This window comes from Phocoena phocoena, unplaced genomic scaffold (genome assembly GCF_963924675.1).
Source record: "Phocoena phocoena unplaced genomic scaffold, mPhoPho1.1 SCAFFOLD_205, whole genome shotgun sequence".
NCBI lineage: Eukaryota > Metazoa > Chordata > Mammalia > Artiodactyla > Phocoenidae > Phocoena > Phocoena phocoena.
In genome coordinates, this window is record NW_027077486.1 from 71,072 (window position 1) to 143,160 (window position 72,089).

Below are 72,089 nucleotides of genomic sequence, written 5' to 3' on the forward strand. Positions count from 1 at the left end.
GCCAATTTTCCAAGGCTGCATCCCATATGCAGCAGCGAGTTTTGTTTTCAGGTTTTGGGTGAACTTTATATTGGAAACATGAGTATCATTTCACCACCCATGGCCATATAACGCATGACTGAATGAAGCTGATGTCTCATGTATATTTTCCCTAAGTCCACTCACAGCCATTTGTGTGTAGGGACACTAGACTGTTCCTCAGCCCTATGCCTGGGAGTACTTTAAACAATTGCCAAGAATCACAGAAATGTGAAAAGCATGGCACTAATTTGACTCCAGAAAGAGCTCAATTACAGGACGGGAATTGAAACAAGAAAAGAGAGCATCACCTTGACTGACCTCTGCTGGGAAAATGAGTGTATGTGTGTGTGTGTGTGTGTGTGTGCATGTGTGTTTCCTGATTCAAATAACCGGCCACACTCTTAATGTCCGTGAATGACCACAAAATGACAGTATTTATTTTGGGGTGCTTATGAAAGCTAGAAGTAGGTGAATTTGCAGATATGGAATCTGTGAATAACGAGGATAATTGCATGTGCAGTATTGGAGCGCTCTGGCGTTAGAGTCTATAACGCTGCCTGCTGCAGAATTCAGAATGCCTGTACTGGTTGCCTGAAAGCAGGACGGTGTGTCTATTCCTTCCACATCTACAAAAACAAAACAACAATTAATACTGTTTAAAAATCTCATGTGTATTGTCAGGATATTTAAACGTTTCACAAAGTTCGGACTGAAATTGAAAATTATGGTGAGCTGCTGGGTTTTTCTGAGCTCCTTTGAGAAAATGATAAAGAAACGATAAACAACCTTAATTCTTGAGTATTATATGTGTCTGCGCATATGAATATATATATACACAACTATAATAAAAATAAAAAGCAAATATCTATATGCACACAAAAATTTTTAGACACTTTGTAATCCACAGCAATGAAACATTAGGATACAGAACAGGGTCTCTGGTAGAGGTCCTGGGCAGGAAGAGGAAAGCACAGGTTCTAACAAGAATCCCCTCCCAGCCCATATATGCACCTGCCACAGGCCTCAGCCCTGTACTTGGTGGGTCCTGTGCGACCCCTGGTGGCAACGGGCCTCCGTGCAGGGAGGTTTGTGTCTGGGCTCACACTGACTTCCCCTCACTGTGTCTCTCGCACAGTAATACACGGCTGTGTCCTCAGTTGTCAGGCTGCTCAGCGATAAGTAGACTTGGCTCTTGGAGGTGTCCGTGGTGATGCGGAGCCGGGACTTAAGAGTTGGGTTATAATATGCGCTTCCATCACTATCTATCCCCCCAACCCACTCCAGCCCCTTTCCTGGAGGCTGTCGGACCCAGGCTACAGCATAGCTAGTTAATGAGAATCCAGAGACAGTGCAGGTGAGGGAGAGGGTCTGTGAGGGCTTCACCAGGCTGGGTCCCGACTCCTGCAGCTGCACCTGGGACAGGGCACCTGTGGACAGAGAGAACCACGGTGACTCATGGGCTCAGATGCTGCTTCCCCATGTGTTCACATCTGAATCCCTGAGAAACTCACCTCTGGGAGCTGACACCAGGAAGAAGAAGAGCCACAGTGGATTCATCTTCTTGCAGATGAGATTCCTGAAGCCCAGAAATTCTCTTCAAGCATGAGGAGAAACCCAAATTTAAGTGAACAGGTACTTTGTTTTGACCTTGTGGTCTTAGGGGATATTTGCATAAGGGAAGGACCTTTTTATAAAAAGCAGAAAGTAGTGAAGGGAGGTCCCAGTCTCTGGGACTCCACCTGAGGACGCTGCTGACTGTTTCCTCAGAGAACTCAGCCCCCACCTGGGGTTCCCTCCCTATGCCTGGGGGACTCTGTGTCCAGGAATGAAATGATGCTGAAGGGCTAGTCAGGCAATCAGCTGTGCTCAAGGTTTTACGGCAGATTTGGGCAGTAGACTTTAATTCCATGGATGTATATATTTCACATAAATACCCATCACACATTCAGGGTCCTCCAAGATGTCAGACACAGACTCTTGTTTTTTCCTTTCTGCATTACGTCATGTTTATTTCCTGGATGTGCAAGTATTTGAGACAAACCGTACATGTAATAATCACATTGAATTCAGACAGAGTGAGGTAGAATTTAATGTTTATCATAATTCACAACGGACGTCGTGTGTCCCTTAACTTGGGTGAACATTTCTTCACCTGAAACATTTTAAACGTTATCAAGAGTTATTCTGGAGGTGGATTTATTCACAACAACTGAACACACCGCGTATTTTGTGGACAAGGTAGTCATTCTTGCTGAGATGGTTATGGATCCCAGCACTGCTGACGTTGCCTGAAGCCTGACCTGCCTGTTTCCTGTGCACAGCTGAGTGTCTGCAGGAACAGTGCGAGCTTCAGGGCTCCATCCTTGCAGGTGGACGTTGAGGAATCCCCAGGGCTAGCAAGGTCTAAGAACAGACAGCTCCTGGAAGATCCTCAGGACTCCAACATGCTGGGCAGGTGACCTGGTCACAGTGCACAGACTCACTCCTTCTAGAAGTGTTTATTTTTACTCTCCCTGTCACAGCCAGTGACATTGGAGCTCAGGGAACACAGTTCCCACTGCACTGGGTGAGAGAACATGCATGATACTTGGAAGTAAACCTTCAAAGTGAATGGCTTGCAGAGAATGTGGGTGTCATAGTCAGAGGAAAGTCCTCACCTCAGGAAGCAGGTTCTATTGAAAAGTCCACCTGAGAGCAGCTCTCCCGAGTCCCTGGGTCAGTGAGTCCTGGGACTGTGCCTGAGGTCACATCAGTAAGTGGTGCTGGAGGGCAGAGAACAGCTCCATCGCATCTTGCTGTGGGCACTGAGGATGTGGCCTCACCATCTGCATTTCAGTCTGCAAGGGTGTAAACTGGGGATCACGATGGTAATGGTATGTCTGAAATTTATAGTGGGTTTGCCAGAGGTGTTGAATGTTGACACGAGTGTCATCAGTGATGTTACTTCTCCTGGGAACCAGAAAGACCAATGTGAGTCCCCATCTCTGACTGACACCCTGTACAAGTAGTGCTGGCTCCACTCCTGCCCTGAGAGGTCACACCTGTGGGTCTGGGGCAGGTTAGCTCTCCATCAGCCCAGTGATTTCACCTGTACACTGACTGATGTTGAGCCTGCTGTCTATGAGAAGGTATTTACTGCATACTATTTCATGAACATAGTACTATACATCTGTTAGCTTTTGCAATAATATTTGCAGAGTAAATTAAATACTAAAGCATCTGCTTGCTTGAATGTCAATAATAAGAGAGCCAAACAAAGTAATATGGGCAAGAATCACAGGACACATATGGACCCTGTTGTAAGGAACTGAATATCGAGCTCATACGCTGTGCGATAGGGGAATGGAAGGGATGGCATCTAAAACCTAGAACCAGGTGGGCCCATTATTCACCAGGTGGAAGAAGGGCCTGTATTTGTACAGATGCCCCAGCATCTGACCTGCCCTTGAGCTGCGGGATTAGAGGAGATCCATCCAAATTTATGTTAACATAGAAGGGTATATAACAGGTGTCTTTATGCTCCAGTGGTTGGGGATGTGTTTTCAGGGTCCATTTAACCCTAGGAAAAATGTGTAAGGTCACCAGGACTAAAAAAATTTATTTTTCCTTTGTGGAGAAAATTGGAGGGAATTATGTCTGGAGACCAGATCATATGATAATGCTGGAGGGAGTATCCATTAGAGACGCCCAGTGGGTGATGGGAAAAAAAGTGCGGTAATTTCAGTCATCTTGCTTTGCCAGTTACCAGTGATGGTCACAGCAAGAGGGCCTGAGCATCGTGATAGGAGGGAGAAGGGCTGATGGTGGTGGCTTCATGGGGGCGACGTGGACAGGTACTTCTGATGGTCTGTGTTTTCCCTTATGAGAACTTGACAGTATAAGCTCAGAATGAGGTTTGGAGTTCAGGAACATTGAGGACAGATGGTTTAGGTCATTTTGTACCTTTGCTGGAATCATTGAGCAGAGAAGAAGCAGGAACTATACTTGGAAATCAGCAGCGTCCTCATGTCATATTAGATTTGTTGCCTTAGTTGTTACTGAATGCAGAGACATTCGTTGTCCTCACATTTCATTTTCTAGGTCCACTTGGAATCCAGTTTCAAATGTGAGGGATGTAATGAAACATTTATTATGAAACAAAAAGGTATCTAAAATTTAAGAGGTATAAGTCAAAGTAATGGAAATGTGTTACTGAAATTGTAATTGTCAAAGTCTTCTCTGGGGCAACATATATTAAAATTAATAATAATAATACAAGTTATTGATTTTGTTTTCAACCTTTGCGAAATCCATTGAATTACTCAAGTAACAATCATACATAAACTCAGATCCATCATGGGTAAAATTTATTGTTAGCAAACGGTCATTCTAACTGATGAAATCTCACTCTCTCATCAAGGATCTGTGTCTCTGTGGACACGCAGCACAGTTCTCACCAGCAACACAGGAAGGAGGGTACGTTGGTACATTTCTACTTTTCCAGAGGAGCATCTCTGAAGAAGTCCCCCCTCTGTTTTCCCATTCCATCCTTGTAGTATCTGAAAGAGGCCTTTGAGTGTACTGTAGCATGTTCCCACATGAAGTTCTCATGGCTTAGGAAGTGAAAGTTTAACTTCACTTTTCATTGTAATAGAAACACAACAACTAATAACTGAGAAGCAAAAAAAAAAATACATTTAAAATTTACCCAAATGCAAGCTAGAGATTGGAAGAAAACATTTGCAAAAGGCTTATCTAGTATATCTGATTGTTATCTAATATGTCGCAAGAAGCCTTAAACTCAACAATAAGAAAGAAAGAAAAGGATTAAAAAATGGGATAAAATCCTTAACAGACACCTGACCAAAAAGACAAAGAGTTTGCAAATAAGGCTGTGGGAGAACATATGTCACAGGGAAGTGCCATTCCGAACAAGGACATATCCCTGAAAACTTACAAGAGTGGATCAGATCAGGACTCTGAGATCCTCAAACACCTGCAGGTTGTGAAGCAGCAGGGGGTCCATTCACAGCTGGTGGGGATGCAGAACGGGGTGCACCTTGGGAGACATTTTGGGGGCTTCCTGCAAAACTAAACATACTGTTATCTATGTTTCAGCAATAGTGCTCCTTTGTATGTTTGTGAAAGACAGTAAGACTTTAGTCCAGAGAAAACCCTGCCCACGATGCTTAGTTAGCTTTATTGATATCTGCCGAAATTTGGAAAAAGCAACATGTCCTTTCATAGGGAATGACTAATAGACTATGTATATCCAGACAATGGACACTGAAATCTCATACCAATTTGAAGAAATATCGAATGGTGAGATGGAAATGCAAAGTAGAGATTCCAGAAGAACACACCTGGCAAGGTGATGTCAACAGAGTGACAGTAGCCCTGAGGACTGAGGTTCCTAAGAGGTTGTACAGCGTGAGGCTGAAGAGAAGACACCTTGGACATGTCAGGAGGGAAATCTCCTCCTCTAGCCCTCTTGAGTTCCTGAGGCTGGGCTGATAACAGAATTGACAAAGATTAACAGGAGAAAAGAAAAAAAATTTAACCATGTGCATGGATGTGCCATAGAAATGGACCCAGAAGTGACCAAAGCAGGCAGCTTTTATATTTTTAGACAAAATGCAATATTTGTGAGGAATTGGTAGAAGGAGGAAATGTGTGCTTTTGGTTCTCAATTAGTGAAGAACCTAAGCAGGGTGTGGGCTGGCATAGTCATTAAAGAAGGAGCAAGGTTTGTTCATAGAAAATTCCAGGCCTGAATTCCCCATCCCTGGTGATAAGAGTGTCCCTCTGCAAAGGAAAGCAGGGTCTGGCTCCTTGGTGCTGAAAGGCCAATAAAGAGGCAAAGTTGGTGAAAGGAAAGTTTGCTTTATTTTGGCTGCCTGCACCCGGGGTTGGGGACTGACTTCTCTCCAAAGGTCACCCCGCACCGAGCATCTGTGGGAAAGGGATTTTACAGGCGGACGGAGGGGCTACGGGCAGAAACGGCAGAGTCAGCTGTGACAGTCATCTTGCAGTTGGTCATGAGGTGGTCTGATCAGCCTCCTGATTGATTTAAGTAGAGTTAATCTTCAGGTCCAGGTCGGTTTGTTCTCATTTCTTGAAGCCATTTCTTGGAATTGTGGCAACTTATGTCATGGCTACAGTCTGGTCGTCATGGAGTTAACTTCTTCCTCCTGGTGGGAGTTTCAGTATCTACAAGACGGCTCATGGGACATGGACAAGAATATTATCTATAGCCCTTGAGGAGGAACTAAAGGTCCTCGATTTGCTTAATGAATAAACTATTATTATTTGGTTTGGTTGGACACGTCGTTCCTTTCTAGATTTTCTCACTCCTCTGATTAAACTTACTCTTAGGGTTAAGTTTTGGCACAGAAAAAGGCAGGCAGAAGATATGCGGTAAAGGACCATTTCAGTTCCACCTCCAGGTACAGAGAGGGCACCTTTCACATGGGCGGTTTATTTCTTGCTTCAGGGTGACAGGGAGGAAGGTCAGAATGTCCCTCTGCACTGGCTCTGTCTTACGTCACTTGGAGGCATATTTTCGGGTGGCCTATCCTGGACCCCAACACTCAGGGCCTCTTTTATTATTTTGTGTCTACATATGCACAGCAAGCATGTGATGTAGGTAACGGTTTACTTGAATCTTACAGATGTGAAGCTAAACTGCAGCCTGGAATTGGCACGTGATGTGCTGAAGAGCACACATCAGGACACAGTGAGGCCTCCTGTCGAGGCCTGGGCTTCTCCACCATGGATCTGGCAACCCCTGCAAAGGTTCCTGGACAGAGGTCGGCCGGCCTGTAGGTCTGCAGAACTCTTCGTGGAATGAGAAGCTGTGGGACTTTCCTGCATTTTAGTGCTCACGTAAGATGCTGTGTTGAAGAAAGGAGAATAGATTTGTTTTCAGCAGCTTCTGAAAATTCATGTTATTATCCACCTGACTCTAAACTTTCCCTGCCAACTACATATGTGTCTATTGGTAATAGCTGTGACGATGAATATTTGACATAAAATAAATTACACAGTAGAAGAGGTTGCAGGTCTTATATAAGCGTATAGGGATCCTATTGGCCCTGAAGCAAGGAGCAAATGTAGAAACACCCCCACCCACGTCCCCTCTAACTGGCATCTTTCCCAGCGACCCCTGAGGATCCGGGGCTGCTCAGCGTATGTATCCTTCTCATGCCAGAGGTGAGCAGCAAGTCAACAGCCCGCAATCTGGCAGGGACAGCTGGTCTACAGTAGGGCAGGGCTGAGATATCACAATGAGGAAGGAAGAGTATGTTTAACTCTTTATACATCCGCTGGAATAGTATTGAAACGGGTCAATTTAGACAACATTTAGACAAGGGAAAACCTGAACATATAAATTTGAGTCTCTGCCTTTCATATATGACATTTCCCCCCCTATTTCGAAAAGTCCTTCTAATTGAGAGACTGAATGTGTAACTGAAGAACCACGGATGAGTACAGAGAGGTTCCCCAGGGAAAACTGCTATATGGAGAGGAAACCCCAGACCCTTGGAGGAAAGCAGCCCTTAACTACCATCTGCACCTGCTCCTGGGGCTGAAACATACACTTGTATGTCCTGAGTGCCCCCTGCATCCCCCCTCCTGTCTCGCTGCAAGGAGGTTTGTGTCTGGGCTCACACTGACTCCCCCTCACCGTGGATCCTTCGCACAGTAATACACGGCCGTGTCCTCAGATCTCAGGCTGTTCATTTGAAGATACAGCGTGTTCTTGGAGTTGTCTCTGGAGATGGTGAATCGGCCCTTCACAGAGTCTGCATAGTTTGTGCTACCACCACTACTACTAATATCTGAGACCCACTCCAGCCCCTTCCCTGGAGCCTGGCGGACCCAGCTCATGCCATAGCTACTGAAGGTGAATCCAGACGCTGCACAGGAGAGTCGCAGAGACCCCCCAGGCTGCACCAAGCCTCCCCCAGACTCCACCAGCTGCACCTCACACTGGACACCTGCAAACACAGAGACATCCTGGTCAGGAGACTGTCACACATCCACTGATTCCCTCACTCATACCCACTCACATCCTCAGTGTCTCTTGCTCTCCATAAATTACCTTGTAAAATAGACACAAGGACAACCCAGCTCAGCCCAAAGTCCATGGTGAGTGTTCTGTCTGAACCCCGAATGGGAGCACGTGGGAATCCGGGGCTGGAGCTCCTCTCCCAGAGCTGCAGGGTCAGGGCTGGGGCTGCTTTATATCAGCAGAGGAAGGACCCTATTTTCATGACCTTCTAGTATATAAGAGGCTATGTCATTGAAAGTCCTCAGAAAGGGCAGGGTCTCAGAGCAGGTGTGAGTCTTGGATTTTGTGGTGTTGATAGCATTTGGGAAATATAACTTTCATTGTGTGATTGTTCCAGAGTAAACCCTTAGAAACTATATGTCATCTTACATATGCACACACATCTCGTGATGTAGCTGTCATTGTTACCCTCATATTAGAGGTGTAAACTACACCTAGAAGAATGGAGGGTGTGTGTAGTGTCCAAGGAGAAACATGGGGTGACCGTGAGATCCAGCATCTCCACCTGAGCTCTGGGCCAGGCTGCTTTCTGGAAACTACTAGAGGACAGAGTTGGAGTTTCCGGGTGAGGTTAGCAGATCCCCCTCCTGTAATGAGGTCATGATGACTTTGCTCTATTCTAGTGTTTACCTAAAATATATGGACGGGTTCAGGGTTGATGATAAGTATTTTCAAGAGTCTCTTATGTTTCAGTATCTTCCCATCACTCCTTCCATCCCAAGTCATGCATTTCTTCATTTGTAATTATTTTAATGAGGTTCTTGACGTATAATAAAGCGCACACACTCAGAATGAACACTGTGATGAATACTGACGGAGGCACCAGCATTATCAGGAGAGAACAAGTCAATTCCTCTCGTTATTTTCAGTAGTTTCTGGGTTTCCTCCTTCCTGTCCCTTCTTATCTTCCATCCTGTCCCCACATCACCGTTGATCTTCCCTTGTTATCTCAGATTACTTTTCATTTTCTTGAATTTATAAAAGTGGGATGATATTGTATGTATTCTTATTATTATGGCTTATTTTACTCAGCACAAATAGTTGTGAACACTATCATGTTATTGTGTGTGTCAAGAATCCTTGGTTTTAATAACAGGTTGCATTTAATAAATGATCATAGCATGATTGGCTTATTTATTAAGCTGATGTGTGATATTGGAACTGTTTCCAGTTTCTGGGTGTTACAATAAAGCTGATACTCATCTTGGAGACGCAGAGAGATGAGAAGCTGAGAAAACGCTTCTTATTTAATGTTCTTCAAGCAACCTCAAAATGGGGCAGGTTGCACATTATCAAAATCTCACCAATATATCATATAATTAGAGAACGAAGAGAGCAACAAATTTAAGTCTTGGAGAGACAAATGCTCACAGAATAACAAAGAATAAGGTTGTTAACCCTGACATAGGCTGCTGAACGGAACAAAAACTACTACAAGATTAAACTATAAACAGATGTGTTGAGGTCGAGTGTCGTTAGGGTGTAATAGTGCCCCAACGTCTCCTAAGTAACTACCTCGCCAGTGTCAGCGTGGTCCTGCTAAAGTGTGAGTCAGATGGTGTTACCTCTCTATCCACACAGGTGTGTCTTCCTACCTGGGACAGCCCAGGAGTCCTGCCTGAGCTGTTAGGTCCTCCTACATCCTGGGGAGGAGGACATTGGCCGTGGACTTGGATCTGCACTGTTTCATAGCATTTGCGCTCACAGTGTGACCTCTATCCCCTCATCCAGTCCCACTGTGCCATATACTTACCACATATGGAATAGGATCACACGCGGAAATGAATAATAATGATCCAGGTTCTGATTGATGCACAAAACCCTGTCACAACCCTTGACAGTTTCCACTGAGAGCAGCTCTTTATTTTGTTCACCGTCTCTGCTTAGGGAGTGTCTGGAGGAGAAGCCCACCCTGCCCCATGCAGGGTCGCTGTGAGAGGCTCAAGTTCAGCTATAGGACCTGCTCCTGTGAGGAACACTCACGTGTAAGGGAGGCTGACCCTGACTGTAGGCTGGGGGCTCAGCCGGGTCTGAGGGCTGGGATTTGTGTCCACCTCGTGTGGACATTGCTTGGGCTCTGACATCCTTTTAGCACAATGCCTGGGTCAGCTGAGTGTTCTCTGCATCAGAGCCCATTCTCCGTGCAGTCACTTACACACCTAGACAGAGCTTAATGTAAGACCCCAGAAGTCATGCTTGTAATATTTACATAACTGAGTGGAAACTTACAGCTCCATCATTGACTGCCCATGAATTATTGTGGTCTCTTCATTTACAACTGAGAAAAAGTGCAAGCAACAAATATGTTCTTCCACAAATTAGTACATAAACAATGAGTGATGTATCCATGCTGTGGAATTGTATTCAACAGTTTAAATATTAAAGTATTGTACCACGAAAGGACATGAGGGAATCCTAAATGCATATTGCTAATTAAAAAACCGGTCTGAAAACGTTCAATTTCACCTATTTCACATTTGGGAAGACTTCAGTCTATATATAAACCTATCAGATGAGCATTTAGCAGGAATTGGGGAGAAGGTGTTTGATACGTGAAACATGGGCAATATTTAAGGATAGTGAAATTCTTCTCTATGAAATTGCAGTGGTGGAAACATTGCACTATGAACTTGTCAAAATATGTAAAGTAATAGCAGAAAGAGTGAACCTTATTGAATATAAATATAAATGCCACTTATAAGAAGGCGACTCAAGGATGGAAGGATGCACACTGTATAGATGATACCTAATATCATAGTGAATCTATGAATTAGCATGTCAGTAGAAGGTGGGAAAATAGTTTTGACCTAAGTGACTTTGGAAATGAGTGGAGTCTGATGGCTAAGTTCTAAGCCACTGCACGTAAGCACTAGAGCCTGGTGGATAACGGTATTTCCATCAGGAGTCAGGCTAAGCGTTCAGTTCCAACTGTGCATGTGGACTTGAACAATTAGTAGCTGGATGGCATCGGTGGAGCCAGGCTTCTCACTGTCGGATGGAAAGTAACAGAGAAGCAAGGGAAAAGGCTGGATTTCCCCATGTGATGTTGCCCTAGGATCGGAGATGTAAGAATGATCTCACTTTTACCTCCACACAGGTCAGAAGGTGAGATACAGAGCTAGTTGCAGACGTGTGTGTGTATACGTGGGGTAGTGCACACAGATATATTTCCAAGGTCTTTTAGCTGATAAAGTCTAGAGGCAATGCCCCCAGTGGACAGGACACCAACATTAGTGTCCTAATACCAACTCTTCTGGTTATTAATGTTATTCTCCAGAAAAGGATCCACGACTCATGTGAGGCATGGCTAATTCCAGGGCCACAGAATAGAATACACACGCTTATCCTGCAGATTCTTGTGGCACCAGAAATTAAGGAAGTCTTCACACAAATGGATGGGTGCCCGTAAAGAGGATACAGGAGACAATCTGAAAGAGCTCCTCATGGCTGACAAGCTGTAACAATTACAGAAGCAAAGAAAATGCCTTAGTATATAACCTTAATACAAGGTATGAAACAAATGTCTTGACTCATACTTATATAAAGAGATTGAATAAATATATCTAATGGGGAAGGTAGGATAAATCTCCCTTAAGGAATAACTTCAGGTACCTCATCATGGTCATCCTCCCTTCAAGAAGGTGCACTTAACCCTCCATCCCACAATGAGGCCTGGCGTAGAGACGTGATAGAAATGAAAGAGTGTCCTTGAGTTTCATGATGAATTTTTAGGTATAATATCCCAAACATCATTCGTAAAATCAATTTGTAATTTTTCTGTATCCATTAAAATTTCTGTCCTGAAACCAACAACAGCAAGAGTAACAATAACTTCACTGATAAGGGAATTAGGCACAGACTAGGAGAATGTGCTCTCTAATATCATATTTATAAAGGACTTGTATCGTGACTATACAGCAACTTCACAGCTCAACAACAGTAACAAAAAATGAAAATAATGAACACTTTGCCAGTGATCTGAAGATACTTCCACAAAGAAGAGATAAAAGGTTTTCACAAGATTCTTCGTTAAGGAAACATAAAATAAAACAATCATGAGATATTGCTACTCACTTATTACAACAGTTAAAGCACAAAATATTAAGAAATTCAAATATTGGGGATGATGTAGAGCAAAAGGCCCCACATGCGTTTGCTGGAAGGAATGCCAATGGCCGCCAAATGGAATATATTTGTCAATTTCTTAGAGAGAAAACCAGACACTCACCATGGGATTGAGGAGTGTGCTAGAAAAGTATTTACCAAATTTGTTTGAATATTTATGTTTGCTCAAATAACTTCATACGGGTGCTTGTATCATCTTTACACCTTCGAGCCTTTACCACTCCCTAAAATTGGGTTATGTAGCCAGTTTTTATGGTTATTTTCCAGACGATGATCATATACCTGTATCTGTTCCGTTTTATCTCTCTCTCTCTTTTATCTAAATATCCATTATCAATGTCCACACGAGATAACAAGGTGCAGGCAACACAGCCCACATGTTACAGCCCAACCTGTGTCCCGACATTTCAAAATGTTCTCAGAGGAGAGAATGCCTGCAGTACTGTATGGACATCAGTTTCCGAATATCAACATGACTCATACTATTCAAGTGAAAGGCATTGCATCAGACAAGACTGGAGAGATTGTGAGGATGAGAGGAATTGGAAATCCATCTGATGATGGAAAGCAGATTTAAAGTTCAATAGTAAAAATTACTTATGCCATTAAACGATTAAAAACTTGACAACTAATAACAGAAAGTAGTGACCTAACCTTCAAATAAAGTTCTCATGGAGAAATATTTCTGTGAAGCTCTTCCAAAGATAGATGGGGAAAGACAAACAAGCCTGACTCCATGAAAGTCTCATGATTAGAGACAAGAAAGTTCCCTGGAATCATTGTGGATGAGGCTTCCGGGGTGGCAATGATCCAGTGGAGAAACCACAGCTTGTGAGAGAGAATCCCTCCATCCCAACCTCTGCACCTGCCCTGAAATGGGTCCTCTTGTTTCCTGATGACCCTGATCGCTCACTGGTGGTTCGAGCGGACCCTGCAGGGAGGGTCGTGTCTGGACTCACCCTGACTTCTCACTGAACCAACTGGGAGAGTAACTAACACAGGGCTGTGTCCTAGGTATCACGGAGCTGAGCTGCAGGGAAAACTGAATTTGTGAGGTGTCTCTGGAGGTGGAGAGTCATTTCTGGAGAGACATCTTGTATGCTGTGCTATTCCCAGAACCAAAGCACCCCAGTCACCTCAGCCCTTTCCCTGGGGGCTGAGGGATCCAGTCCCAGCAGCCAGCACTGTTTGTGATGGAGAATCCAGAGAATGAGCGGGTAAGGGAGAGGATCTTCAATAGTCCTGGGCCCGATTCCTGCACCAGCACCTGGGACACGACACCTGGTGAAGGAGAAACAAGGAGACACCCAGTTCACATATGTCATCCCATAACTCCACCTTCCTCAGACCCAGGAGATGCTCACAGCTGAGGGATGGCAGCAAGAGGAGGAATGACCAGAAGATTTTCATGTTCATTTTGATCAATGCTTTGACTTTCAGAGAGTTATGTCAGTGAAGATGAGAACCCTGACTCTGAGTAGCACAGATGCTGTGCTTTCCCCTTGAGCCTGGGTGTGATGTGCAGGTGGGAGGGATGCTTCCATATAAAGATGGTCATGGATTGTCCTTCTCTAGGGTTGTGGAGGAGGGTGCTGGCTGAGATCCAGGGTGGACACAGCTTCATGTCACCTCTGAAGAATGGCTGATATTTCTTTACCAATACGTTACTTACATTTCCATATATGTCTATCTGCGTCTATATTATAGGTGTACTCGTTGGCTAGTGTGGCCATTACAGAATAACAGACTGGGTGGATTAAACAAGAGCAATGGATTCCTCTCAGGCCTGGAGGCAAGAAGTCTAAGGTCACGGTGTCAGCAGGTTTGGGTCCTTCTCAGGCCTTTCTCCTTTGCTTGCAGGTGGACCTCTTCTCACTGAGTCCTCAGATGGTCTTTTCTCTGTGTGTCTGTGTGCATCCCTGGTTTACTTGTCTGTTCAGTATTCCTCTTCTTAAGTGTGACAAAGACCCCTGACCACCCCTTAGCCAACCGGATCCTTGTAGTTCTCTTCTGAAGTAGTCTTGACCTGTGGGCTTCTGTGTTTATATGTGCATGGCCAGGTTTTGTCAAGAGCCTTGCTAAGTGAGAATAATGAGAATCCCCTACCCTTGAACTCTGATCACCCTCAGTATTTGATCAAAGCCATCAAACCTCCTATCACCCACATGGTATCTGACCACCCTGGTCTCCCTTTAGCAAGAATCCATTTGAGGCTATGTAACCAGAATCCCCTTAGCTTGTATTTCTTCTGTTAGTAATTTCCAGTCCACTCCACCCCTCCGTCTGCTTGGCCATAAGCCCCCACTTGCCAGGCTGTATTTGGAATCAAGCCAATTTTCCAAGGCTGCATCCCATATGCAGCAGCGAGTTTTGTCTTCAGGTTTTGGGTGAACTTTATATTGGAAACATGAGTATCATTTCACCACCCATGGCCATATAACGCATGACTGAATGAAGCTGATGTCTCATGTATATTTTCCCTAAGTCCACTCACAGCCATTTGTGCGTAGGGACACTAGGCTGTTCCTCAGCCCTATGCCTGGGACTACTTTAAACAATTGCCAAGAATCACAGAAATGTGAAAAGCATGGCACTAATTTGACTCCAGAAAGAATTCAATTACAGGACGGGAATTGAAACAAGAAAAGAGAGCATCACCTTGACTGACTCAGCTGGGAAAATGTGTATGTGTGTGTGTGTGTGTGTGTGTGTGCGCGCATGTGTGTTGCCTGATTCAAACAACCGGCCACATTCTTAATGTCCGTGAATGACCACAAAATGACAGTATTTATTTTGGGGTGCTCATGAAAGCTAGAAGTAGGTGTATTTGCAGATTTGGAATCTGTGAATAACGAGGATAGTTGCATGTGCAGTATTGGCGCGCTCTGGCGTTAGAGTCTATAACACTGTCTGCTGCAGAATTCAGAATGTCAGTACAGGTTGCCTGAAAGCAGGACGGTGTGTCTCTTCCTTCCACATCTACAAAAACAAAACGACAATTAATACTGTTTAAAAATCTCATGTGCATTGTCAGGATATTTACACGTTTCACAAAGTTCAGGCTGAAATTGAAAATTATGGTGAGCTGCAGGGTTTTTTGAGCTCCTTTGAGAAAAAGATAAAGAAATGATAAACAACCTTAATTCTTGAGTATTATATGTGTCTGTGCATATGAATATATATATACACAACTATAATAAAAATAAAAAGCAAATATGTATATGCACACAAAAATTTTTAGACACTTCGTAATCCACAGCAATGAAACATTAGGATACAGAACAGAGTCTCTGGTAGAGGTCCTGGGCAGGAAGAGGAAAGCACAGTTTCTAACAAGAATTCCCTCCCAGCCCATATATGCACCTGCCGCAGGTCTCAGCCCTGTACTTGTTGGGTCCTGTGCGACCCCTGGTGGTAACGGGCCTCCGTGCAGGGAGGTTTGTGTCTGGGCTCACACTGACTTCCCCTCACTGTGTCTCTCGCACAGTAATACACGGCTGTGTCCTCAGTTGTCAGGCTGCTCAGCGATAAGTAGACTTGGCTCTTGGAGGTGTCCCTGGTGAAGCTGAGCCGGGATTTAAGAGTTGGGTTGTAACATGCGCTTCCACCATTATTTATCCCTCCAACCCACTCCAGCCCCTTTCCTGGAGGCTGTCGGACCCAGTCTACAGCATAGCTGGTTAATGAGAATCCAGAGACAGTGCAGGTGAGGGAGAGGGTCTGTGAGGGCTTCACCAGGCTGGGTCCCGACTCCTGCAGCTGCACCTGGGACAGGGCACCTGTGGACAGAGAGAACCACGGTGACTCATGGGCTCAGATGCTGCTTCCCCATGTGTTCACGTCTGAATCCCTGAGACACTCACCTCTGGGAGCTGACACCAGGAAGAGGAAGAGCCACAGTGGATTCATCTTCTTGCAGATGAGATTCCTGAAGCCCAGAAATTCTCTTCAAGCATGAGGAGAAACCCGCATTTAAGTGAACAGGTCCTTTGTTTTTACCTTGTGGTCTAAGGGGATATTTGCATAAGGGAGGGACCTTTTTATAAAAAGCAGAAAGTAGTGAAGGGAGGTCCCAGTCTCTGGGACTCCACCTGAGGACGCTGCTGACTGTTTCCGCAGAGAACTCAGCCCCCACCTGGGGTCCCCTCCCTATGCCTGGGGGACTCTGTGTCCAGGAATGAAATGATGCTGAAGGGCTAGTCAGGAAATCAGCTGTGCTCAAGGATTAACGGCAGATTTGGGAGTAGACTTTAATCCCATGGATGTATATATTTCACATAAATACCCATAAATACCCATAACACATTCAGGGTCCTCCAAAAACTCTTGTTTTTTCCTTTCTGCATTACCTCATGTTTATTTCCTGGATGTGCAAGTATTTGAGACAAACCATACATGTAATAATCACCTTGAATTCAGACAGAGTGAGGTAAAATTTAATGTTTATCATAATTCACAACGGACTTTGTGTGTCCCTTAACTTGGGTGAACATTTCTTTACCTGAAACATTTTAAACGTTATCAAGAGTTACTCTGGAGGTGGATTTATTCATAACAACTAAACACACAGTGTATTTTGTGGACAAGGTAGTCATTCTTGCTGAGATGGTCATGGATCCCAGCACTGCTGACGTGGCCTGAAGCCTGACCTGCCTGTTTCCTGTGCACAAGTGAGTGTCTGCAGGAACAGTGCGAGCTTCAGGGATCCTTTCTTGCAGGTGGACGTTGAGGAATCCCCAGGGCTAGCAAGGTCTAAGAACAGACAGCTCCTGGAAGCTCCTCAGGACTCCAACATGCTGGGCAGGTGACCTGGTCACAGTGCCCAGACTCACTCCTTCTAGAAGTGTTCATTTTTACTCTCCCTGTCACAGCCAATGACATTGGAGCTCAGGGAACACAGTTCCCACTGCACTGGGTGAGAGAACATGCATGATTCTTGGAAGTAAACCTTCACAGTGAATGGCTTGCAGAGTATGTGGGTGTCATGGTCAGAGGAAAGTCCTCACCTCAGGAAGCAGGTTCCCTTGAAAAGTCCACCTGAGAGCTTTCCTGAGTCCGTGGGTCACTGAGTCCTGGGACTCTGCCTGAGGTCATATAAGTAAATGGTGCTGGAGAGCAGAGCACAGCTCCATCCCATCTCACTGTGGGCACTGCGGATGTGGCCTCACCATCTGCATTTCAGTCTGCAAGGATGTAAACTGGGGATCACGATGGTAATGGTATGTCTGAAATTTATAGTGGGTTTGCCAGAGGTGTTGAATGTTGACACGAGTGTCATCAGTGATGTTACTTCTCCTGGGAACCAGAAAGACCAATATGAGTCCCCATCACTGACTGATACCCTGTACATGTAGCGCTGGCTCCACTCCTGCCCTGAGAGGTCACACCTGTGGGGGGTGGGGCCGCTCAGCTCTCCATCAGCCCAGTGATTTCACCTGTACACTGACTGATGTCTAGCCTGCCATCTATGAGAAGGTATTTATTGCATACTATTTCATGAACACAGTACTATACTTCTTCTAGCTTTTGCAATAATATTTGCAGAGTACATTAAATACTAAAGCATCTGCCTACTTGAATGTCGATAATAAGAGAGCCAAACAAAGTAATATGGGCAAGAATCACAGGACACATATGGATCCTGTTGTAAGGAACTGAATATCGAGCTCATACGCTGTGCGATAGGGGAATGGAAGGGATGGCATCTAAAACCTAGAACCAGGTGGGCCCATTATTCACCAGGTGGAAGAAGGGCCTGTATTTGGACAGATGCTGCAGCATCTGACCTGCCCTTCTTGAGCTGGTGGATTAGAGGAGATCCATCCAAATTCATGTTAACATAGAAGGGTGTATAACAGGTGTCTTTATGCTTCAGTGGTTGGGGATGTGTTGTTAGGGTCCATTTAACCCTAGGAAAAATGTGTAAGGTCACCAGGACTAAAAAAATTTATTTTTCCTTTGTGGAGAAAATTGGAGGGGATTATGTCTGGAGACCAGATCATATGATAATGCTGGAGGGAATATCCATTAGAGACGCCCAGTGCGTGATGGAAAATGAAGTGGGGAGATTTCAGTCATCTTGCTTTGCAGGTTGCCAGTGATGGTCACATCAAGAGGCCCTGAACATTGTGATGGGAGGGAGAAGGGCTGATGGTGGTGGCTTCATGGGGACCACGTGGACAGGTCCTTCTGATGGTCTCTGTGTTTTCCCTTATAAAATCTTGAGAGTATAAGCTCAGAATGAGGTGTGGACTTCAGGAACATTGAGACCAGATGGTTTCGGTCATTTAGTATGTTTGTTGGAATCATTGAGAAAAGAAGAAGCAGGAAGTATACTTGGAAATCTGGAATGTCCTCGTGTGATATTAAATTATTTGTCTTAGACGTTATTGGCTGTAGACACATTCGTTATCCTCACATTTCATCTTCTCGGTCCACTTTGAATCCAGTTTCAAATGTGAGGGATGTAATGAAACATTTATTATGAAACAAAAAGGTATAAGTCAAAGTAATGGAAATGTGTTACTGAAATTGTAATTGTCAAACTCTACTCTGGGGCAACATATATTAAAATTAATAATAATAATAGAAGTTATTGATTTTATTTTCAACCATTGCGAAATCCATTGAATCATTCAAGTAACAATCATTCATAAACTCATATCCGTTATGGGTAAAATTTATTGTTAGCAAACGGTCATTCTAACTGATGAAATCTCACTCTCTCATCAAGGATCTGTGTCTCTGTGGACACGCAGCACAGTTCTCACCAGCAACACAGGAAGGATGGCACGTTAGTACATTTCTACTTTTCCAGAAGAGCATCTCTGAAGAAGTCACCCCTCTGTTCACCCATTCCATCCTTGTAGTATCTGAGAGAGGCCTTTGAGTGTACTGTGACATGTTCCCACATGAAGTTCCCATGGCTTAGGAAGTGAAAGTTTAACTTCACTTTTCATTGTAATAGAAACACAACAACTACTAACTGAGAAGCAAAAAAAAAATACATTTAAAATTTACCCAAATGCAAGCTAGAGATTCACAGAAAATATTTCTAAAAGACATATCTAGTATATCTGGTTGTTATCTAATATGTACCAAGAAGCCTTAAACTCAACAATAAGAAAGAAAGAAAAGGATTAAAAAATGGGATAAAATCCTTAACAAACACCTGACCAAAGAGACAAAGAGTTTGCAAATAAGGCTGTGGGAGAACATATGTCACAGGGAAGTGCCATTCTGAACAAGGACATATCCCTGAAAGCTTACAAGAGTGGATCAGATGAGGACTCTGAGAACGTCAAACACCTGCAGGTTGTGAAGAAGCAGGGGGTCCATTCACAGCTGGTGGGGATGCAGAACGGGGTGCACCTTGGGAGACATTTTGGGGGCTTCTTGCAAAACTAAACATACTCTTATCTGTGTTTCAGCAGTAGTGCTCCTTTGTACGTATGTGAAAGACAGTAAGACTTTAGTCCAGAGAAAACCCTGCACACGATGCTCACTTACCATTATTCATATTTGCCACAATTTGGAAAAGACCAAGACGTCCTTTCATAGGGAATGACTAATAAACTGTGTACATGCAGACAATAGACACTGAAATGTCACACCGATTTGGAAGAAATATTGAAGGGTGAGATGGAAATGAAGAACAGAGATGCCAGAAGAATACACCTGGCAAGGTGATGTCAGCAGAGTGACAGTGGCCGTGAGGACTGAGGATCCTAAGAGGTTGTACAGCGTGAGGCTGAAGAGAAGACAACTTGGACATGTCAGGAGGGAAATCTCCTCCTCTGCCCCTCTTGAGTTCCTGAGGCTGGTCTGATAAAATATTGACGAAGACAGATTAACAGGAGAAAAGAAAAAAAATTTAACCATGTGCATGGACATGCCATAGAAATGGACCCAGAAGGGACCAAAGCAGGTAGCTTTTATATTTTAAGACAAGGATGCAATATTTGTGAGGATTTGGTAGAAGGAGGAAATGTGTGCTTTGGGTGCTCAAATAGCGAAGAACCTAAGCAGGGTTTGGGCTGGCGTAGTCATTAAAGAAGGAGCAAGGTTTGTTCATAGAAGATTCCAGGCCTGAATTCCCCATCCCTGGTGATAAGTGTGTCCCTCTGCAAAGGAAAGCAGCGTCCGGCTGCTGGGTCCTGAAAATCCAATAAAGAGGCAAAGTTGGTAGAAAGGAAAATTTGCTTTCTTTTGGCTGCCTGCACCCGGGGGTGGGGACTGACTTCTCTCCAAAGGTCACCCCGCACCGAGCATCTGTGGGAAAGGGATTTTACAGGTGGAAGGAGGGGCTACGGGCAGAAACGGCAGAGTCAGCTGTGACAGTCGTCTTGCAGTTGGTCATGAGGTGGTCTGATCAGCCTCATCTTGATTGATTTAAGTAGAGTTAATCTTCAGGTCCAGGGTCGGTTTGTTCTCATTTCTTGAGCCCAGTTCTTGGAATTGTGGCAGCTTATGTCATGGCTACAGTCTGGTCATCATGGAGTTAACTCCTTCCTCCTGGTGGGAGTTTCAGTATCTACAAGACGGCTCATGGGCCATGGACAAGCATATTATCTGCAGCCCTTGAGGAGGAACCAAAGGTCCTTGATTTGCTTAATGAGCAAACTATTATTATTTAGTCTTGTTGGACAGTTTTCCCTTCTTTCTGCATTTGCTCGCTTCTCTGATTAAACTTATTCTTTGGCTAAATATTTTTCCACAGAAAAATGGCAGGTGGAAAGCATGAGGTGAAGGACGATTTCATTTCAACGCCTAGATGTGGGGAGAGCACCTTTCACATGGGAGGTTTATTTCTTGCTTCAGGGTGACAGGGAGGAAGGTCAGAATGTCCCTCTGCACTGGCTCTGTCTTAAGTCACTTGGAGGCATATTTTCGGGTGGCCTACCCTGGACCCCAACACTCAGGGCTTCTTTTATTATTTTGTTTCTACATATGCACACCAAGCATATGATGTAGGTATCGGTTTACCTGCATCTTACAGATGTGAAGCTAAACTGCAGCCTGGACTTGGCACGTGATGTGCTGGAGAGCACACATCAGGACACAGTGAGGCCTTCCGTCCAGGCCTGGGCGTCTCCACCCTGGTTATGTTCGCTCGTGCAGGGGTTCCTGGACGGAGGTGGGCCTGCATAGTGAGGGTGAAGGACTCTTCCTGGAATGAGAAGCTGTGGGACTTTCCTGCATTTTAGGGCTCACGTAAGATGCTGTGGTGAAGAAAGGAGAATAGATTTGTTTTCAGCAGCTTCTGAAAATTCATGTTATTATCCACCTGACTCTAAACTTTCCCTGCCAACTACATATGTGTCTATTGGTAATAGCTTTGACGATGAATATTTGACATAAAATAAATTACACAGTAGAAGAGGTTGCAGGTCTTATATAAGCATATAGGGATCCTATTGGGCCTAGAAGCAAGGAGCACATGTAGAAACACCCCGACCCACGTCCCCTCTAACTGGCATCTTTCCCAGCGACCCCCTGAGGATCTGGGGCTGCTCAGCGCATTTATGCTTCTCATGCAAGAGGTGAGCAGCAAGTCAACAGCCAGCATCCTGGCAGGGACAGCTGGTCTACAGTAGGGCAAGGCTGAGATATCACAATGAGGTAGGAAGAGTATGTTTAACTCTTTATACATCCGCTGGAATAATATTGAAACGGGTCAATTTAGACAACATTTAGACAAGGGAAAACCTGAACATATAGATTTGAGTCTCTGCCTTTCATATATTACATTTATTCTCCTATTTCAAAAAGTCTTTCTAATTGAGAGACTGAATGTGTAACTGAAGAACCATGGATGAGTACAGAGAGGTTCCCCAGGGAAAACTGCTATATGGAGTAGAAACCCCAGACCCTTGGAGGAAAGCAGCCCTTAACTACCATCTGCACCTGCTCCTGGGGCTGAAACATACACTTGTATGCCCTGAGTGCCCCCTGCATCCCCCCTCCTGTCTCGCTGCAAGGAGGTTTGTGTCTGGGCTCACACTGACTTCCCCTCACTGTGTATCTTTCGCACAGTAATATACGGCCGTGTCCTCAGATCTCAGGCTGTTCATTTGAAGATACAGCGTGTTCTTGGAGTTGTCTCTGGAGATGGTGAATCGGCCCTTCACAGAGTCTGCATAGTTTGTGCTACCACCACTATTACTAATAGCTGAGACCCACTCCAGCCCCTTCCCTGGAGCCTGGCGGACCCAGCTCATGTCATAGCTACTGAAGGTGAATCCAGACGCTGCACAGGAGAGTCGCAGAGACCCCCCAGGCTGCACCAAGCCTCCCCCAGACTCCACCAGCTGCACCTCACACTGGACACCTGCAAACACAGAGACATCCTGGTCAGGAGACTGTCACACATCCACTGATTCCCTCACTCATACCCACTCACATCCTCAGTGTCTCTTGCTCTCCATAAATTACCTTGTAAAATAGCCACAAGGACAACCCAGCTCAGTCCAAAGTCCATGGTGAGTGTTCTGTCTGAACCCCGAATGGGAGCACGTGGGAGTCCGGGGCTGGAGCTCCTCTCCCAGAGCTGCAGGGTCAGGGCTGGGACTGCTTTATATCAGCAGAGGAAAGACCCTATTTGCATGACCTTCTAGTATATAAGAGGCTATGTCGTTGAATGTCCTCAAAAAGGGCAGGGTCTCAGAGCAGGTGTGAGAGTCTTGGATTTTGTGGTGTTGATAGGATTTGGGAAATATGTTTCATTGTGTGATTGTTCCAGAGTAAACCCTTAGAACCTATATGTCATCCTACATATGCACACACATCTCGTGATGTAGCTGTCATTGTTACCCTCATATTAGAGGTGTAAACTACACCCAGAGGAATTGAGCGTGTGTGTACCGTCCAAGGAGAAACATGGGGTGCCCGTTAGATCCAGCATCTCCACCTGAGCTCTGGGCCAGGCTGCTCCCTGGAACCTACTAGTGGACAGAGTTGGAGTTTCTGGGTGAGGTTTGCAGATACCCTCCTGTAATGAGGTCACGATGACTTTGCTGTCTTCTTGTGTTTACCTAAAATGTATGGAGGGGGTCGGGGTGATGAGAAGTATTTTCAAGAGTCTCTTATGTTTCAGTATCTTCCCTTCACTCCTTCCGTCCCAAGTCATGCATTCCTTCATTTGTAATTACTTTAATGAGGTTCTTGACATGTACTAAAGCGCACACACTCAGAATGAACACTGTGATGAATACTGACGGAGGCACCAGCATTATCAGGAGAGAACAAGTCAATTCCTCTCGTTATTTTCAGTAGTTTCTGGGTTTCCTCCTTCCTGTCCCTTCTTATCTTCCATCCTGTCCCCACATCACCGTTGATCTTCCCTTGTTACTTCAGGTTAGTTTTCGTGTTCTACAATTCATAAAAGTGGGATGATATTGTATGTATTCTTATTGTTATGGCTTATTTTACTCAGCACAAATAGTTGTGAACACTATCATGTTATTGTGTGTGTCAGGAATCTTTGGTCTTAGTAACAGGTTGCATTTAAAGAATGATCATAGCATGATTGGCTTATTTATTAAGCTGATGTGTGATATTGGAATTGTTTCCAGTTTCTGGTTGTTACAATAAAGCTGATACTCGTCTTGGAGATGAAGAGAGATGAGAAGCTGAGAAAACGTTTCTTATTTAATGTTCTTAAAACAGCCTCAAGATTTGGGAAGTTGCACATTATCAAAATCTCACCAATATATCATATAATTAGAGAACGAAGAGAGCAACAAGTTTAAGTCTTGGAGAGAGACAAATGCTCACAGAATAACAAAGAATAAGGTTGTTAATCCTGACATAGGCTGCTGAATGCAACAAAAACTACTACAAGATTAAACTATAAACAGATGCGTTGAGGTCGAGCGTGGTTAGGGTGTAATAGTGCCCCAACGTCTCCTAAGTAACTACCTCGCCAGTGTCAGCGTGGTCCTGCTAAAGTGTGAGTCAGATGGTGTTACCTCTCTATCCACACAGGTGTGTCTTCCTACCTGGGACAGCCCAGGATTCCTGCCTGAGCTGTTAGGTCCTCCTACATCCTGGGGAGGAGGACATTGGCCCTGGACTTGGAACTGCACTGTTTCATAGCATTTGCGCTCACAGTGTGACCTTTATTCCCTCATCCAGTCCCACTGTGCCATAGACTTATCACATATGGAATAGGATCACACGCGGAAATGAATAATAATGATCCAGGTTCTGATTGATGCACAAAACCCTGTCACAACCCTTGACAGTTTCCACTGAGAGCAGCTCTTTATTTTGTTCACCGTCTCTGCTTAGGGAGTGTCTGGAGGAGAAGCCCACCCTGCCCCATGCAGGGTCGCTGTGAGAGGCTCAAGTTCACCTGCAGGACCTGCTCCTGTGAGGAACACTCACGTGTAAGGGAGGCTGACCCTGACTATACGCTGGGGGCTCAGCCGGGTCTGAGGGCTGGGATTTGTGTCCACCTCGTGTGGACATTGCTTGGGCTCTGACATCCTTTTAGCACAATGCCTGGGTCAGCTGAGTGTTCTCTGCATCAGAGCCCATTCTCCGTGCAGTCACTTACACACCTAGACAGAGCTTAATGTAAGACCCCAGAAGTCATGCTTGTAATATTTACATAACTGAGTGGAAACTTACAGCTCCATCATTGACTGCCCATGAATTATTGTGGTCTCTTCATTTACAACTGAGAAAAAGTGCAAGCAACAAATATGTTCTTCCACAAATTAGTACATAAACAATGAGTGATGTATCCATGCTGTGGAATTGTATTCAACAGTTTAAATATTAAAGTATTGTACCACGAAAGGACATGAGGGAATCCTAAATGCATATTGCTAATTAAAAAACCGGTCTGAAAACGTTCAATTTCACCTATTTCACATTTGGGAAAACTTCAGTCTATACATAAACCTATCAGATGAGCATTTAGCAGGAATTGGGGAGAAGGTGTTTGATACGTGAAACATGGGCAATATTTAGGATAGTGAAATTCTTCTCTATGAAATTGCAGTGATGGAATCATTGCCCTACGAATATGTCAAAATATGTAAAGTAATAGCAGAAAGAGTGAACCTTATTGAATATAAATATAAATGCCACTTATAAGAAGGCGACTCAAAGATGGAAGGATGCACACTGTAGAGATGATAGCTAATATCATAGTGAATCTATGAATTAGCATGTCAGTAGAAGGTGGGAAAGTAGGTTTTGACCTAAGTGACTTTGGAAATGAGTGGAGCCTGAAGACTAAGTTCTAAGCCACTGCAGGTAAGCAGTAGAGCCTGGTGGATAACGGTATTTCCATCAGGAGTCAGGCTACGCATTCAGTTCCAACTGTGCATGTGGACTTGAACAATTAGTAGCTGGATGGCATCGGTGGAGAGAGGTCTCTTACTGTTGGATGGAAAGTAACAGACAAGCAAGTTGGAAACTCTGGATTTAACCATGTGTTGTTGCACTAGGATTGGAGATGTAAGAATTTTCTCACATTTACCTTAACACAGGTCAGAAGGTGAGATACAGAGCTAGTTGCAGACGTGTGTGTGTATACGTGGGGTAGTGCACACAGATATATTTCCAAGGTCTTTATGCTTATAGGGTCTAGAGCCAATGCTCCCAGTAGACAGGACACCAGCATTAGTATCCTAATATCCAGTCTTCTGATTCCTATTACTATTCTCCAGAAAAGGGTCCGCAACTCAGCTGAGGCATGGCTAATTCTAGGGCCAGAGAAGAGAATACACACGATTATCCTGCAGACTCTTGTAGCACCAGAAAGTGAGGAAGTGTTCACACAAATGGATGGGTGCCCGTAAAGAGGATACAGGAGACAATCTGAAAGAGCTCCCCATGGCTGACAAGTGGTCACAGTTACAGAAGCAAAGAAAATGCCTTAGTATATAACCTTAATACAATGTATGAAACAGATATCTTGATTCATACTTATATAAAGAGATTGAATAAATATATCTAATGGGGAAGGTAGGATAAATCTCCCTTAAGGAATAACGTCAGGTACCTCATCATGGTCATCCTCCCTTCAAGAAGGTGAACTTACCCTCCATCCCTGAAAGTGGCCTGGAGTATGGACATGGCAGAAATTATGGGTGCCCTTGAGTTACATGATGAATTTTTAGATATAATACACCAAACACCATTCATAATATAAATTTGTAATTTTTCTGTATCCATTATAAATTCTGTTCTGAAAACAACAATAGCAATAGTAAAAATAACTTCACTGATAAGGGAATTAGGCACAGACTTGGAGAATGTGCTTTCTAGTATCATATTTATAAGGACTATTATCATGAATATACAGCAAATTAACAGCTCAAAAACAGCAACAAATAATGAAAATAATGTACACTGAGCCAGTGATTTGAAGATACTTACACATAGAAGAGATAAAGGTTTTAAAAGGATTCTTCATTAAGGAAACATAAAATAACATGACGATGAAATACTGCTACTCACTTATTACAACAGTGAAAGCACAAAATAATAAAAAATGTAAATACTGGGGATGATGTAGAGCAAAAGGCCCCTCATCCGCTTCCTGGAAGGAATTCCAGTGGCTGCCAATTGGAGTATATTTGTCTATTTCTTAACTAGACACTCATCAAGTGATTCAGGAGTGTGCTAGAAAAGTATTTACAAAAGTGTTAAAAATATTTATGTTAATAGAAATAACTTCATACGGGTTCTTGTATCATGTTTACACCTTCGAGCCTTTACCACTCCCTAAATATGGGTTATGTAGTCAGTTTTTATGGTTATTTTACATACGATTAGGATATACTTGTTTCTGTTCCCTTTTATCTCTCGCTCTATTTTATCTAATTATCTATTATCAATCTCCACACTAGATGACAAGGTACAGGAAACAAAGCCCACTTGTTACAGCCCAGCCTGTGGCCCAACATTTCCAAAGGTCCCTTGAGCAGAAAATGACTGCAGTGCTGGATGGACATCAATTTCCGAATATCAACATGACTCATACTATTCAAGTGAAAGGCATTGCATCAGACAGGACTGGAGAGGTTGTCAGGATGAGAGGAATTGGAAATCCATCTGATGCTGGAAAGCAGATTTAAAGTTCAACAGTAAAAATTATTTATGTCATTAAACGATTAAAAACTTGACAACTAATAACAGAAAGTAGTAACCTAATCTTTAAATAAAGGTCTCAGGAAGAAATATATCTGTGCGGTCTTCTAAAGATAGATGGGGAAAGACAGACAAGCCTGAATCCATGAAAAAGTCTCAACTTTAGAGACAAGAAAGTTCCCTGGAATCATTGTGGACGAAGTTTCCGGGGTGGCAATGATCCAGTGGAGAAACCACAGCTTCTGAGAGAGAATCCCTCCATTCCAACCTCTGCACCTGCCCTGAAATGGGTCCTCTTGTTTCCTGATGACCCTGAGCGCCCCCTGGTGGTTTGGGCGGCCCCTGCAGGGAGGGTCGTGTCTGGACTCACCCTGACTTCTCACTGAACCAACTGGGACAGTAACACAGGGCTGTGTCCTAGGTCATCATGGAGCTGAGCTACAGTGAAAACTGAATTTGTGAGGTGTCTCTGGAGGTGGAGAGTCATTTCTGGAGAGACATCTTGTATGCTGTGCTATTCCCAGAACCAAAGCACCCCAGTCACCTCAGCCCTTTCCCTGGGGGCTGAGGGATCCAGTCCCAGCAGCCAGCACTGTTTGTGATGGAGAATCCAGAGACAGAGTGGGTAAGGGAGAGGGTCTTCAATAGTCCTGGGCCCGATTCCTTTACCAGCACCTGGGACACGACACCTGGCGAAGGAGAAACAAGGAGACACCCAGTTCACAGATGTCATCCCATAACTCCACCTTCCTCAGACCCAGGAGATGCTCAAAGCTGAGGGATGGTAGCAACAGGAGGAGTGACCAGAAGATTTTCATGTTCATTTTGATCAATGCTTTGACTTTCAGAGAGTTATGTCAGTGAAGATGAGAACCCTGACTCTGAGTAGCACAGATGCTGTGCTTTCCCCTTGAGCCTGGGTGTGATGTGCAGGTGGGAAGCATGTTTCCATATAAAGATGGTCACGGCTGGTCCTTCTCTAGGGCTGTGGAGGAGGGTGCTGGCTGAGATCCAGGGTGGACAGAGCTTCATGTCACCTCTGAAGAATGGCTGATATTTCTTTTCCAATACGATACTTACATTTCCAAATATGTCTATCTGCGTCTATATTATAGGTGTACTCGTTGGCTAGTGTGGCCATTACAGAATAACAGACTGGGTGGATTAAACAACAGCAATGGATTCCTCTCAGGCCTGGAGGCAAGAAGTCTAAGGTCACAGTGTCAGCAGGTTTGGGTCCTTCTCAGGCCTTTCTCCTTTGCTTGCAGGTGGACCTCTTCTCACTGAGTCCTCAGATGGTCTTTTCTCTGTGTGTCTGTGTGCATCCCTGGTTTACTTGTATGTTCATTATTGCTCTTCTTAAGAGTGACAAAGACCCCTGACCACCCCTTAGCTAACAGACTCCTTGCAATTCTCTTCTCAACTAGTCTTGACCTGTGGGCTTCTGTGTTTATATGTGCATGGCCAGGTTTTGTCAAGAGCCCTGCTAAGTGAGAATAATGAGAATCCCCAACCCTTGAACTCTGATCACCCGTAGTATTTGATCAAAGCCATCAAACCTCCTATCACCCACGAGGTATCGGACCACCCTGGTCTCCCTTTAGCAAGAATCCATTTGAGGCTATGTAACCAGAATCCCCTTAGCTTGTATTTCTTCTGTTAGTAATTTCCAGTCAACTCCACCCCACCATCTGCTTGGCGATAAGCCCCCAATTGCCAGGCTGTATTTGGAATTAAGCCAATTTTCCAAGGCTGCATCCCATATGCAGCAGCGAGTTTTGTTTTCAGGTTTTGGGTGAACTTTATATTGGAAACATGAGTATCATTTCATCACCCATGGCCATATAACGCATGACTGAATGAAGCTGATGTCTCGTATATTTTCCCTAAGTCCACTCACAGCCATTTGTGCGTAGGGACACTAGGCTGTTCTTCAGCCCTATGCCTGGGACTACTTTAAACAATTGCCAAGAATCACAGAAATGTGAAAAGCATGGCACTAATTTGACTCCAGAAAGAATTAAATTACAGGACGGGAATTGAAACAAGAAAAGAGAGCATCACCTTGACTGACTCAGCTGGGAAAATGTGTGTGTGTGTGTGTGTGCGCGTGTGTGTGTTGCCTGATTCAAACAACCGGCCACATTCTTAATGTCCGTGAATAACCACAAAATGACAGTATTTATTTTGGGGTGCTCATGAAAGCTAGAAGTAGGTGTATTTGCAGATTTGGAATCTGTGAATAACGAGGATAGTTGCATGTGCAGTATTGGAGCGCTCTGGCGTTAGAGTCTATAACACTGTCTGCTGCAGAATTCAGAATGCCTGTACAGGTTGCCTGAAAGCAGGACGGTGTGTCTCTTCCTTCCACATCTACAAAAACAAAACAACCATTAATACTGTTTAAAAATCTCATGTGCATTGTCAGGATATTTACACGTTTCACAAAGTTCAGGCTGAAATTGAAAATTATGGTGAGCTGCAGGGTTTTTTGGAGCTCCTTTGAGAAAAAGATAAAGAAATGATAAACAACCTTAATTCTTGAGTATTATATGTGTCTGTGCATATGAATATATATACACAACTATAATAAAAATAAAAAGCAAATATGTATATGCACACAAAAATTTTTAGACACTTCGTAATCCACAGCAATGAAACATTAGGATACAGAACAGAGTCTCTGGTAGAGGTCCTGGGCAGGAAGAGGAAAGCACAGGTTCTAACAGGAATCCCCTCCCAGCCCATATATGCACCTGCTGCAGGTCGCAGCCCTGTACTTGTTGGGTCCTGTGCGACCCCTGGTGGTAACGGGCCTCCGTGCAGGGAGGTTTGTGTCTGGGCTCACACTGACTTCCCCTCACTGTGTCTCTCGCACAGTAATACACGGCTGTGTCCTCAGTTGTCAGGCTGCTCAGCGATAAGTAGACTTGGCTCTTGGAGGTGTCCCTGGTGATGCTGAGCCGGGACTTAAGAGTTGGGTTGTAATATGCGCTTCCACCACTATTTATCCCCCCAACCCACTCCAGCCCCTTTCCTGGAGGCTGTCGGACCCAGGCTACATCATTGCTGGTTAATGAGAATCCAGAGACAGCGCAGGTGAGGGAGAGGGTCTGTGAGGGCTTCACCAGGCTGGGTCCCGACTCCTGCAGCTGCACCTGGGACAGGGCACCTGTGGACAGAGAGAACCACGGTGACTCATGGGCTCAGATGCTGCTTCCCCATGTGTTCACGTCTGAATCCCTGAGAAACTCACCTCTGGGAGCTGACACCAGGAAGAGGAAGAGCCACAGTGGATTCATCTTCTTGCAGATGAGATTCCTGAAGCCCAGAAATTCTCTTCAAGCATGAGGAGAAACCCGAATTTAAGTGAACAGGTACTTTGTTTTTACCTTGTGGTCTAAGGGGATATTTGCATAAGGGAGGGACCTTTTTATAAAAAGCAGAAAGTAGTGAAGGGAGGTCCCAGTCTCTGGGACTCCACCTGAGGACGCTGCTGACTGTTTCCTCAGAGAACGCAACCCCCACCTGGGTTCCCCTCCCTATGCCTGGGGGACTCTGTGTCCAGGAATGAAATGATGCTGAAGGGCTAGTCAGGAAATCAGCTGTGCTCAAGGTTTTACGGCAGATTTGGGCAGTAGACTTTAATTCCATGGATGTATATATTTCATATAAATACCCATCACACATTCAGGGTCCTCCAACTCTTGTTTTTTCCTTTCTGCATTACGTCATGTTTATTTCCTGGATGTGCAAGTATTTGAGACAAACCATACATGTAATAATCACCTTGAATTCAGACAGAGTGAGGTAGAATTTAATGTTTATCATAATTCACAACGGACGTCGTGTGTCCCTTAACTTGGGTGAACATTTCTTTACCTGAAACATTTTAAACGTTATCAAGAGTTATTCTGGAGGTGGATTTATTCACAACAACTAAACACACAGCGTATTTTGTGGACAAGGTAGTCATTCTTGCTGAGATGGTCATGGATCCCAGCACTGCTGACATGGCCACTAGCCTGACCTGCCTGTTTCCTGTGCACCACTGAGTGTCTGCAGGAACACCGCGAGCTTCAGGGCTCCATCCTTGCAGGTGGATGTTGGGGAATCCCCAGGGCTAGCAAGGTCTGAGAACAGACACCTCCTGGAAGCCCGTCAGGACTCCAACATGCTGGGCAGGTGACCTGGTCACTGTGCACAGACTCACTCCTTCTAGAAGTGTTCATTTTTACTCTCCCTGTCACAGCCAGTGACATGGGAGCTCAGGGAACACAGTTCCCACTGCACTGGGTGAGAGAACATGCATGATTCTTGGAAGTAAGCCTTCAAAGTGAATGGCTTGCAGAGTATGTGGGTGTCATGGTCAGAGGAAAGTCCTCACCTCAGGAAGCAGGTTCCCTTGAAAAGTCCACCTGAGAGCTTTCCTGGGTCCCTGGGTCATTGAGTCCTGGGACTGTGCCTGAGGTCATATAAGTAAGTGGTGCTGGAGAGCAGAGCACAGCTCCATCCCATCTCACTGTGGGCACTGAGGATGTGGCCTCACCATCTGCATTTCCGTCTGCAAGGATGTAAACTGGGGATCACGATGGTAATGGTATGTCTGAAATTTATAGTGGGTTTGCCAGAGGTGTTGAATGTTGACACGAGTGTCATCAGTGATGCTAACTTCTCCTGGGAACCAGAAAGACCAATGTGAGTCCCCATCTCTGACTGACACCCTGTACATGTAGCGCTGGCTCCACTCCTGCCCTGAGAGGTCCCACCTGTGGGTGTGGGGCAGGTCAGCTCTCCCTCATCCCAGTGATTTCACCTGTACACTGACTGATGTCGAGCCTGCTGTTTATGAGAAGGTATTTACTGCATACTATTTCATGAACACAGTACTATACATCTTTTAGCTTTTGCAATAATACTTGCAGAGTAAATTAAATACTAAAGCATCTGCCTGCTTGAATGTCGATAATAGGAGAGCCGTACAATGTAATATGGGCAAGAATCACAGGACACATATGGACCCTACTGTAAGGAACTGAATATCGAGCTCATACGCTGTGCGATAGGGGCATGGAAGGGATTGCATCTAAAACCTAGAACCAGGTGGGCCCATTATTCACCAGGTGGAAGAAGGGCCTGTATTTGTACAGATGCCCCAGCATCTGACCTGCCCTTGAGCTGCGGGATTAGAGGAGATCCATCCAAATTCATGTTAACATAGAAGGGTATATAACAGGTGTCTTTATGCTCCAGTGGTTGGGGATGTGTTTTCAGGGTCCATTTAACCCTAGGAAAAATGTGTAAGGTCACCAGGACTAAAAAAATTTATTTTTCCTTTGTGGAGAAAATTGGAGGGGATTATGTCTGGAGACCAGATCATATGATAATGCTGGAGGGAGTATCCATTAGAGACGCCCAGTGGGTGATGGGAAATGAAGTGGGGAGATTTCAGTCATCTTGCTTTGCCAGTTACCAGTGATGGTCACAGCAAGAGGGCCTGAGCATCGTGATGGGAGGGAGAAGGGCTGATGGTGGTGGCTTCATGGGGGCGACGTGGACAGGTACTTCTGATGGTCTGTGTTTTCCCTTATGAGAACTTGACAGTATAAGCTCAGAATGAGGTTTGGAGTTCAGGAACATTGAGACCAGATGGTTTAGGTCATTTTGTACCTTTGCTGGAATCATTGAGCAAAGAAGAAGCAGGAACTATACTTGGAAATCAGCAGCGTCCTCGTGTCATATTAGATTTGTTGCCTTAGATGTTACTGAATGCAAAGACATTCGTTGTCCTCACATTTCATTTTCTAGGTCCACTTGGAATCCAGTTTCAAATGTGAGGGATGTAATGAAACATTTATTATGAAACAAAAAGGTATCTAAAATTTAAGAGGTATAAGTAAAAATTATGGAAATATGTTACTGAGATTGTAATTGTCAAGCTCTTCTCTGGGGCAACATAAATTAAAATTAATAATAATAATTCAAGGAATTGATTTTGTTTTCAACCTTTGCTAAATACATTGAATCACTCAAGTTACAGTCATACATAAAGTCATATCTGTTATGGGTAAAATTTATTGTTAGCAAACGGCCATTCTAACTGATGAAATCTCACTCTGTCATCAAGGATCTGTGTCTCTGTGGACACGCAGCACAGTTCTCACCAGCAACACAGGAAGGAGGGTACGTTGGTACATTTCTACTTTTCCAGAAGAGCATCTCTGAAGAAGTCCCCCCTCTGTTTACCCATTCCATCCTTGTAGTATCTGAGAGAGGCCTTTGAGTGTACTGTGACATGTTCCCACATGAAGTTCCCATGGCTTAGGAAGTGAAAGTTTAACTTCACTTTTCATTGTAATAGAAACACAACAAGTAATAATTGAGAAGCAAAAAAATACATTTAAAATTTATCCAGAAGCAAGCTAGAGATTGGCAGAAAATATTTGCAAGAGACATATCTAGTATATCTGGTTGTTATCTAATATGTAGCAAGAAGCGTTAAACTCAACAATAAGAAAGAAAGAAAAGGATTAAAAAATGGGATAAAATCCTTAACAGACACCTGACCAAAAAGACAAAGAGTTTGCAAATAAGGCTGTGGGAGAACATATGTCACAGGGAAATGCCATTCCGAACAAGGACATATCCCTGAAAGCTTACAAGAGTGGATCAGATCAGGACTCTGAGAACCTTAAACACCTGCAGGATGTGAAGCAGCAGGGGGTCCATTCACAGCTGGTGGGGATGCAGAACGGGGTGCACCTTGGGAGACATTTTGGAGGCTTCCTGCAAAACTAAACATACTCTTATCTGTGTTTCAGCAATAGTGCTCCTTTGTACGTATGTGAAAGACAGTAAGACTTTAGTCCAGAGAAAACCCTGCACACGATGCTCACTTACCATTATTCATATTTGCCACAATTTGGAAAAGACCAAGACGTCCTTTCATAGGGAATGACTAATAAACTGTGTACATGCAGACAATAGACACTGAAATGTCACACCGATTTGGAAGTAATATTGAAGGGTGAGACAGAAATGCAGAAAAGAGATGCTAGGAAAACACAACTGGCAAGATGATGTCAGCAGAATGAAAGTGGCCCCTGAGGACAGACGTTCCTAAGAGGTTCTACAGTGTGAGGCTGAAGAGAAGACAACTTGGACATATGAGGAGGGAAATCTCCTCCTCTGCCCCTCTTGAGTTCCTGAGGCTGGGCTGATAAAATATTGACAAAGACAGATTAACAGGAGAAAAGAAAACCATTTAACCATAGGCATGGACGTGCCATAGATATGGACCCAGAAGTGACCAAAGCAGGCAGCTTTTATATTTTAAGACAAAGATGCAATATTTGTGAGGAATTGGTAGAAGGAGGAAATGTGTGCTTTGGGTGCTCAATTAGTGAAGAACCTAAGCAGGGTTTGGGCTGGCGTAGTCATTAAAGAAGGAGCAAGGTTTGTTCATAGAAGATTCCAGGCCTGAATTCCCCATCCCTGGTGATAAGAGTGTCCCTCTGCAAAGGAAAGCAGGGTCCGGCTGCTGGGTCCTGAAAATCCAATAAAGAGGCAATGTTGGTGAAAGGAAAGTTTGCTTTATTTTGGCTGCCTGCACCCGGGGGTGGGGGGCAGACTTCTCTCCAAAGGTCACCCCGCACTGAGCATCTGTGGGAAAGCGCTTTTATAGGCGGAAGGAGGGGCTACGGGCAGAAACGGCAGAGTCAGCTGTGACAGTCGTCTTGCAGTTGGTCATGAGGTGGTCTGATCAGCCTCCTCTTGATTGATTTAAGTAGAGTTAATCTTCAGGACCAGGGTCGGTTTGTTCTCATCTCTTGAGGCCAGTTCTTGGAATTGTGGCAGCTTATGTCATGGCTACAGTCTGGTCATCATGGAGTTAACTTCTTCCTCCTGGTGGGAGTTTCAGTATCTACAAGACGGCTCATGGAACATGGACAAGAATATTATCTATAGCCCTTGAGGAGGAACTAAAGGTCCTCGATTTGCTTAATGAATAAACTATTATTATTTGGTTTTGTTGGACACGTCGTTCCTTTCTAGATTTTCTCACTCCTCTGATTAAACTTACTCTTAGGGTTAAATTTTGGCACAGAAAAAGGCAGGCAGAAGATATGCGGTAAAGGACCATTTCAGTTCCACCTCCAGGTACAGAGAGGGCACCTTTCACATGGGAGGTTTATTTCTTGCTTCAGGGTGACAGGGAGGAAGGTCAGAATGTCCCTCTGCACTGGCTCTGTCTTAAGTCACTTGGAGGCATATTTTCGGGTGGCCTACCCTGGACCCCAACACTCAGGGCCTCCTTTATATTTTGTTTCTACATATGCACAGCAAGCATGTGATGTAGGTAACGGTTTACTTGAATCCTACAGATGTGAAGGTAAACTGCAGCCTGGACTTGGCACGTGATGTGCTGGAGAGCACACATCAGGACACAGTGAGGCCTCCTGTCGAGGCCTGGGCTTCTCCACCCTGGACCTGGCCTCCCCTGCAAAGGTTCCCGGACGGAGGTGGGCCTGCATAGTGAGGATGAAGGACTCTTCCTGGAATGAGAAGCTGTGGGACTTTCCTGCATTTTAGTGCTCACGTAAGATGCTGTGGTGAAGAAAGGAGGATAGATTTGTTTTCAGCAGCTTCTGAAAATTCATGTTATTATCCACCTGACTCTAAACTTTCCCTGCCAACTACATATGTGTCTATTGGTAATAGCTGTGACGATGAATATTTGACATAAAATAATCTGCACAGGAGAACAGGATGCAGGTCTTATATAAGCGTATAGGGATTCTATTGGGCCTGGAAGCAAGGAGCACATGTAGAAACACCGCCACCCACGTCCCCTCTAACTGGCATCTTTCCCAGCGACCCCCTGAGGGGGGGGGGTCAGCGCATTTATGCTTCTCATGCCAGAGGGTAGCAGCAAGTCAACAGCCCGCATCCTGGCAGGGACAGCTGGTCTACAGTAGGGCAGGGCTGAGATATCACAATGAGGAAGGAAGAGTATGTTTAACTCTTTATACATCCGCTGGGATAGTATTGAAACGGGTCAAATTATACAACATTTAGACAAGGGAAAACCTGAACATATAAATTTGAGTCTCTGCCTTTCATATATGACATTTATTCCCCTATTTCAAAAAGTTCTTCTAATTGATAGACTGAATGTGTAACTGAAGGACCATGGATGAGTACAGAGAGGTTCCCCAGGGAAAACTGCTATATGGAGAGGAAACCCCAGACCCTTAGAGGAGAGCAGCCCTTAACTACCATCTGCACCTGCTCCTGGGGCTGAAACATACACTTGTATGTCCTGAGTGCCCCCTGCATCCCCCCTCCTGTCTCCCTGCAAGGAGGTTTGTGTCTGGGCTCACACTGACTCCCCCTCACCGTGGATCCTTCGCACAGTAATACACGGCCGTGTCCTCAGATCTCAGGCTGTTCATTTGCAGATACAGCGTGTTCTTGGAGTTGTCTCTGGAGATGGTGAATCGGCCCTTCACAGAGTCTGCATAGTATGTGCTACCACCACTACTACTAATAGCTGAGACCCACTCCAGCCCCTTCCCTGGAGCCTGGCGGACCCAGCTCATGTCATAGCTACTGAAGGTGAATCCAGAGGCTGCACAGGAGAGTCACAGAGACCCCCCAGGCTGCACCAAGCCTCCCCCAGACTCCACCAGCTGCACCTCACACTGGACACCTGCAAACACAGAGACATCCTGGTCAGGAGACTGTCACACATCCACTGATTCCCTCACTCATATCCACTCACACCCTCAGTGTCTCTTGCTCTCCATAAATTACCTTGTAAAATAGCCACAAGGACAACCCAGCTCAGCCCAAAGTCCATGGTGAGTGTGGTGTCTTGAACCCCGAATGGAGCACGTGGGAATCCCGGGCTGGAGCTCCTCTCCCAGAGCTGCAGGGTCAGGGCTGGGGCTGCTTTATATCAGCAGAGGAAGGACCCTATTTGCATGACCTTCTAGTATATAAGAGGCTATGTCATTGAATGTCCTCAGAAAGCGCAGGGTCTCAGAGCAGGTGTGAGAGTCTTGGATTTTGTGGTGTTGATAGCATCTGGGAAATATAAGTTTCATTGTGTGATTGTTCCAGAGTAAACCCTTAGGACCCATATATGATCTTACATATGCACTCACATCCCGTGATGTAGTTGCCATTGTTACCCTCATAGTAGAGGTGTAAACTACAACCAGAGGAATGGAGGGTGTGTGTAGTGTCCAAGGAGAAACATGGGGTGACCGTGAGATCCAGCATCTGCTCCTGAGCTCTGGGCCAGGCTGCTCCCTGGAACCTACTACAGGACAGAGTTGGAGTTTCTGGGTGAGGTTTGCAGATCCCCCTCCTGTAATGAGGTCACGATGACTGTGCTGTCTTCTCGTGTTTACCTAAAATGTATGGAGGGGGTCAGGGGTGATGAGAAGTATTTTCAAGAGTCTCTTATGTTTCAGTATCTTCCCTTCACTCCTTCCGTCCCAAGTCATGCATTTCTTCATTTGTAATTACTTTAATGAGGTTCTTGACGTGTACTAAAGCGCACACACTCAGAATGAACACTGTGATGAATACTGACGGAGGCACCAGCATTATCAGGAGAGAACAAGTCAATTCCTCTCGTTATTTTCAGTAGTTTCTGGGTTTCCTCCTTCCTGTCCTTTCTTATCTTCCATCCTGTCTCCACATCACCGTTGATCTTTCCTTGTTATCTCAGATTACTTTTCATTTTCTAGAATTCATAAAAGTGGGATGATATTGTATGTATTCTTATTGTTATGGCTTATTTTACTCAGCACAAATAGTTGTGAACACTATCATGTTATTGTGTGTATCAGGAATCCTTGGTTTTAATAACAGGTTGCATTTAAAGAATGATCATAGCATGATTGGCTTATTTATTAAGCTGATGTGTGATATTGGAATTGTTTCCAGTTTCTGGGTGTCACAATAAAGCTGATACTCGTCTTGGAGACGCAGAGAGATGAGCAGCCGAGAAAATGCTTCTTATTTAATGTTCTTCAAGCAACCTCAAAATGGGGCAGGTTGCACATTATCAAAATCTCACCAATATATCAAATAATTAGAGAATGAAGAGAGCAACAAATTTAAATCTTGGATAGACAAATGCTCACAGAATAACAAAGACTAAGATTGTTAATCCTGACATACGCTGCTGAATGGAATAAAAACTACTACAAGATTAAACTAGAAATGGATGCCTTGAGGTCGAGTGTGGTTAGGGTGTAATAGTGTCCCAACGTCTCCTAAGTAACTACCTCGCCAGTGTCAGCGTGGTCCTGCTAAAGTGTGAGTCAGATGGTGTTACCTCTATACCGACACATGTGTGTCTTCCTACCTGGGACAGCCCAGGATTCCTGCCTGAGCTCTTAGGTCCTCCTGCATCCTGGGGAGGAGGGCCTTGGCCCTGGACTTGGATCTGCACTGTTTCATAGCATCTCCGCTCACAGTGTGACCTTTGCCCCTCATCCAGTCCCAATGTGCCATGTATTTACCACATATGAAATGGTGAAATAGGATTGCATGCGGAAATGAATAAGAATGTTCCAGGTGCTGACTGACGCGCAAAACCCTGCCACAACCCCTGACAGTTTCCACTGACAGCAGCTCTTTAGTTTGTTCACCATCTCTTCTTTGGGAGGACCTGGAGGAGAAGCCCACACTGCCCATGCAGGGTCGCTGTGAGAGGCTCAAGTTCACCTGCAGGACCTGCTCCTGTGATGCACACTCACGTGTAAGGGAGGCTGACTCTGACTGTAGGCTGGGGGCTCAGCCGGGTCTGAGGGCTGGGCCTTGGGTCCACCTCGTGTGGACATTGCTTGGGCTCTGACATCCTTTTAGCACGATGTCTGGGTCAGCTGAATGGTCTCTGCATCACGGCCCTTCCTCCGTGCAGTCACTCACACACCTAGACAGAGCTTAATGTAAGACCCCAACGTCATGCTCGTAATATTTACACAAGTGTCCTGATACTTAGAGCTCCATCATTGACTGCCCATGAAATATTGTGGTCTCTTCATTTACAATTGAGGAAAAATGGAAGCCACAAATACGTTCTTCCATAAATTAGCAGATAAACAATGAGTGATGTATCCATGCTGTGAAATTGTATTCAGCAATGTAAATATTAAACTATTATACCATGAAAGGACATGAGGGAATCCTAAATGCATATTGCTAATTAAAAAATCGGTCTGAAAACGTTCAATTTCATCTATTTCACCTTTGGGAGAATGCAAGTCTATATATAAACCAATAAGATAAGCATTTAGCAGGAATTTGGGAGAAGGTCTTTCATAAGTTAAACATGGGCAATATTTAAGGATAGTGAAATTCTTCTCTATGAAATTGCAGTGGTGGAATCATTGCCCTACGAATATGTCAAAATATATACAGTAAGAGGAGAACCTTTTTAATATCAATATAAATTTCATTTAGAAGTTCAGAGACTGAAGGATGGAACGATGCACACTGTATAGATGGTAGCTAATATCACAGTGAATCTATGAATTAACATGGCTGGAGAAGGTGCGAAAGTAGGTTTTGACCTAAGTGACTTTGGAAATGAATGGAGCCTGAAGACTAAGTTCTAAGCCACTGCAGGTAAGCAGTAGAGCCTGGTGGATAACGGTATTTCCATCAGGAGTCAGGCTAAGCGTTCAGTTCCAACTGTGCATGTGGACTTGAACAATTAGTAGCTGGAAGGCATCGGTGGAGAGAGGTCTCTTACTGTTGGATGGAAAGTAACAGACAAGCAAGGTGGAAACTCTGGATTTAACCATGAGTTGTTGCACTAGGATTGGAGATGTAAGAATTTTCTCACATTTACCTTAACACAGGTAAGAAGGTGAGATACAGAGCTAGTTGCAGACGTGTGTGTGTACACGTGGGGTAGTGCACACAGATATATTTCCAAGGTCTTTTAGCTTATAGGGTCTAGAGCCAATGCTCCCAGTAGACAGGACACCAGCATTAGTATCCTAATACCCAGTCTTCTGATTCCTATTACTATTCTCCAGAAAAGGGTCCGCAACTCAGCTGAGGCATGGCTAATTCTAGGGCCAGAGAAGAGAATACACACGATTATCCTGCAGACCCTTGTAGCACCAGAAAGTGAAGAAATTCACACAAATGGATGCGGGCCCATAAAGAGGATACAGGAGACAATCTGAAAGAGCTCCCCATGGCTGACAAGTGGTCACAGTTACAGAAGCAAAGAAAATGCCTTAGTATATAACCTTAATACAATGTATGAAACAGATATCTTGATTCATACTTATATAAAGAGATTGAATAAATATATCTAATGGGGAAGGTAGGATAAATCTCCCTTAAGGAATAACGTCAGGTACCTCATCATGGTCATCCTCCCTTCAAGAAGGTGAACTTACCCTCCATCCCTGAAAGTGGCCTGGAGTATGGACATGGCAGAAATTATGGGTGCCCTTGAGTTACATGATGAATTTTTAGATATAATACACCAAACACCATTCATAATATAAATTTGTAATTTTTCTGTATCCATTATAAATTCTGTTCTGAAAACAACAATAGCAATAGTAAAAATAACTTCACTGATAAGGGAATTAGGCACAGACTTGGAGAATGTGCTTTCTAGTATCATATTTATAAGGACTATTATCATGAATATACAGCAAATTAACAGCTCAACAACAGCAACAAATAATGAAAATAATGTACACTGAGCCAGTGATCTGAAGATACTTACACATAGAAGAGATAAAGGTTTTCAAAGATAAAGGTTTAATTCTTCATTAAGGAAACATAAAATAACATGACGATGAAATACTGCTACTCATTTATTACAATAGTGAAAGCACAAAATAATAAAAAATTTAAATACTGGGGATGATGTAAAGCAAAAGGCCCCTCATCCGCTTGCTGGAAGGAATGCCAGTGGCCGCCAAATGGAATATATTTGTCAATTTCTTATAGAGAAAACCAGACACTCACCATGGGATTGAGGAGTGAGTTAGAAAAGAATTTTCAAAAGATTTAAAAATATTTATGTTAATACAAATAAGTTCATATGGGTTCTTGTATCATCTTTACACCTTCGAGCCTTTACCACTCCCTAAATATGGGTTATGTAGTCAGTTTTTATGGTTATTTTCCAGACGATTAGGATATACTTGTTTCTGTTCCCTTTTATCTATCTCTCTGCTTTATCTAATTACCTATTATCAATCTCCACACTAGATAACAAGTGCAGGCAACACAGCCCACATGTTACAGCCAGGCCTGTGTCCCGACATTTCAAAATGTCCTCTGAGGAGAGAATGACTGCAGTGCTGTATGGACATCAATTTCCGAATATCAACTTGACTCATACAATTCAAGTGAAAGGCATTGCATCAGACAGGACTGGAGAGATTTTCAGGATGAGAGGAATTGGAAATCCATCTGAAGCAGGAAAGCAGATTTAAATTTCAATAGTAAAAATTATTTATGTCATGAAAGGATGAAAAACTTGAAAACTATTAACAGAAAGTAGTGACCTAACCTTCAAATAAAGGTGTCATGGAGAAATATTTCTGTGCAGCTCTTCCAAAGATAGATGAGGAAAGACAGACAAGTCTGACTCCATGAAAAAGTCTCAAGATTAGAGACAAGAAAGTTCCCTGGAATCATTGTGGATGAGGCTTCCAGGGGTGGCAATGATCCAGTGGAGAAACCACAGCTTCTGAGAGAAAATCCCTCCATCCCAAGCTCTGCACCTGCCCTGAAATGGGTCCTCTTGTTTCCTAATGACCCTGATCTCTCACTGGTGGTTCGAGCGGACCCTGCAGGGAGGGTCGTGTCTGGACTCACCCTGACTTCTCACTGAACCAACTGGGACAGTAACACAGGGCTGTGTCCTAGGTCATCACGGAGCTGAGCTGCAGGGAAAACTGAATTTGTGAGGTGTCTCTGGAGGTGGAGAGTCATTTCTGGAGAGACATCTTGTATGCTGTGCTATTCCCAGAACCAAAGCACCCCAGTCACCTCAGCCCTTTCCCTGGGGGCTGACGGATCCAGTCCCAGCAGCCAGCACGGTTTGTGATGGAGAATCCAGAGACAGAGTGGGTAAGGGAGAGGGTCTTCAATAGTCCTGGGCCCGATTCCTGCACCAGCACCTGGGACATGACACCTGGCGAAGGAGAAACAAGGAGACACCCAGTTCACAGATGTCATCCCATAACTCCACCTTCCTCAGACCCAGGAGATGCTCACAGCTGAGGGATGCCCGCAAGAGGCGGAATGACCAGAATATTTTCTTTTTTTTTTTTTTTTTTTAAACATCTTTATTGGGGTATAATTGCTTTACAATGGTGTGTTAGTTTCTGCTTTACAACAAAGTGAATCAGCTATACATATACATATGTTCCCATATGTCCTCCCTCTTGCGTCTCCCTCCCTCCCACTCTCCCCATCCCACCCTTCCAGGCTGTCACAAAGCACCGAGCTAATATCCCTGTGCCTTGCGGCTGCTTCCCCCCAGCTATCTACCTTACTACGTTTGTTAGTGTGTATATGTCCATGACTCTCTCTCGCCCTGTCAAAACTCACCCTTCCCCCTCCCCATATCCTTAAGTCCGTTCTCCAGTAGGTCTGCGTCTTTATTCCTATCTTACCCCTAGGTTCTTCATGACATTTTTTTCCCTTAAATTCCATATATATGTGTTAGCATACGGTATTTGTCTTTTTCTTTCTGACTTACTTCACTCTGTATGACAGACTCTAGGTCTATCCATCTCATTACAAATAGCTCAATTTCATTTCTTTTTAAGGCTGAGTAATATTCCATTGTGTATATGTGCCACATCTTCTTTATCCATTCATCCGATGATGGGCGCTTAGGTTGTTTCCATGTCCTGGCTATTGTAAATAGAGCTGCAATGAACATTTTGGTACATGACTCTCTTTGAATTTTGGTTTTCTCAGGGTATATGCCAAGTAGTGGGATTGCTGGGTCATATGGTAATTCTATTTGTAGTTTTTTAAGGAACCTCCATACTGTTCTCCACAGTGGCTGAACCAATTCACATTCCCACCAGCAGTGCAAGAGTGTCCCCTTTTCTCCACACCCTCTCCAGCATTTATTGTTTCTAGATTTTTTGATGATGGCCATTCTGACTGGTGTGAGATGATATCTCATTGTAGTTTTGATTTGCATTTCTCTAATGATTAATGATGTTGAGCATTCTTTCATGTGTTTGTTGGCATTCTGTATATCTTCTTTGGAGAAATGTCTATTTAGGTCTTCTGCCCATTTTTGGATGGGGTTGTTTGTTTTTTTGTTATTGAGCTGCATGAGCTGCTTGTAAATTTTGGAGATTAATCCTTTGTCAGTTGCTTCATTTGCAAATGTTTTCTCCCATTCTGAGGGTTGTCTTTTGGTCTTGGTTATGGTTTCCTTTGCTGTGCAAAAGCTTTGAAGTTTCATTAGGTCCCATTTGTTTATTTTTGTTTTTATTTCCATTACTCTAGGAGGTGGGTCAGAAAGGATCTTGCTGTGATTTATGTCATAGAGTGTTCTTCCTATGTTTTCTTCTAAGAGTTTGATAGTTTCTGGCCTTACATTTAGGTCTTTAATCCATTTTGAGCTTATTTTTGTGTATGGTGTTAGGGAGTGATCTAATCTCATACTTTTACATGTACCTGTCCAGTTTTCCCAGCACCACTTATTGAAGAGGCTGTCCTTTCTCCACTGTACATTCCTGCCTCCTTTATCAAAGATAAGGTGTCCATATGTGCGTGGGTTTATCTCTGGGCTTTCTATCCTGTTCCACTGATCTATCTTTCTGTTTTTGTGCCAGTACCATACTGTCTTGATGACTGTTGCTTTGTAATATAGTCTGAAGTCAGGGAGCCTTATTCCTCCAGCTCCTTTTTTCGTTCTCAAGATTGCTTTGGCTATTCGGGGTCTTTTGTGTTTCCATACAAATTGCGAAATTTTTTGTTCTAGTTCTGTGAAAAATGCCAGTGGTAGTTTGATAGGGATTGCATTGAATCTGTAGATTGCTTTGGGTAGTAGAGTCATTTTCACAATGTTGATTCTTCCCATCCAAGAACATGGTATATCTCTCCATCTATTTGTATCATCTTTAATTTCTTTCATCAGTGTCTTATAATTTTCTGCATACAGGTCTTTCGTATCCTTAGGTAGGTTTATTCCTAGATATTTTATTCTTTTTGTTGCAATGGTAAATGGGAGTGTTTTCTTGATTTCACTTTCAGATTTTTCATCATTAGTATATAGGAATGCCAGAGATTTCTGTGCATTAATTTTGTATCCTGCTACTTTACCAAATTCATTGATTAGCTCTAGTAGTTTTCTGGTAGCATCTTTAGGATTCTCTATGTATAGTATCATGTCATCTGCAAACAGTGACAGCTTTACTTCTTCTTTTCCGATTTGGATTCCTTTTATTTCCTTTTCTTCTCTGATTGCTGTGGCTAAAACTTCCAAAACTATGTTGAATAAGAGTGGTGAGAGTGGGCAACCTTGTCTTGTTCCTGATCTTAGTGGAAATGCTTTCAGTTTTTCACCATTGAGGATGATGTTTGCTGTGGGCTTGTCATATATGGCTTTTATTATGTTTAGGAAAGTTCCCTCTATGCCTACTTTCTGGAGGGTTTTTATCATAAATGGGTGTTGAATTTTGTCGAAAGCTTTCTCTGCATCTATTGAGATGATCATATGGTTTTTCTCCTTCAATTTGTTAATATGGTTTATCACATTGATAGATTTGCGTATATTGAAGAATCCTTGCATTCCTGGAATAAACCCCACTTGATCATGGTGTATGATCCTTTTAATGTGCTGTTGGATTCTGTTTGCTAGTATTTTGTTGAGGATTTTTGCATCTATGTTCATCAGTGATATTGGCCTGTAGTTTTCTTTCTTTGTGACATCCTTGTCTGGTTTTGGTATCAAGGTGATGGTGGCTTCGTAGAAGGAATTTGGGAGTGTTCCTCCCTCTGCTATATTTTGGAAGAGTTTGAGAAGGATAGGTGTTAGCTCTTCTCTAAACGTTTGATAGAATTCACCTGTGAAGCCATCTGGTCCTGGGCTTTTGTTTGTTGGAAGGTTTTTAATCACAGTTTCAATTTCAGTGCTTGTGATTGGTCTGTTCATATTTTCTATTTCTTCCTGATTCAGTCTTGGCAGGTTGTGCATTTCTAAGAATTTGTCCATTTCTTCCAGATTGTCCATTTTATTGGCATAGAGTTGCTTGTAGTAATCTCTCATGGTTTTTTTTATTTCTGCAGTGTCAGTTGTTACTTCTCCTTTTTCATTTCTAATTCTATTGATTTGAGTCTTCTCCCTTTTTTTCTTGATGAGTCTGGCTAGTGGTTTATCTATTTTGTTTATCCTCTCAAAGAACCAGCTTTTAGTTTTATTGATCTTTGCTATTGTTTCCTTCATTTCTTTTTCATTTATTTCTGATCTGATTTTTATGATTTCTTTCCTTCTGCTAGCTTTGGGGTTTTTTTGTTCTTCTTTCTCTAATTGCTTGAGGTGCAAGGTTAGGTTGTTTATTCGAGATGTTTCCTGCTTCTTAAGGTGGGCTTGTATTGCTATAAACTTCCCCCTTAGAACTGCTTTTGCTGCATCCCATAGGTTTTGGGTCGTTGTGTCTCCATTGTCATTTGTTTCTAGGTATTTTTTTATTTCCTCTTTGATTTCTTCAGTGATCACTTCATTATTAAGTAGTGTATTGTTTAGCCTCCATGTGTTTGTATTTTTTACAGATCTTTTCCTGTAATTGATATCTAGTCTCATGGCGTTGTGGTCAGAAAAGATACTTGATACAATTTCAGTTTTCTTAAATTTACCAAGGCTTGATTTGTGACCCAAGATATGATCTATCCTGGAGAATGTTCCATGAGCACTTGAGAAAAATGTGTATTCTGTTGTTTTTGGATGGAGTGTCCTATAAATATCAATTAAGTCCATCTTGTTTAATGTATCATTTAAAGCTTGTGTTTCCTTATTTATTTTCATTTTGGATGATCTGTCCATGGGTGAAAGTGGGGTGTTAAAGTCCCCTACTATGAATGTGTTACTGTTGATCTCCCCTTTTATGGTTGTTAGTATTTGCCTTATGTATTGAGGTGCTCCTATGTTGGGTGCATAAATATTTACAATTGTTATATCTTCTTCTTGGATCGATCCCTTGATCATTATGTAGTGTCCTTCTTTGTCCCTTTTAATAGTCCTTATTTTAAAGTCTATTTTGTCTGATATGAGAATTGCTACTCCAGCTTTCTTTTGGTTTCCATTTGCATGGAATATCTTTTTCCATCCCCTTACTTTCAGTCTGTATGTGTCTCTAGTTCTGAAGTGGGTCTCTTGTAGACAGCATATATAAGGGTCTTGTTTTTGTATCCATTCAGCCAATCTGTGTCTTTTGGTGGGAGCATTTAGTCCATTTACATTTAAGGTAATTATTGATATGTATGTTCCTATTTCCATTTTATATATTGTTTTGGGTTCGCTACTATAGGTCATTTCCTTCTCTTGTGTTTCGTGTCTAGAGAAGTTCCTTTAGCATTTGTTGTAAAGCTGGTTTGGTGGTGCTGAACTCTCTCAGCTTTTGCTTGTCTGTAAAGGTTTTAATTTCTCCATCAAATGTGAATGAGATCCTTGCTGGGTAGAGTAGTCTTGGTTTCAGGCTATTCTCCTTCATCACTTTCAGTATGTCCTGCCACTCCCTTCTGGCTTGTAGGGTTTCTGCTGAGAGATCAGCTGTTAACCTTATGGGGATTCCCTTGTGTGTTATTTGTTGTTTTTCCCTTGCTGCTTTTAATATGCTTTCTTTGTATTTAATTTTTGACAGTTTGATTAATATGTGTCTTGGCGTGTTTCTCCTTGTATTTATCCTGTATGGGACCTTCTGTGCTTCCTGGACTTGATTAACTATTTCCTTTCCCATATTAGGGAAGTTTTCAACTATAATCTCTTCAAATATTTTCTCAGTCCCTTTCTTTTTTTCTTCTTCTTCTGGAACCCCTATAATTCGAATGTTGGTGTGTTTAATGTTGTCCCAGAGCTCTCTGAGACTGTTCTCAGTTCTTTTCATTCTTTTTTCTTTATTCTGCTCTGCAGTAGTTATTTCCACTACTTTATCTTCCAGGTCACTTATCCGTTCTTCTGCCTCAGTTATTCTGCTATTGATCCTATCTAGAGTGATTTTAATTTCATTTATTGCATTGTTCATCGTTGCTTGTTTCATCTTTAGTTCTTGTAGGTCCTTGTTAACTGTTTCTTGCATTTTGTCCATTCTACTTCCAAGATTTCGGATCATCCTTACTATCATTATTCTGAATTCTTTTTCAGGTAGATTGCCTATTTCCTCTTCATTTGTTAGGTCTGGTGGGTTTTTATCTTGCTCCTTCATCTGCTGTGTGTTTTTCTGTCTTCTCATTTTGCTTATCTTACTGTGTTTGGGGTCTCCTTTTTGCAGGCTGCAGGTTCGTAGTTCCCGTTGTTTTTGATGTCTGTCTCCAGTGGCTAAGGTTGTTTCAGTGGGTTGTGTAGGCTTCCTGGTGGAGGGGACTAGTGCCTGTGTTGTGCTGGATGAGGCTGGATCTTGTCTCTCTAGTGGGCAGGTTCACGTCTGGTGGTGTGTTTTGGGGTGTCTGTGGCCTTATTATGATTTTAGGCAGCCTCTCTGCTAATGGGTGGGGTTGTGTTCCTGTTTTGCTAGTTGTTTGGCATAGGTTGTCCAGCACTGTGGCTTGCTGGTCGTTGAGTGAAGCTGGGTGCTGGTGTTAAGATGGAGGTCTCTGGGATATTTCCACCGTTTAATATTATGTGGAGCTGGGAGGTCTCTTGTTGACCAGTGTCCTGAAGTTGGCTCTCCTACCTCAGAGGCAGAGCCCTGACTCCTGGCTGGAGCACCAAGAGCCTTTCATCCACACAGCTCAGAATAAAAGGGAGAAAAAGTAGGGAGAATTAGTAGAAGTATGAGTAAAGAAAGAGGGAAAGGAGGAAAGGAAGGAAGGAAGAAAGAAGCAAAGAAGGAAAGAAAGGAGGGAGGGAGGGAGGGAGGGAGGAAGGAAGGAAGGAGGGAAAGAAGGAAAAAAAGACAGAAAGAAAGATGATACAGTAAAAATAAAATAAAGTATAATATAGTTATTGAATTAAAAAATATTTAGAAAAAAAAAAAGGGACGGATAGAACCTTAGGACAAATGTTGGAAGCAAAGCTATACAGAGAAAATCTTACACAGAAGCATACACATACACCTTCACAAAAAGAGGTAAAGGGGGAAAAATCATAAATCCTGCTCCCTGAGACCACCTCCTCAATTTGGGGTGATTCGTTGTCTAAAGGAGGGAAGGAAGGAAGGAAAGAAAGAAAGAACGAAGGTAAAGTATAATAAAGTTATTACAATTAAACTTAATTATTAAGAAAAAGAATTTTAAAAAAAAAGTCATGGACGGATAGAGTCCTAGGACAAATGGTGGAAGCTAGAGTATACAGACTAGATGTCACACAGAAGCATACACGTACACATTCACAAAAAGAGGAAAAGGGAAAAAAATCATAGATCTCGCTCCTAAATTCCACCTCTTCAATTTGGGATCATTCCTTGTCTATTCAGGTATTCCACAGATGCAGGGTATATCAAGTTGATTGTGGAGCTTTAATCCGCTGCTTCTGTGGCTGCTGGGAGAGATTTCCCTTTCTCTTCTTTGTTCTCACAGCTCACAGGAGCTCAGCTTTGGATTTGGCCCTGCCTCTGCGTGTAGGTCGCTGGAGGGCGTCTGTTTTTTCGCTCAGACAGGACGGGGTTAAAGGAGCCGCTGATTCGGGGCCTCCGGCTCACTCAGGCCGGGGGTTGGGGGATGGGGGAAGGAGGGGCACTGCGTGCGGGGCGGGCCTGCGGCGGCAGAGGCAGCGTGACGTTGCGGCAGAGGCCGGCGTGACGTTGCACCAGCCTGAGGCCCGCCGTGCGTTGTCCCGGGGAAGTTGTCCCTGGATCCCGGGAACCTGGCAGTGGCGGGCTGCACAGACTCCGCGGAAGAGGGGTGTGGAGAGTGACCTGTGCTCGCACACAGGCCCCTTGGTGGCGGCAGCAGCAGCCTTAGCGTCTCCCGCCCGTCTCTGGGCTCCGCGCTTTCAGCCGCGGCTCGCGCCCGTCTCGGGGGCTCGCGCCCTCAGCCGCGGCTCGCGCCCGTCTCTGGGGTTCGCGCTTTTAGCCGCGGCTCGCGCCCGTCTCTGGAGTTCCTTTAAGCAGCGCTCTTAAACCCCTCTCCTCGCGCACCAGGAGACAAAGAGGGAAGAAAAAGTCTCTTGCCTCTTCGGCCGGTGCAGGCTTTTCACCGAACTCCCTCCCGGCTAGTCGTGGTGCACTAACCCCTTCAGGCTATGTTCAAGCCGCCAACCCCAGTCCTCTCCCTGAGCTCCGTCCAAAACCAAAACCCGAGCCTCAGCTCGCAGCCCCGCCCGCCCCGGTGGGTGAGCAGCAAGCCTCTCGGGTTGGTGAGTGCTGGTCGGCACCGATCGTCTGTGCAGGAATCTCCCCGCTTTGCCCTCCGCACCCGTCGCTGTGCACTACTCCGCGGTCCCGAAACTCCCCCCTCTGCCTCCCGCAGTCTCCGCCCGCGGAGGGGCTTCCTCGTGTGTGGAAACTTTTCCTCCTTCACAGCTCCCTCCCACTGGTGCAGGTGCCGTCCTTATTCTTTTGTCTCTGTTTTTTCTTTTGCCCTACCCAGTTACGTGGGGAGTTTCTTGCCTTTTGGGAGGTCTGAGGTCTTCTGCCAGCCTTCAGTAGGAGTTCTGTAGGAGTTGTTCCACGTGTGGATGTATTTCAGGTGTATCCGTGGGGAGGAAGGCGATCTCCGCGTCTTACTCTTCCGCCATCTTCAAGGTCCCCCCCAGAATATTTTCATGTTCATTTTGATCAATGCTTTGACTTTCAGAGGGTTATGTCAGTGAAGATGAGAACCCTGACTCTGAGTAGCACAGATGCTGTGCTTTCCCCTTTAGCCTGGGTGTGATGTGCAGGTGGGAAGCATGTTTCCATATAAAGATGGTCATGGCTGTTCCTTCTCTAGGGCTGTTGAGGAGGGTGCTGGCTGAGATCCAGGGTGGACACAGCTTCATGTCACCTCTGAAGAATGGCTGATATTTCTTTTCCAATACGATACTTACATTTCCATATATGTCTATCTGCGTCTATATTATAGGTGTACTCGTTGGCTAGTGTGGCCGTTACAGAATAACAGACTGGGTGGATTAAACAAGAGCAATGGATTCCTCTCAGGCCTGGAGGCAAGAAGTCTAAGGTCACGGTGTCAGCAGGTTTGGGTCCTTCTGAGGCCTTTCTCCTTTGCTTGCAGGTGGACCGCTTCTCACTGAGTCCTCAGATGGTCTTTTCTCTGTGTGTCTGTGTGCATCCGTGGTTTACTTGTATGTTCAGTATTGCTCTTCTTAAGTGTGACAAAGACCCCTGACCACCCCTCTGCCAACAGGATCCTTGTAATTCTCTTCTCAACTAGTCTTGACCTGTGGGCTTCTGTGTTTATATGTGCATGGCCAGGTTTTGTCAAGAGCCCTGCTAAGTGAGAATAATGAGAATCCCCAACCCTTGAACTCTGATCACCCGCAGTATTTGATCAAAGCCATCAAACCTCCTATCACCCACACGGTATCTGACCACTCTGGTCTCCATTCAGCAAGAACCGTTTTGAGTCTATGTAACCAGAATCCCCTTAGCCTCTATTTCTTCTCTTAATAATTCCCAGTCCACTCCACCCCACCCTCTTGTTGGCCATAAGCCCCCACTTGCCAGGCTGTATTTGGAATTAAGCCAACTTTCCAAGGCTGCATCCCGTATGCAGCAGCGAGTTTTGCCTTCAGGTTTTGGGTGAGCTGCATATTGGGAACATGAGTATCATTTCACCACCCATGGCCATATAACGCATGACTGAATGAAGCTGATGTCTCATGTATATTTTCCCTAAGTCCACTCACAGCCATTTGTGCGTAGGGACACTAGGCTGTTCCTCAGCCCTATGCCTGGGACTACTTTAAACAATTGCCAAGAATCACAGAACTGTGAAAAGCATGGCAGTAATTTGACCCCAGAAAGTGCTCATTTACATGACGGGGGTTAAAAGTAGAAAAGGGAGTATCTCCTTGACAGACTTCAGATGGGAATGTGTGTGTGTGTGTGTGTGTGTGTGTGTGTGTGTGTGTGTGTTGGGTGATTCAAAGAACCGGCCACATTGTAAATGTCCGTGAAAGATCACAAAATGACAGCATTCATTTTGGGATGCTAATAAAAGCTAGCAAGTAGCTGAATTTGTAAATATGTAATCTGTGAATAACGAGGATCATTGCATGTGCAGAATTGGGGCGCTCTGGCACTAGAGTCTGTAACACTGCATGTTGCAGAACTCAACCTGCTTGTGCAGGTTGACTGAAAGCAGGATGGTGTGTCTCTTCCTTCCACATGTACTAAAACAGGACAAAAGTTAATAATGTTTAAAAGTCTCAGGTGCCTTCTTGGGATATTTACCAGATTCACAAACATCAGTCTCACACTGAACATTACGGTGAGGCTCAGGGTTGTCCTGAGCTCCTTTGTGAAAAAGGAAACTAAAGACATGAAAAACAACCTTAATTCCTGTATACTATATGTGTGTGTGTATGCATATATATATATATATATATATATATATATAACTATAATAAAAATAAAATTAAGCAAATATGTACATGCACACAAAATTTTCTAGACACAACATAATCGACAAAAATGAAATAGTAGGATACAGAAGAGGGTGTCTGGTGGAGGTCCTGAGCAGGAAGGGGAAAGCACAGGTTCTAACAAGAATCCCTTCCCAGCCCATATATGCACCTGCTGCAGGTCGCAGCCCTGTACTTGTTGGGTCCTGTGCGACCCCTGGTGGTAACGGGCATCCGTGCAGGGAGGTTTGTGTCTGGGCTCACACTGACTTCCCCTCACTGTGTCTCTCGCACAGTAATACACGGCTGTGTCCTCAGTTGTCAGGCTGCTCAGCGATAAGTAGACTTGGCTCTTGGAGGTGTCCGTGGTGATGCTGAGCCGGGACTTAAGAGTTGAGTTATAATATGCGCTTCCACCATCATATATCATCCCGACCGACTCCAGCCCCTTTCCTGGAGGATGTCGGACCCAGGCTACATAAGAGCTGGTTAATGAGAATCCAGAGACAGTGCAGGTGAGGGAGAGGGTCTGTGAGGGCTTCACCAGGCTGGGTCCCGACTCCTGCAGCTGCACCTGGGACAGGGCACCTGTGGACAGAGAGAACCACGGTGACTCATGGGCTCAGATGCAGCTTCCCCATGTGTTCACGTCTGAATCCCTGAGAAACTCACCTCTGGGAGCTGACACCAGGAAGAGGAAGAACCACAGTGGATTCATCTTCTTGCAGATGGGATTCATGAAGCCCAGAAAATCTATTGAAGCATGAGGAGAAACCCGAATTTAAGTGAACTGGTACTTTGTTTTTACCTTGTGACATAAGGGGATGTTTGCATACGGGAGGGACCAGTCTATAAAAATCGGAGGGTAGTGAAGGGAGCTCCCAGTCTCTGGGGCTGCACCTGAGGAGGGTGCTGACTGTGCCCTCAGAGAACTCAGCCCCTCCTGGGGTCCCCTCTCGATGCCTGGGGGTCTCTTTGTCCTGGAATGAAATGATGCTGAAGGGCTAGTGAGGAAATCAGCTGTGCTCAAGTATTAACGGCAGATTTGGGGAATAGACTTTAATCCCATGGACGTATATATTTCACATAAATACCCATCAAACATTGAGGGTCCTCCAAGATGTCAGACACAGACTCTTGTTTCTTCTTTTCTGCATTACCTCATGTTTATTTCTTGGATTCGCAAGTATTTGAGACAAACCATACATGTAATAATGACATTGAATTCAGACAAAGTTAGGTAAAATTTAATGTTTATCAGAATTCACAGCAGATTTCATGTTTCCCTCAATTTGGGTGAACATTTCTTCACCTGAAACAGTTTAAATATTATCAAGAGCTGCTCTGGAGGTGGATTTACTCTTAACGAGTAAACACACAGTGTATTTTGTGGACAAGGTAGTCATTCTTGCTGAGATGGTCATGGATCCCAGCACTGCTGACATGGCCACTAGCCTGACCTGCCTGTTTCCTGTGCACCACTGAGTGTCTGCAGGAACACCGCGAGCTTCTAGGCTCCTTCCTTGCAGGTGGACGTTGAGGAATCCCCAGGGCTAGCAAGGTCTAAGAACAGACAGCTCCTGGAAGCCCGTCAGGACTCCAACATGCTGGGCAGGTGACCTGGTCACAGTGCACAGACTCACTCCTTCTAGAAGTGTTCATTTTTACTCTCCCTGTCACAGCCAGTGACATTGGAGCTCAGGGAACACAGTTCCTGCTGCACTGGGTGAGAGAACATGCATGATTCTTGGAAGTAAACCTTCACAGTGAATGGCTTGCAGAGTATGTGGGTGTCATGGTCAGAGGAAAGTCGTCACCTCAGGAAGCAGGTTCCCTTGAAAAGTCCACCTGAGAGCTTTCCTGAGTCCCTGGGTCACTGAGTCCTGGGATTGTGCCTGAGGTCATATAAGTAAGTGGTGCTGGAGAGCAGAGCACAGCTCCATCCCATCTCACTGTGGGCACTGAGGATGTGGCCTCACCATCTGCATTTCTATCTGCAAGGATGTAAACTGGGGATCACGATGGTAATGGTATGTCTGAAATTTATAGTGGGTTTGCCAGAGGTGTTGAATGTTGACACGAGTGTCATCAGTGATGTTACTTCTCCTGGGAACCAGAAAGACCAATGTGAGTCCCCATCTCTGACTGACACCCTGTACATGTAGCGCTGGCTCCACTCCTGCCCTGAGAGGTCCCACCTGTGGGTGTGGGGCAGGTCAGCTCTCCCTCAGCCCAGTGATTTCACCTGTACACTGACTGATGTCGAGCCTGCCGTCTATGAGAAGATATTTATTGCATACTATTTTATGAACACAGTACTATACTTCTTCTAGCTTTTGCAATAATATTTGCAGAGTAAATTAAATACTAAAGCATCTGCCTGCTTGAATGTCGATAATAGGAGAGCCGTACAATGTAATATGGGCAAGAATCACAGGACACATATGGACCCTACTGTAAGGAACTGAATATCGAGCTGATACGCTGTGCGATAGGGGAATGGAAGGGATGGCATCTAAAACCTAGAACCAGGTGGGCCCATTATTCACCAGGTGGAAGAAGGGCCTGTATTTGTACAGATGCCCCAACATCTGACCTGCCCTTCTTGAGCTGGTGGATTAGAGGAGATCCATCCAAATTCATGTTAACATAGAAGGGTGTATAACAGGTGTCTTTATGCTCCAGTGGTTGGGGATGTGTTGTTAGGGTCCATTTAACCCTAGGAAAAATGTGTAAGGTCACCAGGACTAAAAAAATTTATTTTTCCTTTGTGGAGAAAATTGGAGGGGATTATGTCTGGAGACCAGATCATATGATAATGCTGGAGGGAATATCCATTAGAGACGCCCAGTGGGTGATGGGAAATGAAGTGGGGAGATTTCAGTCATCTTGCTCTGCAGGTTGCCAGTGATGGTCACAGCAAGAGGCCCTGAACATCGTGATGGGAGGGAGAAGGGCTGATGGTGGTGGCTTCATGGGGACCACGTGGACAGGTCCTTCTGATGGTCTCTGTGTTTTCCTTATAAAATCTTGAGAGTATAAGCTCAGAATGAGGTGTGGACTTCAGGAACATTGAGACCAGATGGTTTCGGTCATTTAGAATGTGTTGGAATCATTGAGAAAAGAAGAAGCAGGAAGTATACTTGGAAATCTGGAATGCCCTCGTGTGATATTAAATTAGTTGTCTTAGACGTTATTGACTGTAGACACATTCGTTGTCCTCACATTTCATCTTCTCGGTCCACTTGGAATCCAGTTTCAAATGTGAGGGATGTAATGAAACATTTATTATGAAACAAAAAGGTATCTAAAATTTAAGAGGTATAAGTCAAAGTAATGGAAATGTGTTACTGAAATTGTAATTGTCAAACTCTACTCTGGGGCAACATATATTAAAATTAATAATAATAATAGAAGTTATTGATTTTATTTTCAACCATTGCGAAATCCATTGAATCATTCAAGTAACAATCATTCATAAACTCATATCCGTTATGGGTAAAATTTATTGTTAGCAAACGGTCATTCTAACTGATGAAATCTCACTCTCTCATCAAGGATCTTTGTCTCTGTGGACACGCAGCACGGTTCTCACCAGCAACACAGGAAGGATGGCACGTTGGTACATTTCTACTTTTCCAGAAGAGCATCTCTGAAGAAGTCCCCCCTCTATTTACCCATTCCATCCTTGTAGTATCTGAAAGAGGCCTTTGAGTGTACTGTGACATGTTCCCACATGAAGTTCCCATGGCTTAGGAAGTGAAAGTTTAACTTTACTTTTCATTGTAATAGAAACACAACAACTAATAACTGAGAAGCAAAAAAAAAAAATACATTTAAAATTTACCCAAATGCAAGCTAGAGATTCACAGAAAATATTTCTAAAAGACATATGTAGTATATCTGATTGTTATCTAATATGTACCAAGAAGCCTTAAACTCAACAATAAGAAAGAAAGAAAAGGATTAAAAAATGGGATAAAATCCTTAACAGACACCTGACCAAAAAGACAAAGAGTTTGCAAATAAGGCTGTGGGAGAACATATGTCACAGGGAAGTGCCATTCTGAACAAGGACATATCCCTGAAAACTTACAAGAGTGGATCAGATCAGGACTCTGAGAACCTCAAACACCTGCAGGATGTGAAGCAGCAGGGGGTCCATTCACAGCTGGTGGGGATGCAGAACGGGGTGCACCTTGGGAGACATTTTGGGGGCTTCTTGCAAAACTAAACATACTCGTATCTGTGTTTCAGCAGTAGTGCTCCTTTGTACGTATGTGAAAGACAGTAAGACTTTAGTCCAGAGAAAACCCTGCACACGATGCTCACTTACCATTATTCATATTTGCCACAATTTGGAAAAGACCAAGATGTCCTTTCATAGTGTATGAGTAATAAACTGTGTACATGCAGACAATAGACACTGAAATGTCACACCGATTTGGAAGAAATATTGAAGGGTGAGATAGAAATGAAGAACAGAAATGCCAGAAGAATACACCTGGCAAGGTGATGTCAGCAGAGTGACAGTGGCCGTGAGGACTGAGGATCCTAAGAGGTTGTACAGCGTGAGGCTGAAGAGAAGACAACTTGGACATGTCAGGAGGGAAATCTCCTCCTCTGCCCCTCTTGAGTTCCTGAGGCTGGTCTGATAAAATATTGACGAAGACAGATTAACAGGAGAAAAGAAAAAAAATTTAACCATGTGCATGGACATGCCATAGAAATGGACCCAGAAGGGACCAAAGCAGGTAGCTTTTATATTTTAAGACAAAGATGCAATATTTGTGAGGAATTGGTAGAAGGAGGAAATGTGTGCTTTGGGTGCTCAAATAGCGAAGAACCTAAGCAGGGTTTGGGCTGGCGTAGTCATTAAAAAAGGAGCATGGTTTGTTCATAGAAGATTCCAGGCCTGAATTCCCCATCCCTGGTGATAAGTGTGTCCCTCTGCAAAGGAAAGCAGCGTCCGGCTGCTGGGTCCTGAAAATCCAATAAAGAGGCAAAGTTGGTAGAAAGGAAAATTTGCTTTATTTTGGCTGCCTGCACCCGGGGGTGGGGACTGACTTCTCTCCAAAGGTCACCCCGCACCGAGCATCTGTGGGAAAGGGATTTTATAGGTGGAAGGAGGGGCTACGGGCAGAAACGGCAGAGTCAGCTGTGACAGTCGTCTTGCAGTTGGTCATGAGGTGTTCTGACCAGCCTCATCTTGATTGATTTAAGTAGAGTTAATCTTCAGGTCCAGGGTCGGTTTGTTCTCATTTCTTGAGCCCAGTTCTTGGAATTGTGGCAACTAATGTCATGGCTACAGTCTGGTCATCATGGAGTTAACTCCTTCCTCCTGGTGGGAGTTTCAGTATCTACAAGACGGCTCATGGGCCATGGACAAGCATATTATCTGCAGCCCTTGAGGAGGAACCAAAGGTCCTTGATTTGCTTAATGAGCAAACTATTATTATTTAGTCTTGTTGGACAGTTTTCCCTTCTTTCTGCATTTGCTCGCTTCTCTGATGAAACTTATTCTTTGGCTAAATATTTTTCCACAGAAAAATGGCAGGTGGAAAGCATGAGGTGAAGGACGATTTCATTTCAACGCCTAGATGTGGGGAGAGCACCTTTCACATGGGAGGTTTATTTCTTGCTTCAGGGTGACAGGGAGGAAGGTCAGAATGTCCCTCTGCACTGGCTCTGTCTTAAGTCACTTGGAGGCATGTTTTCGGGTGGCCTACCCTTGGCGCCAACACTCAGGGCTTCTTTTATTATTTTGTTTCTACATATGCACAGCAAGCATGTGATGTAGGTATCGGTTTACCTGCATCTTACAGATGTGAAGCTAAACTGCAGCCTGGACTTGGCACGTGATGTGCTGGAGAGCACACATCAGGACACAGTGAGGCCTCCCGTCCAGGCCTGGGCGTCTCCACCCTGGTTATGTTCGCTCGTGCAGGGGTTCCTGGACGGAGGTGGGCCTGCATAGTGAGGCTGAAGGACTCTTCCTGGAAGGAGAAGCTGTGGGACTTTCCTGCATTTTAGGGCTCACGTAAGATGCTGCGCTGAAGAAAGGAGAATAGATTTGTTTTCAGCAGCTTCTGACAATTCATGTTATTATCCACCTGACTCTAAACTTTCCCTGCCAACTACATATGTGTCTATTGGTAATAGCTGTGATGATGAATATTTGACATAAAATAATCTGCACAGGAGAACAGGATGCAGGTCTTATATAAGCATATAGGGATCCTATTGGGCCTGGAAGCAAGGAGCACATGTAGAATCACACCCACCCACGTCCCCTCTAACTGGCATCTTTCCCAGCGACCCCTGAGGATCCGGGGCTGCTCAGCGCATTTATGCTTCTCATGCCAGAGGTGAGCAGCAAGTCAACAGCCCGCATCCCGGCAGGGACAGCTGGTCTACAGTAGGGCAGGGCTGAGATATCACAATGAGGAAGGAAGAATATGTTTAACTCTTTATACATCCGCTGGGATAGTATTGAAACGGGTCAATTTAGACAACATTTAGACAAGGGAAAACCTGAACATATAAATTTGAGTCTCTGCCTTTCATATATGACATTTTCCCCCTATTTCGAAAAGTCCTTCTAATTGAGAGACTGAATGTGTAAATAAAGAACCATGGATTAGTACAGAGAGGTTCCCCAGGGAAAACTGTTATATGGAGAGGAAACCCCAGACCCTTAGAGGAGAGCAGCGCTTAACTACCATCTGCACCTGCTCCTGGGGCTGAAACATACACTTGTATGTCCTGAGTGCCCCCTGCATCCCCCCTCCTGTCTCGCTGCAAGGAGGTTTGTGTCTGAGCTCACACTGACTTCCCCTCACCGTGGATCCTTCGCACAGTAATACACGGCCGTGTCCTCAGATCTCAGGCTGTTCATTTGCAGATACAGCGTGTTCTTGGAGTTGTCTCTGGAGATGGTGAATCGGCCCTTCACAGAGTCTGCATAGTATGTGTAACCACCACTACTACTAATATCTGAGACGCACTCCAGCCCTTTCCCTGGAGCCTGGCGGACCCAGCTCATGTCATAGCTACTGAAGGTGAATCCAGAGGCTGCACAGGAGAGTCGCAGAGACCCCCCAGGCTGCACCAAGCCTCCCCCAGACTCCACCAGCTGCACCTCACACTGGACACCTGCAAACACAGAGACATCCTGGTCAGGAGACTGTCACACATCCACTGATTCCCTCACTCATATCCACTCACATCCTCAGTGTCTCTTGTTCTCGATAAATTACCTTGTAAAATAGCCACAAGGACAACCCAGCTCAGCCCAAAGTCCATGGTGAGTGTTCTGTCTGCAGCCCGAATGGGAGCACGTGGGAATCCGGGGCTGGAGCTCCTCTCCCAGAGCTGCAGGGTCAGGGCTGGGGCTGCTTTATATCAGCAGAGGAAGGACCCTATTTGCATGACCTTCTAGTATATAAGAGGCTATGTCGTTGAATGTCCTCAGAAAGGGCAGGGTCTCAGAACAGGTGTGAGAGTCTTGGATTTTGTGGTGTTCATAGGATTTGGGAAATATGTTTCATTGTGTGATTGTTCCAGAGTAAACCCTTAGAACCTATATGTTATCTTACATATGCACACACATCTCGTGATGTAGCTGTCATTGTTACCCTCATATTAGAGGTGTAAACTACACCCAGAGGAATTGAGAGTGTGTGTACCGTCCAAGGAGAAACATGGGGTGCCCGTTAGATCCAGCACCTGCACCTGAGCTCTGGGCCAGGCTGCTCCCTGGAACCTACTAGTGGACAGAGTTGGAGTTCCTGGGTGAGGTTTGCAGATCCCCCTCCTGTAATGAGGTCACGATGACTTTGCTCTCTTCTCGGGTTTACCTAAAATGTATGGAGGGGGTCAGGGGTGATGAGAAGTATTTTCAAGAGTCTCTTATGTTTCAGTATCTTCCCTTCACTCCTTCCGTCCCAAGTCACGCATTTCTTCATTTGTAATCACTTTAATGAGGTTCTTGACATGTAATAAAGCGCACGCACTCAGAATGAACACTGTGATGAATACTGACGGAGGCACCAGCATAATCAGGAGAGAACAAGTCAATTCCTCTCGTTATTTTCAGTAGTTTCTGGGTTTCCTCCTTCCTGTCCCTTCTTATCTTCCATCCTGTCACCACATCACCGTTGATCTTCCCTTGTTATCTCAGATTACTTTTCCTTTTCTAGAATTCATAAAAGTGGGATGATATTGTATGTATTCTTATTATTATGGCTTATTTTACTCAGCACAAATAGTTGTGAACACTATCATGTTATTGTGTGTATCAGGAATCCTGGTTTTAATAACAGGTTGCATTTCAAGAATGATCATAGCATGATTGGCTTATTTATTAAGCTGATGTGTGATATTGGAATTGTTTCCAGTTTCTGGTTGATACAATAAAGCTGATACTCGTCTTGGAGATGAAGAGAGATGAGCAGTTGAGAAAACGCTTCTTATTTAATGTTCTTAAAACAGCCTCAAGATTTGGCAAGTTGCACATTATCAAAATCTCACCAATATATCATATAATTAGAGAACGAAGAGAGCAACAAATTTAAATCTTGGAGAGAGACAAATGCACACAGAATAACAAAGACTAAGATTGTTAATCCTGACATAGGCTGCTGAATGCAACAAAAACTACTACAAGATTAAACTAGAAATGGATGCCTTGAGGTCGAGTGTGGTTAGGGTGTAATAGTGTCCCAACGTCTCCTGAGTAACTACCTCGCCAGTGTCAGCGTGGTCCCGCTAAAGTGTGAGTCAGATGGTGTTACCTCTATACCGACACATGTGTGTCTTCCTACCTGGGACAGCCCAGGATTCCTGCCTGAGCTCTTAGGTCCTCCTGCATCCTGGGGACGAGGGCCTTGGCCCTGGACTTGGATCTGCACTGTTTCATAGCATCTCCGTTCACAGTGTGACCTGTGTCCCGTCATCCAGTCCCACTGCCATGTATTTACCACATATGAAATGGTGAAATAGGATCGCATGCTGAAATGAATAAGAATGTTCCAGGTGCTGACTGACGCGCAAAACTCTGCCACAACCTCTGACAGTTTCCACTGACAGCAGCTCTTTAGTTTGTTCACCATCTCTGCTTTGGGGGGGCCTGGAGGAGAAGCCCACCCTGCCCCATGCAGGGTCGCTGTGAGAGGCTCAAGTTCACCTGCAGGACCTGCTCCTGTGATGCACACTCACGTGTAAGGGAGGCTGACCCTGACTGTAGGCTGGGGGCTCAGCCGGGTCTGAGGGCTGGGCCTTGGGTCCACCTCGTGTGGACATTGCTTGGGCTCTGACATCCTTTAAGCACGATGCCTGGGTCAGCTGAATGGTCTCTGCATCACGGCCCTTCCTCCGCGCAGTCACTCACACACCTAGACAGAGCTTAATGTAAGACCCCAACGTCATGCTCGTAATATTTACACAAGTGTCTTGAAACTTAGAGCTCCATCATTGACTGCCCATGAAATATTGTGGTCTCTTCATTTACAATTGAGGAAAAATGGAAGCCACAAATACGTTCTTCCATAAATTAGCAGATAAACAATGAGTGATGTATCCATGCTGTGAAATTGTATTCAGCAATCTAAATATTAAACTATTATACCATGAAAGGACCTGAGGGAATCCTAAATGCATATTGCTAATTAAAAAATCAGTCTGAAAACGTTCAGTTTCATCTATTTCACCTTTGGGAAAAGGCAAGTCTATATATAATCCAAAAAGATAAGCATTTAGCAGGAATTTGGGAGAAGGTTTTTCATAAGTTAAACATGGACAATATTTAAGGATAGTGAAATTCTTCTCTATGAAATTGCAGTGGTGGAATCATTGCCCTACGAATATGTCAAAATATATACAGTAAGAGGAGAACCTTTTTAATATAAATATAAATTTCACTTAGAAGTTCAGAGACTGAAGGATGGAACGATGCACACTGTATAGATGATGCCTAATATCACAGTGAATCTATGAATTAACATGGCTGGAGAAGGTGGGAAAGTAGGTTTTGACATAAGTGACTTTGGAAATGAGTGGAGTCTGATGGCTAAGTTCTAAGCCACTGCAGGTAAGCAGTAGAGCCTGGTGGATAACGGTATTTCCATCAGGAGTCAGGCTAAGCGTTCAGTTCCAACTGTGCATGTGGACTTGAACAATTAGTAGCTGGATGGCATCGGTGGAGCCAGGCTTCTCACTGTCGGATGGAAAGTAACAGAGAAGCAAGGGGGAAAGGCTGGATTTCCCCAAGTGTTGTTGCCCTAGGATTGGAGATGTAAGAATGATCTCACTTTTACCTTCACACAGCTCAGAAGGTGAGATACAGAGCTAGTTGCAGACGTGTGTGTGTATACGTGGGGTAGTGCACACAGATATATTTCCAAGGTCTTTTAGCTTATAGGGTCTAGAGCCAATGCTCCCAGTAGACAGGACACCAACATTAGTATCCTAATACCCAGTCTTCTGATTCCTATTACTATTCTCCAGAAAAGGGTCCGCAACTCAGCTGAGGCATGGCTAATTCTAGGGCCAGAGAAGAGAATACCCACGATTATCCTGAAGACTCTTGTAGCACCAGAAAGTGAGGAAGTTCACACAAATGGATGGGGACCCATAAAGGGGATACAGGAGACAATCTGAAAGAGCTCCCCATGGCTGACAAGTGGTCACAAATACAGAAGCAAAGAAAATGCCTTAGTATATAACCTTAACTCAATGTATGAAACAAATACCTTGATTCATACTTATATAAAGAGATTGAATAAATATATCTAATGGGGAAGGTAGGATAAATCTCCCTTAAGGAATAACTTCAGGTACCTCATCATGGTCATCCTCCCTTCAAGAAGGTGAACTTCCCCTCCATCCCTGAAAGTGGCCTGGAGTATGGACATGGCAGAAATTATGGGTGCCCTTGAGTTACATGATGAATTTTTAGATATAATACACCAAACATCATTCATAATATAAATTTGTAATTTTTCTGTATCCATGAAAAATTCTGTTCTGAAAACAACAATAGCAACAGTAAGAATAACTTCACTGATAAGGGAATTAGGCACAGACTTGGAGAATGTGCTTTCTAGTATCATATTTATGAGGACTATTATCATGAATATACAGCAAATTAACAGCTCAACAACAGAAACAAATTATGAAAATAATGTACACTGTGCCAGTGATTTGAAGATACATACACATAGAAGAGATAAAGGTTTTAAAAGGATTCTTCATTAAGGAAACATAAAATAACACGACGATGAAATACTGCTACTCACTTATTACAACAGTGAAAGCACAAAATAATAAAAAATTTAAATACTGGGGATGATGTAGAGCAAAAGGCCCCTCATCCACTTGCTGGAAGAATGCCAATTGGAAAATATTTGTCTATTTCTTAGAGAGAAAACCAGACACTCATCAAGTGATTGAGGAGTGAGCTAGAAAAGTATTTACAAAAGTGTTAAAAATATTTATGTTAATACAAATAACTTCATATGGCTTCTTGTATCATCTTTACACCTTCGAGCCTTTACCACTCCCTAAATATGGGTTATGTAGTCAGTTTTTATGGTTATTTTACATACGATTAGGATATACTTGTTTCTGTTCCCTTTTACCTATCGCTCTATTTTATCTAATTATCTATTATCAATCTCCACACTAGATGACAAGGTACAGGAAACAAAGCCCACATGTTACAGCCCAGCCTGTGGCCCGACATTTCCAAAGTTCCCCTGAGCAGAAAATGACTGCAGTGCTGTATGGACATCAATTTCTGAATATCAACATGACTCATACTATTCAAGTGTAAGGCATTGCATCAGAAAGGACTTGAGAGGTTTTCAGGATGAGAGGAATTGGAAATCCATCTGATGGTGGAAAGCAGATTTAAAGTTCAACAGTAAAAATTATTTATGTCATTAAACGATTAAAAGCTTGACAACTAATAACAGAAAGTAGTAACCTAACCTTCAAATAAAGGTATCAGGAAGAAATATATCTGTGCGGCTCTTCTAAAGATAGATGGGGAAAGACAGACAAGCCTGAATCCATGAAAAACGTCTCAAGTTTAGAAACAAGAAAGATCCCTGGAATCATTGTGGATGAGGCTTCCGGGGTGGCAATGATCCAGTGGAGAAACCTCAGCTTCTGAGAGAGAATCCCTCCATTCCTACCTCTGCACCTGCCCTGAAATGGGGCCTCTTGTTTCCTGATGACCCTGAGCGCCCCCTGGTGGTTGGAGCGGCCCCTGCAGGGAGGGTCGTGTCTGGACTCACCCTGACTTCTCACTGAACCAACTGGGACAGTAACACAGGGCTGTGTCCTAGGTCATCACGGAGCTGAGCTGCAGGGAAAACTGAATTTGTGAGGTGTCTCTGGAGGTGGAGAGTCATTTCTGGAGAGACATCTTGTATGCTGTGCTATTCCCAGAACCAAAGCACCCCAGTCACTTCAGCCCTTTCCCTGGGGGCTGAGGGATCCAGTCCCAGCAGCCAGCAGTGTTTGTGATGGATAATCCAGAGACAGAGTGGGTAGGGGAGAGGGTCTTCAATAGTCCTGGGCCCGATTCCTTTACCAGCACCTGGGACACGACACCTGGCAAAGAGGAAACAAGGAGACACCCAGTTCACAGATATCACCCCATAACACCACCTTCCTCAGACCCAGGACATGCTCACAGCTGAGGGATGCCCACAAGAGGAGGAATGACCAGAAGATTTTCATGTTCATTTTGATCAATGCTTTGACTTTCAGAGAGTTATGTCAATGAAGATGAGAACCCTGACTCTGAGTAGCACAGATGCTGTGCTTTCCCCTTGAGCCTGGGTGTGATGTGCAGGTGGGAGGGATGCTTCCATATAAAGATGGTCATGGCTGGTCCTTCTCTAGGGTTGTGGAGGAGGGTGCTGGCTGAGATCCAGGGTGGACACAGCTTCATGTCACCTCTGAAGAATGGCTGATATTTCTTTTCCAATACGATACTTACATTTCTATATATGTCTCTCTGCGTCTTTATTATAGGTGTACTCGTTGGCTAGTGTGGCCATTACAGAATAACAGACTGGGTGGATTAAACAACAGCAATGGATTCCTCTCAGGCCTGGAGGCAAGAAGTCTAAGGTCACGGTGTCAGCAGGTTTGGGTCCTTCTGAGGCCTTTCTCCTTTGCTTGCAGGTGGACCTCTTCTCACTGAGTCCTCAGATGGTCTTTTCTCTATGTGTCTGTGTGCATCCGTGGTTTACTTGTATGTTCATTATTCCTCTTCTTAAGTGTGACAAAGACCTCTGACCACCCCTTAGCCAACAGGATCCTTGTAATTCTCTTCTCAACTAGTCTTGACCTGTGGGCTTCTGTGCTTATATGTGTGTGGCCAGGTTTTGTCAAGAGCCCTGGTATGTGAGAATAATGAGAATCCCCTACCCTTGAACTCTGATCACCCGCAGTATTTGATCAAAGCCATCAAACCTCCTATCACCCACAGGGTATCTGATCACCCTGGTCTCCCTTTAGCAAGAATCCTTTTGAGTCTATGTAAATACAGCTTAAGATCCCCCTTAGCCTGTATTTCTTCTGCTAATAATTTCCAGTCCACTCCACCCCACCCTCTTCTTGGCCATAAGACCCCACTTGAAATGCTGTATTTGGAATAAGGCCAAGTTTCCAAAGCTGCGTCCCATATGCAGCAGCGGGTTTTGTCTTCATGTTCTACATGAGATTTATATTGGATACATGAATATCAATCCCACAGTCCATGGCCATATAATCATGCCGGAATGAAGCTGATCTGTCATGTATATTTTCCCTAAGTCCACTCACAGCCACTTGTGCGTAGGGACACTAGACTGTTCCTCAGCCCTATGCCTGGCACTACTTTAAACAATTGCCAAGAATCACAGAACTGTGAAAAGCATGGCAGTAATTTGACCCCAGAAAGTGCTCATTTACATGACGGGGGTTAAAAGAAGAAAAGGGAGTATATCCTTGACAGACCTCAGGTGGGAATGTGTGTGTGTGTGTGTGTGTGTGTGTGTGTGTGTGTGTGTGTGTGTTGGGTGATTCAAAGAACAGGCCACATTGTAAATGTCCATGAAAGATCACAAAATGACAGCATTCATTTTGGGGTGCTAATAAAAGCTAGCAAGTAGCTGAATTTGAAAATATGTAATCTGTGAATAACGAGGATCATTGCATGTGCAGAATTGGGGCGCTCTGGCTCTAGAGTCTGTAACACTGCATGTTGCAGAACTCAACCTGCTTGTGCAGGTTGACTGAAAGCAGGATGATGTGTCTCTTCCTTCCACATGTACAAAAAGAGGACAAAAGTTAATAATGTTTAAAAGTCTCAGGTGCCTTCTTGGGATATTTACCAGATTCACAAACATCAGTCTCACACTGAACATTACGGTGAGGCTCAGGGTTGTACTGAGCTCCTTTGTGAAAAAGGAAACTAAAGACATGAAAAACAACCTTAATTCCTGTATACTCTATGTGTGTGTGTATGTATAGATATAGATATATTTATATAAATATAACTATAATAAAAATAAAATTAAGCAAATTTGTACATGCACACAAATTTTCTAGACACAACATAATCCACAACAATGAAATAGTAGGATACAGAACAGGGTGTCTGGTGGAGGTCCTGAGCAGGAAGGGGAAAGCACAGGTTCTAACAAGAATCCCCTCCCAGCCCATATATGCACCTGCTGCAGGTCGCAGCCCTGTACTTGTTGGGTCCTGTGCGACCCCTGGTGGTAACGGGCCTCCGTGCAGGGAGGTTTGTGTCTGGGCTCACACTGACTTCCCCTCACTGTGTCTCTCGCACAGTAATACACGGCTGTGTCCTCAGTTGTCAGGCTGCTCAGCGATAAGTAGACTTGGCTCTTGGAGGTGTCCCTGCTGATGCTGAGCCGGGACTTAAGAGTTGGGTTATAATATGCGCTTCCACCATCATATATCTCCCCAACCCACTCCAGCCCCTTTCCTGGAGGCTGTCGGACCCAGGCTACATCATAGCTGGTTAATGAGAATCCAGAGACAGCGCAGGTGAGGGAGAGGGTCTGTGAGGGCTTCACCAGACTGGGTCCCGACTCCTGCAGCTGCACCTGGGACAGGGCACCTGTGGACAGATAGAAACACGGTGACTCATGGGCTCAGATGCTGCTTCCCCATGTGTTCACGTCTGAATCCCTGAGAAACTCACCTCTGGGAGCTGACACCAGGAAGAGGAAGAGCCACAGTGGATTCATCTTCTTGCAGATGAGATTCCTGAAGCCCAGAAATTCTCTTCAAGCATGAGGAGAAACCCGAATTTAAGTGAACAGGTCCTTTGTTTTTACCTTGTGGTCTAAGGGGATATTTGCATAAGGGAGGGACCTTTTTATAAAAAGCAGAAAGTAGTGAAGGGAGGTCCCAGTCTCTGGGACTCCACCTGAGGACGCTGCTGACTGTTTCCGCAGAGAACTCAGCTCCCACCTGGGGTCCCCTCCCTATGCCTGGGGGACTCTGTGTCCAGGAATGAAATGATGCTGAAGGGCTAGTCAGGAAATCAGCTGTGCTCAAGGATTAATGGCAGATTTGGGCAGTAGACTTTAATTCGATGGATGTATATATTTCACATAAATACCCATCACTCAGTCAGGGTCCTTCAAGATGTCAGACACAGACTCTTGTTTTTTCCTTTCTGCATTACCTCATGTTTATTTCCTGGATATGCAAGTATTTGAGACAAACCATACATGTAATAATCACATTGAATTCAGACAGAGTGAGGTAGAATTTAATGTTTATCATAATTCACAACGGACGTCGTGTGTCCCTTAACTTGGGTGAACATTTCTTTACCTGAAACATTTTAAACGTTATCAAGAGTTATTCTGGAGGTGGATTTATTCACAACAACTAAACACACAGTGTATTTTGTGGACAAGGTAGTCATTCTTGCTGACATGGTCATGGATCCCAGCACTGCTGACATGGCCTGAAGCCTGACCTGCCTGTTCCCTGTGCACAACTGAGTGTCTGCAGCAACACCGCGAGCTTCTGGGCTCCTTCCATGCATGTGGACGTTGGGGAATCCGCAGGGCTAGCAAGGTCTAAGAACAGACAGCTCCTGGAAGCCCGTCAGGACTCCAACATGCTGGGCAGGTGACCTGGTCACAGTGCACAGACTCACTCTTTCTAGAAGTGTTCATTTTTACTCTCCCTGTCACAGCCAGTGACATTGGAGCTCAGGGAACACAGTTACCACTGCACTGGGTGAGAGAACATGCATGATTCTTGGAAGTAAACCTTCACAGTGAATGACTTGCAGAGTATGTGGGTGTCATGGTCAGAGGAAAGTCCTCACCTCAGGAAGCAGGTTCCCTTGAAAAGTCCACCTGAGAGCTTTCCTGGGTCCCTGGGTCATTGAGTCCTGGGACTGTGCCTGAGGTCATATAAGTAAGTGGTGCTGGAGAGCAGAGCACAGCTCCATCCCATCTCACTGTGGGCACTGAGGATGTGGCCTCACCATCTGCATTTCCGTCTGCAAGGATGTAAACTGGGGATCACGATGGTAATGGTATGTCTGAAATTTATAGTGGGTTTGCCAGAGGTGTTGAATGTTGACACGAGTGTCATCAGCGATGTTACTTCTCCTGGGAACCAGAAAGACCAATGTGAGTCCCCATCTCTGACTGACACCCTGTACATGTAGCGCTGGCTCCACTCCTGCCCTGAGAGGTCCCACCTGTGGGTGTGGGGCAGGTCAGCTCTCCCTCAGCCCAGTGATTTCACCTGTACACTGACTGATGTCGAGCCTGCCGTCTATGAGAAGATATTTATTGCATACTATTTTATGAACACAGTACTATACTTCTTCTAGCTTTTGCAATAATACTTGCAGAGTAAATTAAATACTAAAGCATCTGCCTGCTTGAATGTCGATAATAGGAGAGCCGAACAATGTAATATGGGCAAGAATCACAGGACACATATGGACCCGACTGTAAGGAACTGAATATCGAGCTCATACGCTGTGCGATAGGAGAATGGAAGGGATGGCATCTAAAACCTAGAACCAGGTGGGCCCATTATTCACCAGGTGGAAGAAGGGCCTGTATTTGTACAGATGCCCCAACATCTGACCTGCCCTTCTTGAGCTGGTGGATTAGAGGAGATCCATCCAAATTCATGTTAACATAGAAGGGTATATAACAGGTGTGTTTATGCTTCAGTGGTTGGGGATGTGTTGTTAGGGTCCATTAAACCCTAGGAAATATGTGTAAGGTCACCAGGACTAAAAAAATTTATTTTTCTTTTGTGGAGAAAATTGGAGGGGATTATGTCTGGAGACCAGATCATATGATAATGCTGGAGGTAATATCCATTAGAGACGCCCAGTGGGTGATGGGAAATGAAGTGGGGAGATTTCAGTCATCTTGCTTTGCAGGTTGCCATTGATGGTCACAGCAAGAGGCCCTGAACATTGTGATGGGAGGGAGAAGGGCTGATGGTGGTGGCTTCATGGGGACCACGTGGACAGGTCCTTCTGATGGTCTCTGTGTTTTCCCTTATAAAATCTTGAGAGTATAAGCTCAGAATGAGGTGTGGACTTCAGGAACATTGAGACCAGATGGTTTAGGTCATTTAGTATGTGTTGGAATCATTGAGAAAAGAAGAAGCAGGAAGTATACTTGGAAATCTGGAATGCCCTCGTGTGATATTAAATTAGTTGTCTTAGACGTTATTGACTGTAGACACATTCGTTGTCCTCACATTTCATCTTCTCGGTCAACTTGGAATCCAGTTTCAAATGTGAGGGATGTAATGAAACATTTATTATGAAACAAAAAGGTATCTAAAATTTAAGAGGTATAAGTCAAAGTAATGGAAATGTGTTACTGAAATTGTAATTGTCAAACTCTTCTCTGGGGCAACATAAATTAAAATTAATAATAATAATTCAAGGTATTGATTTTGTTTTCAACCATTGCAAAATCCATTGAATTACTCAAGGAACAATCATTCATAAACTCATATCTGTTATGGGTAAAATTTATTGTTAGCAAACGGTCATTCTAACTGATGAAATCTCACTCTCTCATCAAGGATCTGTGTCTCGGTGGACACGCAGTACAGTTCTCACCAGCAACACAGGAAGGAGGGTACGTTGGTACATTTCTACTTTTCCAGAAGAGCATCTCTGAAGAAGTCCCCCCTCTGTTTACCCATTCCATCCTTGTAGTATCTGAAAGAGGCCTTTGAGTGTACTGTAGCATGTTCCCACATGAAGTTCCCATGGCTTAGGAAGTGAAAGTTTAACTTCACTTTTCATTGTAATAGAAACACAACAACTAATAACTGAGAAGCAAAAAAAAAATACATTTAAAATTTACCCAAATGCAAGCTGGAGATTCGCAGAAAATATTTCCAAAAGACATATGTAGTATATCTGATTGTTATCTAATATGTAGCAAGAAGCCTTAAACTCAACAATAAGAAAGAAAGAAAAGGATTAAAAAATGGGATAAAATCCTTAACAGACACCTGACCAAAGAGACAAAGAGTTTGCAAATAAGGCTGTGGGAGAACATATGTCACAGGGAAGTGCCATTCTGAACAAGGATATATCCCTGAAAGCTTACAAGAGTGGATCAGATCAGGACTCTGAGATCCTCAAACACCTGCAGGTTGTGAAGCAGCAGGGGGTCCATTCACAGCTGGTGGGGATGCAGAACGGGGTGCACCTTGGGAGACATTTTGGGGGCTTCCTGCAAAACTAAACATACTCTTATCTGTGTTTCAGCAATAGTGCTCCTTTGTACGTATCTGAAAGACAGTAAGACTTTAGTCTAGAGAAAACCCTGCACACGATGCTCACTTACCATTATTCATATTTGCCACAATTTGGAAAAGACCAAGACGTCCTTTCATAGGCTATGACTAATAAGCTGTGTACATGCAGACAATAGACACTGAAATGTCACACCGATTTGGAAGAAATATTGAAGGGTGAGATGGAAATGAAGAAAAGAGATGCCAGAAGAATACACCTGGCAAGGTGATGTCAGCAGAGTGACAGTGGCCGTGAGGACTGAGGTTCCTAAGAGGTTGTACAGCGTGAGGCTGAAGAGAAGACAACTTGGACATGTCAGGAGGGGAATCTCCTCCTCTGCCCCTCTTGAGTCCCTGAGGCTGGGCTGATAAAATATTGACAAAGACAGATTAACAGGAGAAAAGAAAAAATATTTAACCATGTGCATGGACATGCCATAGAAATGGACCCAGAAGTGACCAAAGCAGGTAGCTTTTATATTTTAAGACAAAGATGCAATATTTGTGAGGAATTGGTAGAAGGAGCAAATGTGTGCTTTGGGTGCTCAATTAGTGAAGAACCTAGGCAGGGTTTGGGCTGACGTAGTCATTAAAGAAGGAGCAAGATTATATCATAGAAGATTCCAGGCCTGAATTTCCCCTTCCTGGTGATAAGAGTGTCCCTCTGCAAAGGAGAGCACGGTCCGGCTGCTCAGTCCTGAAAAGCCAATAAAGAGGCAAAGTTGGTAGAAAGGAAAATTTGCTTTCTTTTGGCTGCCTGCACCCGGGGGTGGAGGACTGACTTCTCTCCAAAGGTCACCCCGCACTGAGCATCTGTGGGAAAGCGCTTTTATAGGTGGAAGGAGGGGCTACGGGCAGAAACGGCAGAGTCAGCTGTGACAGTCGTCTTGCAGTTGGTCATGAGGTGGTCTGATCAGCCTCATCTTGATTGATTTAAGTAGAGTTAATCTTCAGGTCCAGGGTCGGTTTGTTCTCATTTCTGAGGCCAGTTCTTGGAATTGTGGCAGCTTATGTCACGGCTACAGTCTGGTCGTCATGCAGTTAACTTCTTCCTCCTGGTGGGAGTTTCAGTATATACAAGACGGCTCATGGGCCATGGACAAGAATATTATCTGCAGCCCTTGAGGAGGAACCAAGGGTCCTTGATTTGCTTAATGAGCAAACTATTAGTATTTAGTCTTGTTG

At 44.2% G+C, this 72,089-nt stretch overlaps 1 protein-coding gene and 3 gene segments (V, D, J or C); all 4 read right to left on the reverse strand.

Annotated features, from left to right (window-relative positions):
* Positions 1-1,044: 1,044 nt before the first annotated feature.
* Positions 1,045-1,578, reverse strand: LOC136143293 (immunoglobulin heavy variable 4-38-2-like). The segment is given in 2 exon segments: positions 1,045-1,448; positions 1,533-1,578. Coding segments are annotated over 2 exon segments (450 nt in total).
* Positions 1,579-7,683: 6,105 nt separating this feature from the next.
* Positions 7,684-8,150, reverse strand: LOC136143289 (immunoglobulin heavy variable 3-23-like). The segment is given in 2 exon segments: positions 7,684-8,000; positions 8,105-8,150. Coding segments are annotated over 2 exon segments (363 nt in total).
* A 13,895-nt stretch (positions 8,151-22,045) lies between these two features.
* On the reverse strand, positions 22,046-30,609 carry LOC136143294 (uncharacterized). The gene is made up of 6 exons (XM_065901426.1): positions 30,564-30,609; positions 30,158-30,479; positions 29,639-29,706; positions 22,634-22,693; positions 22,218-22,529; positions 22,046-22,080 (listed from the first exon to the last, which is right to left on the reverse strand). The coding sequence occupies exons 1-6, from the start codon at positions 30,607-30,609 to the stop codon at positions 22,046-22,048; spliced, it is 843 nt and encodes a 280-aa protein (XP_065757498.1).
* Positions 30,610-58,899: 28,290 nt separating this feature from the next.
* Positions 58,900-59,366, reverse strand: LOC136143287 (immunoglobulin heavy variable 3-23-like). The segment is given in 2 exon segments: positions 58,900-59,216; positions 59,321-59,366. Coding segments are annotated over 2 exon segments (363 nt in total).
* Between the last annotated feature and the right edge of the window lie 12,723 nt (positions 59,367-72,089).

Bases quoted from the DNA above. Each gene is read 5' to 3' on its own strand.
- LOC136143294 (XM_065901426.1), bottom strand. From the start codon at position 30,609: ATGAATCCACTGTGGCTCTTCCTCTTCCTGGTGTCAGCTCCCAGAG. The intron at 22,694-29,638 runs GTACAGGCATTC...TTCGGGGTTCAG, and splicing joins GTCCTGCTTTCAGGCAACCT to ACAGAACACTCACCATGGAC. The intron at 22,081-22,217 runs AGTGAGGGGAAG...TTAAGGGCTGCT, and splicing joins TTACTGTGCGAAAGATACAC to TTCCTCCAAGGGTCTGGGGT.